General features: G+C 41.6%; 5 protein-coding genes across 7 annotated transcripts; 3 read left to right on the top strand and 2 right to left on the bottom strand.

Annotated features, from left to right (window-relative positions):
• Positions 1-15,321: 15,321 nt before the first annotated feature.
• cysltr1 (cysteinyl leukotriene receptor 1) lies at positions 15,322-16,347 on the bottom strand (the record flags this gene model as incomplete). Its single annotated transcript, XM_083980298.1, has 1 exon — positions 15,322-16,347. One exon carries the CDS (start codon positions 16,345-16,347, stop codon positions 15,322-15,324), a length of 1,026 nt encoding a protein of 341 aa, XP_083836424.1.
• Positions 16,348-34,139: 17,792 nt separating this feature from the next.
• Positions 34,140-39,180, top strand: lpar4 (lysophosphatidic acid receptor 4). Its single transcript, XM_083980056.1, has 3 exons — positions 34,140-34,407; positions 37,580-38,362; positions 38,457-39,180. Exons 2-3 carry the CDS (start codon positions 37,787-37,789, stop codon positions 38,943-38,945), a joined length of 1,065 nt encoding a protein of 354 aa, XP_083836182.1. The 5' UTR covers positions 34,140-34,407; positions 37,580-37,786; the 3' UTR covers positions 38,946-39,180.
• A 3,234-nt stretch (positions 39,181-42,414) lies between these two features.
• Positions 42,415-46,932, top strand: p2ry10 (P2Y receptor family member 10). 2 transcript variants are annotated; one of them, XM_083981057.1, is made up of 5 exons: positions 42,415-42,516; positions 42,862-43,033; positions 45,022-45,268; positions 45,346-45,526; positions 45,752-46,932. In XM_083981057.1, exons 3-5 carry the CDS (start codon positions 45,111-45,113, stop codon positions 46,685-46,687), a joined length of 1,275 nt encoding a protein of 424 aa, XP_083837183.1. In that variant the 5' UTR covers positions 42,415-42,516; positions 42,862-43,033; positions 45,022-45,110; the 3' UTR covers positions 46,688-46,932. The 2 variants fall into 2 exon arrangements, with proteins under 2 accessions (XP_083837183.1, XP_083837184.1); XM_083981058.1 differs by lacking the exons at positions 42,415-42,516; positions 42,862-43,033 and having other exon boundaries at positions 45,110-45,192.
• Positions 46,933-47,922: 990 nt separating this feature from the next.
• On the top strand, positions 47,923-53,621 carry gpr174 (G protein-coupled receptor 174). Of its 2 annotated transcripts, none has more exons than XM_083980101.1 (4): positions 47,923-48,027; positions 48,284-48,452; positions 50,366-50,834; positions 52,653-53,621. In XM_083980101.1, exons 3-4 carry the CDS (start codon positions 50,634-50,636, stop codon positions 53,448-53,450), a joined length of 999 nt encoding a protein of 332 aa, XP_083836227.1. In that variant the 5' UTR covers positions 47,923-48,027; positions 48,284-48,452; positions 50,366-50,633; the 3' UTR covers positions 53,451-53,621. The 2 variants fall into 2 exon arrangements, with proteins under 2 accessions (XP_083836227.1, XP_083836228.1); XM_083980102.1 differs by having other exon boundaries at positions 48,017-48,027; positions 48,200-48,452.
• Positions 53,622-53,912: 291 nt separating this feature from the next.
• LOC310993141 (integral membrane protein 2A-like) lies at positions 53,913-60,129 on the bottom strand. The gene is made up of 6 exons (XM_083981451.1): positions 59,791-60,129; positions 59,307-59,444; positions 57,506-57,691; positions 57,296-57,406; positions 55,728-55,872; positions 53,913-55,270 (listed from the first exon to the last, which is right to left on the bottom strand). Exons 1-6 carry the CDS (start codon positions 59,860-59,862, stop codon positions 55,176-55,178), a joined length of 747 nt encoding a protein of 248 aa, XP_083837577.1. The 5' UTR covers positions 59,863-60,129; the 3' UTR covers positions 53,913-55,175.
• Between the last annotated feature and the right edge of the window lie 11,586 nt (positions 60,130-71,715).

Here is a 71,715-nt window from a genome sequence, read left to right as displayed (position 1 = left end):
TATGGTGTTTTTTATATAATGCAAAATATATCATGAGGAAAATAAGCAGTCAAAACTGTGACCTTATTTCCACCATGGAACTGCAGCAAAGACAAGTCTCATAAAACTGATTCAGACGGCCAAGGATTCATTCATCACAAGCCTATGGAACTAAGTTTGCATTAGCACATCCTCCAACGCTGGATCAGCCAGTTACAAGCTAATCAATCGACAATCTGACAAAACCTCAAAAGACGGTAGCTACGCTTAACCATTTGACAACATCTGCTTCTCATTGATTTTTAGGCTCCTCATCTGACTCATGGTCTGATTGAGGCTCACATGTATGTTTGCCATCTTGGTCCTCTCTGCTCTTTCACCTGTCAGTCAGCCTATAGCACAAGCAGCGCTGGTGGACCCAGAGTTTCTCAGTGGGAAATAAACATGGATGAGTTTTTTTAAGAAAACATTTTATGTGGGAAAATCATGTTAAACAAAATATAAATCATAGCAGAGTAGTTTTGCATAGTTTAAAATGTGTCTGGGGAGGAACCTGAAAGGGGAAAAAAGAGAGGGGAAAAAAGGTTGAAAGGTTGTTGGAAAAATAATGAATCTGTAAATTTCGACTGAGTCTGTTGCAATGCTAATCCTTATGTCACAGAGGAACATCAATATTTGGACAATCAGATTTTGAAGACTGGGGATTCAGCCTCTGAGCTTGTGCAATGTCCACTTTTTGCTGCAAATTTTTACATCTCAAGTGCTGTATGTGCGTGTATGTTGGTCTCAGAGCAACCTGACGGGACTTAAACTCCACAAAACCTTTTGAAATCTCTGACCTTGTTGGCTCGCAATGCAGCATCCTGATAGAATTTATGTTCTTGCTTCTCAACACGGATGCTGTGGTGGAGTTTTTGGCTTTGCTAAAACCCAGCTACACATCTGCTTTACATTTGTCTTTACTCCGCTGCACTGACTGGAGGTTTCTGAGATCAGTGTGTCGCATCATCACCACAATCAGGGAAGTGAAGGAGGGGAGTGTAAAACTTGGAAAGAGAATTGAGTTGCTGGGTTTCCTTTGCTGCGCTTGAACCGTCTACTTGACAGAGGGCTTTAAGATTTATGTGGAAAATGATTTTGTGGTCAATAAAAAACAACAACAGCATAAATTACACCCCTTCAAGTGTGAGAGATGATATTGTTGAGGAAAACACAAGAATACCATCCATTCTCATTCCCCGTTCAGTGTGCTTCCCATGAGTTTGTATCCACAGCTAATTTCAAATAGACGTCACTGTTGATCAATTTTATGAAATAACAAGATGTCATCAAACTTTCAGACTCAGCGTCCCCAGTCTGGGACAAATACCTAACGTCAGCAAATCTGATATTTTTCCTGTTGTGTAAACTTGCATATGAACTCTATAAAACAGTACAACCGTGACAAGTTCCTCCTAAAATGACTTGTTTTAATTATAAGAGAAATGTCTGTGGCCGTTAGAAGTCAGCATGAGGTTACGAGCCTCATCATGCGTTTTTATGGTATGTTAATGATTACAAGCTCTCCTAACGACCATAGGACTGGCTACTGTCTCAAGTTATAGCTGCAACAGTTTCAGTTGAGCACATGTTAATCACTAATTATACAGACATTAACGCTTAAAAAGGAAAAGGCAAAGAATGACTGATTCACCATGACCATATTCTCTGTTTCAGTGTTGATTGGATTAATAATGGGAGCAGGGCAGGAGGTGCTGCCACCTAATTAAGAGTTGCATCAATGGACCATTGATGAAGATTCGGGGTCAGTGAGGGGCACATGCGGAACCATGCCAACATCATGATTTGAGCCCTCTTCAGTCAACTCAAATCTGGAGGGGAGCTTCCTGTACACTCACTGGGGATAACAAGCGGCCCATTGTGTGTGTCTGAGTGCGTGATTGTGTGTGTGTGTGTGTCTTTGTGATGGTGGAAGTGGAGGGTCGAGGACAACCCTGATGAGGAGACTGTGACCAGGTGTCATGTGATGGGTGGAAGCGAACACAATGGCCACTTGAAGAAGAAAGTAAACAACATTAACCCCTGTTGGTGTTCTCCCCTGCGTCCATCTCCCTGCACTGACCCCTCACCCACCCACAAGGAGTCACACTGCCCCGCATGAGCTCTCCACAGCCATATAATGATCCGCCACTCCAGGCCTGCAGTGTTTACATTTTCTTTAAATCCTATGGAGCATGCAGGACTCCACCCTGTCACTGCAGGAAGCAGGATTACTGTCATTCTGATCTTTTAAAGACTTTTTCAGACTTTAATAACCGTGGCATGTTGGCTATTGTTTTCATTAATCATCTCTGTACAAACATCTCGGAAACATCTCGTTTTTTAAACTGTGTTGTAGATAGATGGATGTTTTTATTTAGCTTTGGCTCAGTTCTGCGCTCGACACAGCGATCAACAACAACCGTGTCCAAACCAGGTTCGTCGCCCCCACCCTGCAAGCCACCATGCAGCCTCTCAGCTTGTGCTTCATATATTTCATTTCATTTCATTTCATAACCTTTATTTAAACTCGGAGATATATTGAGGAGTAACCTCATTTACAATATAGCCGATATGAAACACAAAACATATAAGGACAGAAGACAAGACATTTGTAACATACAAAAACATAACAGAATACCAGAATTTAAAGGTGACTAGGGTAAATTGAAACATAGTTAAAAGCACGAGCAGTTAGAGGTAAAATAAGATGTAGGCCTAGTTATGGTTTTAAATTGTCCTATTGATAAAAGTGAGGTAAGTTTCAAATGATTTTGCAGAGTGTTCCAGGTTGTAGGTGCACAGTAAGAGAAGCTGGTCTTTCCAAGTTCGGTGTTAACAGAGGGAACCTGCAGTGTGAGCCAGTCTTTTGAGCGTGTGCGATAGAGACCTGCATTGAAAGATACTAGTGACTTAATATAAGATGGTAAGAGACCAGTAAGAGCTTTAAAAATAAATAAAATCCAGTGTCGATCACGCCTGTTAGATAGTGAGGGCCATCCAACTTTGGAATACAGGTCACAGTGATGAGTGTTGTAGCTGTCGCCAGTAATGAACCTCAGGGCTGAGTGATAAACGGTGTTAAGTGGATGTAAAGTTGTGGCTTATGCATGCCTGTATAAGATGTCTCCATAATCTAAAACTGACATAAAAGTTGCTTCAATAAGTTTCTTCCTGCAGTGAAAAGGAAAGGATGATTTGTTTCTGTAGAAAAAGCCTATTTTTTGTCTTAGTTTAATGACCAGATTAGATAAGGATGGATCCAAAGTCCAAGATATTTATATTTAGAAACCCTTTCAATTTACCATTAATTGTGGAGATGATTTGCATATTGTAAGTGATATTTTTTGATTTAGTGAAGAGCATAAATTTTGTTTTACCTGCATTAAGAACCAGTTTGTGAATATTGAGAGCAACTTGTAAGTCAGTGAAACAGTGCTGAAGAGCTTGAATAGCAGAGTGTACAGAGTCAGAAATGCAATACAAAATAGTGTCATCCGCGTAAAGATGAGTGTTACAGTCAGTTTCAGTGGTTACAATGTCATTAATATACAGTGAAAATAAAATAGGGCCAAGGATTGAACCTTGGGGTACACCTTTTGTGATATTTAAAAAGTTTGATTTGACATTACCGAAGGTCACACATTGCTGTCTGTCTGTGAGGTAACTTTGGCACCATTTAAAAGTAATGCTATCAAGTCCGACATTGAGAAGTTTGGTTAAGAGTAGTTCGTGGTCAACTGTATCAAAGGCTTTTGAAAGATCGATAAAGAGAGCAGCACAGTGTTTCTTTCTATCTAGAGCTAGGATGATATCGTTTAGAACAAGCGTTGCAGCGGTAGTGGTACTATGCTTTTCTCGGAAGCCAGATTGGTGAGTGCTCAGGATAGAGTGCTCTGAAAGAAATGTTTTAAGTTGATTATTTACCAATGATTCCAGTATTTTTGCCAGGCAGGATAATTTAGATATGGGCCTATAGTTATTAAGGTCGGCTGTTCCACCGCCTTTATGTAGGGGAGTTACTGAAGCAGATTTCCAAACTTTAGGAACAGTACCAGAGAGAATAGAGAGGTGAAAAATATGTGTTATGTAATTTGCTATAAGTGGGGCAGCTAGTTTTAGGAAATATAGATAAAGTTTGTCCTCGCCAACTGATTTCTTAGTGTCTATAGTTTGTAATGAATTGGCCACTTCATCAGAAGAGAACAGCTGTAAAGTGAAACGAGGCCTTGGTAACGTGTTGATGTCAGGATCACTGGCAGAGAGAGGGGGGCCTGTATAAGTATGGTCAAATAGATTACCAGCGGATGCAAAATGCTGATTGAAGGCAGTACATATTTCTGTGTGATCTGAGAGTGAGTGTCCATCAGGTGTAATGACAGTAGAGAGAGAAGGAGAAGATTTACGGTTAACAGAATGTATTGCCCTCCAGAATTTTGCTGAGTTTGAATAGGCTTTAGGAATCAGTTTTAAATAATAATCAGACTTGGCCTTTCTTAATGCAGTGGTAAATTTATTTCTAAGTTGCCTAAATGCAAGCCAGTGACCTGGGTCCCCAATACGCCTAGCAAGTATCCAGGCTTTATTTCTTTTTTTAAGTAAAGAAGATATTTCTGCCGAAAACCAGGGACTAGATCTATTCTGAATTCGATATTTTTTAAAAGGGGCATGTTTATCAACTATAGAATTAAAAGACTTAAAATAATCAAGGGCAAGATCCACATTAGGGATTTTAACAGAGTCATGAATATCACTATTCATCAGATCCCTTAGGAAGGCCTGCTCATTGAAATGTTTCAGGTTCCGTTTGGACACCAGGCGTGGACGAATCCTCCTCAGTGCAATTTGGTGTTCCACAAGGTTCTGTCTTGGGTCCCTTGCTTTTTGGCATTTACTTACTCCCCCTTGGTGAAGTATTTCGTAGATTTGGCATTAATTACCACTGTTACGCAGATGACACGCAGATTTACATACCAATTACACCCGACGATCACTCCCATCTTGCAAATCTTGAATCCTGCTTAGCTGCTGTCACTGACTGGATGTCACAAAACTTCTTACGATTGAATGCCAGCAAAACTGAAATATTAGTCGTAGGCCCGACCAACCAACTACCACTCCTCACCGACCTTAGGCTAAACATTGATGGCTGTATTATCACTCCACCCTATACAGTTAAAAACCTCGGTGTGACCTTTGATTCCACCTTGTCTTTTGACAGACACATCAGGGAAATCACCCAGACAGCATTTTTTCATCTCCGTAACATTTCAAAGATCCGTCCTCTCCTAAGTACCTCAGACGCAGAGATTTTGGTTCATGCTTTTGTTTCATCCAGATTAGATTACTGTAATATTCTCTTTTCCGGCCTACCACACCGTAGCACACACAAACTACAACTTGTCCAAAATACAGCTGCCAGAATACTTACCAAAACTAGGAAATTTGATCATATAACCCCAGCTCTAATCTCACTCCACTGGCTCCCAATCAAATCCAGATCAGATTTCAAGTTACTCCTACTAGCCTACAAATCCCTACATGGACTTGCACCTCCATATGTCACACCTACTCATCCCATACACTCCCACACGTGCCCTCCGCTCACAGAATGGTAATTACCTCATGGCCCCCAAAGTCAACAAAAAATCAGCAGGTGGAAGAGCATTTTCCCACCGTGCCCCACTCCTCTGGAACCGGCTCCCGCAATCAGTCAGAGATGCAGATTCCATTACCATTTTCAAATCCAGACTAAAGACCCATCTATTTTCTCAAACATACGGTATAGCCTGATAGCACGTTTTATTTCTGTTCTGTTGTTTGTTTTGTTTTTGTTTCATTTTTGTTCTTTGTTTCGTGTCACTATCGTCACTGTTTCTGTTGTTGTTGTTGTTGTTGCTGTTGTTGTTGTTGCTGTTCTGTCATGTTGGCCTAATTGTCATCTCTAATTCTCTTCTGTGTGTGTGTTGTCTTATAAAGTGTTCTGAGACCATGTTTTGGTGATTTTACACTTTAAATAAAGGTGAATTGAATTGAATTGAATTGAATTGACCTATTTGCATGCATTTTCTGTGTTTATTGTAAAATATACATATAACTATAAAGAATTAGCTGAAAAATAGGTCACAATTCTTTTCAATTTAAATCAAGTTTTTGCCAGTTCTACTTTGACCAATAACAAATAAAGTTTCTTTTTCCTCCTCTTCTTTCACTTCTAAAATGTGGAAAGACATGAATGATGTTCCTGTTTTCCGTGTCAGTTCACCGCACTGTTGTGTCTGGTTTTGTCATAAAGATTTCAGGAAAGGGATTTAGAAGTCCCATATGCAAAATATATTAAAAAAATTAGTTTCCTTTTATTCCAGCAGCCACAAATCCTGACAACATTTAACATGGAAAAGATGATCCTTCTATAATGTTTAGAGCTATATGGAAAACGTTTCCTGCTGTATGATTTTATTGCATTATGGATGTTTTTGACTACAACCATAAACTGGATTTAAGTGGGGAGTAATAAGGTCCGGGGAGTATCCAGTTTGACATCAAGGACCTGATTTATAAGGAACACATTAAACATTTTGGGACTTTTCTTTCAAAATTGTAATTAATACCAGCATGAGATATGATGTAAAGTGGATGACACGTATACAACAAATACAAGTTTTTATTTATTCACTGTTGCCAGGTGACACAGATGTGAGGAAACGGCTTGTTTCAAGACAAACAGACCAACAGTGAAGGACCAAACATCTGATATTTTAGACCGTTCCCTGAATTTATGAGCTATGAAGCGGAAAATCAGACCCAGAAGGAATAAAATATTCAAACCTAGACAGTATGAAAATGTGAATTAGAGGTTTTCTTCCATTACTTCAGGTGCTGATAAGACATTTTTTTGTACTGACTCAGATGGTGTTGCAGTGCTTGCCACACATGACAAATCTGCTACACAAGTAACACTGAGTTTGAAAACATCAGTCACTTTTAGTTTTAATGAACTGATTAATTTATTTAATAGGGATGATATATTTAACTGAATTCTTGTACAAATCATGAAACTAATGTGCTAAGCACAGTTTACAGCTCTTAGTGTTTGTTTGATTTTTACTGAGTCTTTATATTGTTTCTCTACAAGTGGCATTAATTATTGGAGCTTATTACTGCCAGACAATGGAGTGTTTTATAAACACGACATAAATTATTATATTTGTATAGAATCACTTTGTGTTGCACTGGAAAAAGATTAAGTTGGGTTAAGATTATATTCTTTTTGTTACATTTTAAGTCATCGTCATAATAAACTAACATGTTTGTGAATATAAAGGTAATGCTTGTTTGCAACCTGCTGTCTGATTGGTTGTGCAGGGACTTTTTAAGTAATAAAGTAATTGGTGCAAAAAGTCTTTCCTTCATATGAACATTTCTAAAACTAAAGACATGACTACTGACTTTAACAAACGTGCTCACGATCAAGATGTAATGATTTTAAAAGGTCAAATGGTGGAGTGTCAAAACATATACTGTATCTTGGAGCTGTCCTTGACAACAAACTGAACTTTGAGGCAGCAAAACTGTCTACACCAGCACCTGTTCTATTTGAGAAAACTGTCTACTTTCCACATTGACAGAACCATGTTGACCTTGTTTTATCGTGTTTTTATTCAGTCTGTTTTATCCTTCTGTCTCGTAATTGGCGGAAGTGGTCCAAACCACTGTTATGTACACTTTCAGGTTGTGAAACATAATCCTGAACTTCCACTGATGGGATCACACTTTCTTCTCTGGAGGAGGGTCTGGCGAGTGAGACTAGGATCACACAAGCTGGGGCAACAGGCTGATGACATTAGTGCAAGATTATTTTCAACTTTCGAACTCAAACTTTGTTTTGATGTCGACTACACACCTCCAAACTGCTCGAAATGGACCACATTAAGCTACAATGACAAACACGCACACAGACTCACGAGGTGAAAGCCATGCCAGCCGCACTGTTGCAGCTGGTAAAAACACTATTTAAATGCTCTAAAACCACATTACATTGTATAATGATCTGTGCATGGCCATGAGGGTTACAACAAAGCCCCTTCATGAAAATGTAATATTTTGTAATTCAAAGGTTTTATGGGCAGTGACACTGTGCTTGCAATTTCAACCTATAACTTACAAATACTGATAATAAGACAATGATTCTTTTAAATGCCTTGCCAGAACTGGAATATGGTCTAAATGAATAATCTTGTATTTACAGGCTTTGTCCAGTATGACTTTCCAACATGTAGCGGAAGGTTTCAAAGCCAAATCTCAGTTTTATTCCCGCAGGGGCCAATATTTGTTTGTAGTGGTCTATTTGGTGTTGATAAACTGTGACAGACCGCTCAAATAATATGCATATGTACAGTTACTAACTAATTTATCATGGGACAAAAAGCCTTAAAACAGACCAAATACATTTCACCACATGCAGTAAAAAAATGTGTAAGAGACACTCAAACTGATTAAATCTAACAGGGGTATAACCAGAATGACCCAGTTTCGCTGCACATTTCTGGGCTCCTCCTCAGTGATTTACAAGGAAGTTTTCTGTCTTAGTTGTCAGAGAAAGACTCAGACTGAGAGCCGCAAAGCGATTGTTTTATTTGACCTCAAACAAAGAGCTTTCTGTTTGGGTGACTGTTCCCAAACTCAGATTTTTTACCGAAATTCTATATTTGCAGTTTTTGGCGTAAAACCCCTCTCCTACTGCGCATTCAGTATCTGGATAGAAAGACCACACCACAGCTGTAGACTCCCTGTTGCTAAGTTTAAACCAACTTAGATTACACTGCCTTGGATGGATGAAGGAAGTGAGTGAAACGTGGTGAAAGATGAGTTTCTTTCTTTGTGAAACATCTGCAAGTCAATGACTCTCTGGGTCTTTGAATTTTATTTATGGTCTTCATATTTGTTCTCATTTGTGAACATGAGAGCTATGGCAGACGTTCTGTAAAGCTTAAATTTCCTATGCTTACTTCTCTTAAGTTCATATATTCAACTCTCCAAAGAGGTCTTGCTCATTTGAAGAGAAAACGCTTTTGTAAGTCATGCCTCTGGCAAGATGTTTGAGCAGAAGAATGACCACTTTGTGGCTGCTTTTCTGAGCAGCTGCACTGCAACCAAAAAGATAGTTTTAATTAATTTACCAACATGTGAAGAAATTTATAGCAAATGGGAGAGATTGTTTTTTGGGTGCTGCAACATTTGTAGGATGGTAGTTTCAGGGTTTTTCTTTATTTACAGTAAGCATCAGGACATGAACACATTGTTGTAAATCAGCATAGGTTTTTACTCTCCTTACACCATCACAGTTGTTCTCTGTTGAATAAATCAATACCACATATCAAACTCTCAGAATTGATTGGCTTAAAAATAAGGACAAACAAAAACAAATCCCCCTCTTTAAAAATAAAGTGGAATATTTCTGAGTCCATGCACTCATGCTGATTTGCTCTGTGAAAAAAACAGTACTTAATGCCAGGAGGCTTTATATGATTTGGAGAAGTGATGCGGTGATAACATTTTTAAAAGTTTAGCAAACTGAGGGGCCTTTCTCTGTGTGTGCGTCACAGCGTGGACAAAAATACACCGATGGCCCAAAATACTTTTCAATAGAGTTACACAGCCACTGTAGTGGACCCTGTTCCACTCTTCACAAGCATCCTGTTAGAGCAACAACAAGCTGTGTAAGTGAGGGCTGGCCCCTCGTCTGTGAGTAAGGTTGGGGATAAAGCAGCAGGGAGCTGGTAGCACATGATGAGATGCAGCAGGCAGTCTGAAAGTGTTATTGTCTGTTTTGTATGTGTAATGGACGACTGACTGACACATGTCTGAGTAACAGCCTGACACAGCTTGAATGCAGCAGCTCCTGAGGCTTCAAACTGCTATTACGGCGTCTGTGAGCTGTTTGTGTGTCTCACTTACCTCCAGCCTGAACATAACATCGATAACCCCTCAGCCTGGCCAAAAAAATGTAATCAGCATGTGGCCTTTGATGTGGGTTGAGGGGCCATATTCAGAGTGCAAGTGTCACATGCAGACGTGCGCAGCCAGGCACACACACACACACACATGCTGAAGCGCACATAGAGACCATACACTCACAAACACTAACATGCACACACACGCACATGCAGACACACACTAACATGCACACACACTGCGCATGCGCTCATTGTAAACAACAATCCTCAGGTTGTGTCCTTCATCCTGTTTCATGTTTACGTGTTTCCGAGGAATTCTCGAGATGGCAATGCGAGGTAACCTAATGAAAGATCGGAGCTAGAAGCATGTGATGCGACATCAGTAAATGCACATGGTACCGTTATTGACTTAACTGACCTCTGATTGCTTTGTACCTAAGGATACTAAAGGCAACTGACAAAAGACCTAATGTTGGGGATACTGCTTTCTGTGCTGTGGGGCTGACAGCTTGGATTGTGTACGAACATACACTCAGGCCTCATGTGGCACTCCAGCATTCATCAACATGGTTGGGGCAGCAGGGTTTATGTGGCAGATCAAGTCCTTTGGCACTAAATATCATGTTTGTATTAGAGCTTAACTGCAGACCAACCATATCCCTTGAAAAGCATGAAGAAACAGACAATTTTCTGCAATTTTGTCCTGTCTCCTCTGATTACACTTAAGGATGGTTTCTACATGTATCATCTAACATATATGAGATCATGAGAATAATTGGAGACCTGAGTAGTGGTTATGTTTAAAGTTGCCACAATTAATGTATTTTCTAATAATGACTGATGACAATGCAAAGATTAGGCTATAACAAAGTTTCTACAGAGCTAAAAAAAAAAAAAAAAAAAAAAGACATTTTAATCAATGTAAAAATACTTGATGATTACTATTTTGTTTTCCATGGTTTTATCACATAAAAAGAGGATAATAGGAAAATATGGACTGGAAACACATTGAAGCACGTAGCGGAACCCTATTACAGTAAAGGGATAGTTCAACATTTGAACTTTTTTTTTAACCTATTGCCATAATCCCTAGGAGTAGGTTCATTACCTTTAAAGCTATGGTCTACGATGAGACAGATTAAAAAAAAAAAAAAAAAAGCCCCCCCCAACACACCTCTCCCCTCCAAGCTCGTATGGCCCTCCCCTTGGAGCCTCAGCAGAGCAGAGCAACAAGCCTGTCAGCAGAAACCAAACATGGCGCCAGCTTTGAATGCAGAGTAACAATGTCGGATTCACAGTCTGCAGCTTCCACAATAAAAACCAATGCTGTATCAGCAGCATCGCTTCTCAGGCCCATCTTGGCGGAGCTTTCTCTCCATCAAACGATGATCCCATGTTTACTTTTGGTTTTTTTTTGCATCGCCTCTTCCTCTCTGTCTTTTCAAGCCCCACTATGTAGTTTTTACCTTAAAGTGATGTTTCTAAACTCATTGAAGTAGTAGAAAAATGTCTAATAGGATGAATGATGCCACAGCTGCAGCCTGAGCGTAGTCGCTCTGGGTCCAACATTGTGTTCGTTGAGCAGCTTGCATCTCAATACAACATGCACCGATACCTAAAGGTAATGAACCTACCACTGTGACTATAGGGATCATGGTAATAGGCCAATTTGCCAAAACGTTTAAAGCAGAAGTAAGCAATCTGGTCGTTTTGGCTAACTTCCTGTCAGCGGATGGAGTGAGCAGTCCCCGCCCTCGTCCCTACGTCACCACATTCATGCGCATCCTTGGCTGCACACACAGAGAGGACCGCCCCTTTATGCCGTTCTCTCTCCTCATTGGATAAAGGTTGTAGGATACAAGGAAAGTTTTCTCCTCGGCTTACAGCAGAGCAGAGTGACTGACAGACCCGTGTTTCAGACCAAACACTCTAAGTGATTGCTGTCGGAAGATATAACTATTTAAGACTTATATTAACACAAACATTCAGATTACTTCTGCTTTAACTATCCCTTTAAGAACTTTCTTCTCTTTTTTATTGCTTTCATTAAAGTGGCAATGAAAAAGACATCGACTGGGGATGAACTGCCACTAGGCACCACATGCTGGACTCGAGCCTTGGCCGCAGCTATAAATATTAGGCCTATACCAATGACTCATTGAAAGTTTGTGGTGCACCAGTGAAGATGTGTCAGGAATGGTAAGCTAGTCCTACTTTTGTGTTGTTTGTTAGTTTACTCGCAGTGGCTAACATAGTTTTACCCTCTAACTCCCACTGTGTCCTGAAAAGATTTCAGTTGACAGGTGAAAGAGCAGTGGTCAAGAGGGTTAGTGGTATGAGAAAATATGAGAGAGACTCTACAGACACAAACTCACAGACTAGCAGTCGTATCAGAACTTTTAGTGCAGTTTTGTCCATAGGCTATTGTTTGTTAGCTTGTAACTGGCAGTGGCCGAGCCCCAGGTCCTATGTTCCCCACTTTGTATAGGACCGGGGAACATAGGACCCTTTTTCTAAAAAAGGGTCCTATGTTCCCTGCTTTTTCCCAAAAGGACCCGGGGAACATGCAATTTTTGGTCCCATACCTGGAAGTGGAGTTGTGACTTTGCAGATGTTTGCCTATTTTTGAGTGAGAAGTTGAGTTGTGACTTTGAGCGAGAAATGTAATTGTCCCATTGGTTGGGTTTAGGCAATGAAGAAAGGAGTTGGTTAAGTTTAGTAAAAAGACCAGGTAGCGGCTAGACAGGCCAGATAGATAGAGTCCAGATAAGTAGAGAGAGTCCATCGACCAGCAACAGCGGGGAACATAGGACCCTTTTTTAGAAAAAGGGTCCTATGTTCCCCAGTATGCATCGCGACCAGAGAACATAGGATCCTTTTTGGGAAAAGCGGGGAACATAGGACCCGGGGAACATGTGTGTATCAGAGACTATTGTTGGTTCACTGCAGTTCCCAGGTGCAGTTCCCCAGGTGGAAATATAGGACATACTATTGACTACTTATTCCTCCCATGATATTTTTTGCATTATTTCAAAAACACCATGTGGACATGTTAACAAGGTTAGGCTTGATTTTGATTGAAGGGAGACTTCCAAGGATAAACCAATATAAACTATCCCATAGGTGTTGAATTAAGTTATGATTTGGTGACTGTGAGGGCCATAGCATATGATTCACATCATTTCCTTTTCTCATCCAACCATTCAGTCACCCCTCGCGCCCTCTGTAGAGCCATCTGCAGCTGCTCCGTCTTCACTTATTTCATTCAGGTTTTACCTTTAGCCTGTCTCCCATCTGTGTAAGTGAATTAAACTTGAACCTACGGTTGAACGGTGATGTCATGAGGTCCAGGTGTACATCTCTACATCACCAAAGCATTGATGAAAAAAATTCAAAGGGTATTAAGTTACTCTTTCAAGAATCGTCTGAAGCTCACTGGGGCCCCTCTAACAAACTCAGTCAAGATATCAAATGTTATCATTACTATATACGTATTCACCGTTGTTATGGGAAATGTATGATCAAAGAAGAATACATTTCAGTGGAAATGAATTACAATTCCTGAAAATCACAGAGGAAAATAAATTCATTTATATGAGCATTTTTTCCTGCACTGCAATGATGCGCAGTTATTCAAAATCTCTTTCGAAACCAGGGATTTAGTATGGGCCTCTCCTTCACTTCCTCTATGGCGAGTATCGACGCTGCGAGGAACGTCCCATTTCCAAGATAGTACTGCTTTGCAGACTTGAAACAAACATCTTTTTGTGCAAATGGAGGAGGGAGACGATCATGTGCTTGATATTATCTGTTTATGAAGTGGTCATACAGTGGCCTTCTATGTTCTAGCCATCAGCATTCAACTCAACAGTTTGGTCTTTCAGTGTTGTTTTGCATTTCTAATTAATCTGAATGTTAAATTTATGTGTATGGAAGTTGTGGCTTTACAGAAGAACAAGAATAGGCTGGTAGTCTCATCTAGAAATAGAACAACTTGTACCCTCAGTTAAACAATTATATACCATACAGAGAGTTTTATGACCCGTATATTTAGCATAAACTCACTTGGTAAACATATACAGCATTTTTGGGTTATGAACTCACTGTCATCTCATCTTAGAGAAACAGAGGAGATCACAGAGTAGCAAAAAATAAACAGATATATATATAAATGGGGAATGCGTATCAATACATAGGCAGGTCTGTCACCTAGTGGACAAACTGTGTAACACTTTATGCAGTTACAGAGAACATCTCATTGGGCTGGACTGAATTTCCGTGAAAGTAATTCATTCTTTTTTTCATAGTGAACTGACACACAGTGAATTATTTATTAATGTAATCATCTTACATAACATGAATTATGGTTTGCATACAATATAAATACAGCAGCTTTGAGTTCGTTCTGTTTTTGTACACAGGTTAAGCAGATCTTTGACAGCTGCCGGCTGCAGCTTCATATTCAGGCTACAGAAAAATACAATCCTCACATCTGACCATATAAGAAAGGCAAATACGCGCACATCTCTCTAAACATCTTCCTACTCCTTACTGCTGACGTTTTGAACCTCAAAACAGACTAAGGTGCATAAAAAGTAAAAACAAAAAACAAAAAACAACAAGCAACAAAAAAAACATCAAACAAATAGATTCATGACCATTGTCTGTATACAGAAGGTTATACAGAAAATCAGGATTGTTGCATTCCAACCCCATGGGTAATTATTATACAAAGCTTTTACTTATAATAACTCAGAAATTATGATAATAATAAAAACTGTCAAAATTGAAGATAACTGGCTTCAGCAGTGAAATATGTAGGAGTCCAATAAATTATAAATGCCATTATAACAACAACACTGCCTATAACAAAGACAAAAATAACAGTAATGAAAGAAAAAGCAGAAGAATAACAGTCATCAAAGTACTATATGGTCAGTTATAGACAGAGCGCCACTCTCTGTGAATTTCCAGGTTGAGACTCAAGCTTCCTGATCTACATAGAAAATAATTAATACATCAAACTCTGCCATACATTTATAGATTGATACAGTGGATATTTATACTGAGATTGGACAGGTTGAGTAACTTTTGGGACACATAGGCTACTGGTTATTGTCATAATAATAATAATACAGATAAACATCATGTAAATACTGAACACTCTGCTCATCCCCCTGAGACTTCATTTTTCTTTAATACTCGTGGCTTCGTCAGTCAACCAGCAATCCTTTCATAAAAGGCAATTGCCTTTTATATCTCTCGGCTCTTTCCCTGACTATTACAGAGGAAACAAGTCACCCTGACTCCTAAGCTGCTTGTTTGAAGACTTCCTCCCTAGTGTGGATTAAGAGGCTCGGTTGTTTTCAGCAGGCTCTAAGGCTGTAATGGGCTTCAGCCTGGTTGTGATGTGCATTTTACTTCCTGTCACTGTCTGGCGCAGGGAGGACAAGCGGCTGCGGAAACCCTCTCCAGAGAAAAAATAAAGCATTGGATCAAAGCAGGAGTTGGCCGCAGCCAGGCACAGCGTCACCACGACAGACTTCTGCATGGCGATCTTCTCTGTGCAGGAAGCGTCTTTCAGGGAGTTCAGGTGGATGGTTCGCTGTATGTGGTAGGGCATGAAGCTGATGAGAAAGGTCAGCAGGACGATGACAATCATCCGGATGGCTCTGTTGCCTGCGCCCCGCTGACGACGGGCAGCATGGGTGCGAGACAGTAAGGTGTGCACAATGCCGGCATAGCAAAGCAGGATGACCAGGAACGGCAGAACAAAACCTGTCACCAGAGACAGATAGTTCAGCACAAGTAGTTTCTTCACGGCTTTACCACCACTTGGAGGCTCAAAGCACTTGGTTTTATTTGTGTCAGGATCAAAATGTTGCCCGGACATGAGGAAGGGTGAGGATGAAAGACAAATAAACACCCAGATGCCGACGCACACCAGGCGAGCTCGGTTTTCTGTGACCAGCCGCAGGTTCTGCACAGGGAAGACAATGGCCAAGAAACGTGTGATAGACATGGCTGCCATGAAGTAAATACTGCAGTACAGGTTTACATAGAGAGCATAGGAGCTGATGCGACAGAGAAAATCCCCGTAGTTCCACTGGCCCTTGTTGACATAGTAGATAACTCGCAGTGGCAGTGTCATTACACACAGCAGATCAGACACGGCCAAGTTTAGCATGTAAACATGGAAAGGGGAGCTCTGCCTGTATGTTTTGATCAGCACCACCAGAGCGAAGCCGTTGCCAACTAGACCCAACACGGTGATGATGGAGTAGGACGTGGAGTAAACCTGGTTCCGGAAGTCATCAATGGAGTCACAGTCAGTAGAGTTGGTCCCCACACTGTCTGTCTGATTCAGCTCCATTTGTGGCTACACCAGCAGCTGCTGAGACAGAGAGATACAACATGATGCCGTGTGCAAAACAAATGTCATGGTGATGTGTGCAAAGTAGAGAAAAGAAAGAGACGTACATGCATGCAACACAGAAGAGTGATGACTGTATATGGGAGATTGTCGATGTACCGCTATAGTTCGCCAACCGTGGAAGGAAACGAAATTGAGAAGATAAGCCTTTTAGATTTTTATCAGGTCACATGACATGACAGAGATGAAGTTGTAATATCTGTTGCTGTAGTCTAATTTGTACATGGTTTACATTCTTTTCAGTTCATCTAAATATCTGCATCAGATCACATCATGATGGGTAACTAATAACATTAATATAGAAATGCATCAAGTGAATCATAATCTCCTGCAAGTTACTGTAAACTTGGTTTCTGGGTAACTGACACACTTTTATTGAAGAGTCCACATGGCTTTGTTGGCTACAGTAAATTATATTTGTCTAAATTAAAGTTTAAAGTTCACACATGTTTCCATACCAACAATTCACAACATGTAGGCTATATCTTTAGTGGGAGACTTATGAAACATGTTCCATTTGGATGGTCTACTTATGTTAATCTTTACACTGGCCAAACACTGGATGTCAACATATTACACCGTAGTTACACCGTGGTTACATGCTGTCACTTAAATTCTCTATTAATTCTCCTTAACTAAAGCAAATAAAATTCCTTACCGCTGTGTTCCTCTCTGCCGAGCACTTCTCCTGTGTACACAACTGCAGCACAACCTCACAGTGCGTCTCCTCTGTGGCTCTGTCTTGTCTGACAGATGTTGCAGCGCTAGTGGGAGGACTCTGCAGCAGGTGGCTGCCTCTTTATAACGCTTTGTTGTTTGGAAGCATTTCAAAGTGGGACTGGTCTTTTGTTTTCACTGTGCGGCACGGCAGCATCAAAGCCATGCAGTGACATCATTAACAATGCACACACACATGATACTGTAAATGAAAGGAGAAACAAAAATAGAGGTGCATTGACACTTTAAGTTCAGCTCTTCTTACTTGGTCGCTGCCATTACACCTATTCCATTTATGTTTTCCTGAATTCACCTCACTCTTATTCTTTTGCAGGGACCTGAAGACATGTCTCAGTCTGTCTTTACCTGCAACTTTACCCACAGGATCGAGTGACAAATTGTTCCCTTACTTACCTTCTTCTGTTTGCTTGCCTAATCTATTTTCATGAGTAGTATTTGTATACTGGAATTCTAGAAGTAGTCAAACAATCTTGTACCTTTTGAAGTATGTTCATATTTAGAGGCACTTGAATAAGATGTAGAGCTGTAAAACACGGTGGTGATGGTGATAAAAGGTGATAAAAACAAAGATATGAAAATGCAGGGGTTAACCAACGCAATCCCTTGAATGATGATGGAGGACTTTAGTTTCTTCCATAGCATTTCCGAATGCTAATGGGTGTGGTTTATAGTTGGTAAATGAGTGCGGATACTGCTGTGGAAATGGACAAACTCATTTTTGCATTTGAGAGGCTTGTGCAGTGGAAGGGCAGGATAATTCATCTATAACTCATTTAGTGGTCAGCTGGCAAAAGCAAACATTCAAGCCCCACTTGCACACAGGAGGCATCTGTATCAACACCACAGACTATGTGATCATAGAATTATTACTTCGTTTGCCTGATTGTGCATTAAGTCCACTGAAAAGACTAATTGCATGGGCAGAAAGCTGTGTTTTGACCCTTTCTTACAGAGGCTGATAGTGCACTTGTAAGTTCTGAGTAATGCAATTAAAAGCTCTCTGAAGTAGCATGCTTTTATCTCTGTTTACATGTGGTGCTTTTATATGTACAGCCACCATGTCTGATGCATTTAGTATAGTTCGCCAGACATGCCCGGGAAACATTCATCAAGTTAACCAGCACTTTAAACAAAGCCCCACAAACGTAGCTGCAAATTCAAATGGGTGACAAATTACATCTGAAATGTCTGCCTCTCTGCTTCTACAGGTGGAGTGGAGTTATCACTTTAAAGAGCCATTGCTTTTTAAGTACAGTGATCTGTAAAATCCAATAATGTTGCGTGGAAGTCATGATGACTAATATAGTAAACATCTTCATCCTGTGAGCGGAATTATTGGGAATTTCACAGTGACAGTGACTATATTTTTCTGTTTGCTTTTAGTATTTCCCTGTCATTAGTTACTGGCAAAGACATAAAGTGCAGTTCATTTCTGTCAATGTAGTTGAGGTTTGTCAGTTATAAACGATAAAACAATCCAATTAAAGCAGAAGTGAGTGATCCGGTCGTTTTCGCTAATGCTGCGTTCCAGGCAGGCTTTTGAAATCGTAAATTACAGCTTCAAGTCACAACTTACGACTTTGTAGCGTTCCAGGCAACCCACTCGTGTTTTTCCGACCTGTTTTACCGGTGAAAGTCACTATAACGGCCACTCGTAACTTCCAACCGGTGAACTCGTACCAGATCGAACTGGTACCACTTCACGGTCGGAAAAATACGAGTTTCCTTGAACGCACCATAACAGTCCTCGTCGCTACGTCACCACATTCACGGCGTTCCTTGGCTGCACACACAGCCCTGCATGCCGTTCTCTCTCCTCATTGGATAAAAACTGTAGGATACGATAAATGTTTTCTCTTCGGCTCAGAGCAGAGCAGAGGGACTGAGAGACCCGTGTTTCAGTCCAAACACTCTATGTAAGTGATTGCTGTCGGAAGATATAACTATTTAAGACTTATATTAACACAAATATATCACTCACTTCTGCTTTAAGTGTGGCAATTAGTTAATAAAACAAGGGCTTCAATGACAAAAGTGCTTCCACATCCAGTATTGCCAGTATAAGTTTACATGGCATGGGTGTAACAAGTCAAATATCTACTGTAGAAATATTTGCTTATTGTTGCATTGAGGACTTCTTGTTCAGTGGTCAGTTGAGAAATGTTTGATGAAAAATGGAGTCTGGGTGGTTTTACTGATGAAGTAAGCTGCTCTAGGAGGACTATGCGTTTTTTTTTCCCGTGTGACTTTTTATTGTTGACATTGTTGGATGATTCTGCGAAAGTCCACATACCATACTGTCTTCTTTTCTGAAATATCTGTACTTGGCAACTTGTTTTGCCAAGTTCAGATAAACAGTGTAGGGATTTTTAAATGTGTTTTAAGTAAGGCTCAAGTTAGGCAACTCAAACTATTGTCTGAGGCATGGGAATTATTACAGTTCTCCTGGTTAATATGAGACAAACATTAATGGCAGATTTGCGAGGAGATTCTCACATTTTACATTGCGCCACTCTAGATAAAGGGCAAACTATTTTATTGCCACTGTGGTTAAATCATTAGGTGCAGAACTAGTCAGAGTGAATGTACTGCCAAAAGCTGAAACTGGATGTGGTATGTTACAAGCTTGTGAAATCTGAACTCAGGTTTTTGTGCAGCCATATCCCCTGTAAGTCATGCCTGCTCAAGTCAGGTCAAGTCAAATTTATCCAAGGCTGGTTTATTAAAAACAAGCTTAATCTGAACTTAAAGCAGAAGTAAGTGATATATTTGTGTTAATATAAGTCTTAAATAGTTATATCTTCCGACAGCAATCACTTACATAGAGTGTTTGGACTGAAACACGGGTCTGTCAGTCACTCTGCTCTGCTCTGAGCCGAGGAGAAAACATTTATCGTATCCTACAGTTTTTATCCAATGAGGAGAGAGAACGGCATGCAGGGCTGTGTGTGCAGCCAAGGGACGCCGTGAATGTGGCGACGTAGGGACGAGGACTGTTATGGTGCGTTCAAGGAAACTCATATTTTTCCGACCGTGAAGTGGTACCAGTTCGATCTGGTACGAGTTCACCGGTCGGAAGTTACGAGTGGCCGTTATAGTGACTTTCACCGGTAAAACAGGTCGGAAAAACACGAGTGGGTTGCCTGGAACGCTACAAAGTCGTAAGTTGTGACTTGAAGCTGTAATTTACGATTTCAAAAGCCTGCCTGGAACGCAGCATTAGCGAAAACGACCGGACCACTTACTTCTGCTTTCATATTCGGTATTGTATAATGTTCTCCAACTTTAACCAAAATAGTTTTAGTTTATTTTAGTTGCCTGACTTACACTTGGAAACAAACTGTAAATACATAATATTTAATGATCTTTTAAGTTACTTAGGAAGCTACTGCACAGCAACAATGACATTACAATCTGAGCATCAGTTTAATATCTCTTAACCATGGAAGATGTGTTAGATCAGATGGTACCAATATCAGCATTTGGAGGTTACTCACAGTCTATGTTGTCGTTTTGGTATGAGAACTTGTGTTTATTGGATACAGACACACTGCATATTTGAACTGGGCCCAGCCCATCCTCTGCCTCCCAGGCAGCACCAGTCCTTTCATGGTAGTGAGAGCTGGTTCTCTCCCTCCTGAGTGAACACACTTTAATCATCACTGTGTGGTTGTAGTTTAATCTTTACATCGCTAGGAAATTGTTAAACTCTCCATCGCTGTTCATCTCAGCTGAAAGCTAAATATAGTTTATTTCATTGATGTACTTTAAATGTATTATGATTGAACAGAAATAAGTGCAGCTATGATCAGAAAAAAGCAGGCCTATTATAGTCAAATAGTATTAATACCTTGGTGGTCCGCTGACACTGAGACCTGTTGTGATTCAAAAATGAAGTGTGATTGTTTCTCTGATGATATACTGCAGACACAGATGTTTTTTTAGGTCAGGCTTTGAAGTTTAGCATTTACCTCAGCAATTTGGTTAATTGTTAAAGTAGAGCTCAGAGATAGGACGACCTTGCCAGAAAACAGGCGGGTGAGCAAACAGCTTACTAAGAACTTACACAACTTTTGTGGTTTCCTATAGCTGCTGTCTGCAAGTGTGCAGAGTGTCTGACAGTTGATGTAAAGATATTGTTATTGTCATAAGTCCTGGGTACTTCAGATCAGGAGATATCGTGATACATCTGACGATTCATGAGCCATGTACTCTCACATACTTTTTTCCAGCATAGATGAAACCAAAATAGTTATATTGTAGCATGTGTGCACACGCACGCACACACAGACACATGCAAAAGAAAGGAAAGTACGAGAAATGAAGTTGCCTCTCCTGATAATATGTCTTGAGGAAGCTGCCCATTACTGTTACCATTACTGTTTGTCTAATGATGCACTAAGTGCACATCATCTCTTGAGGGCTTTTAGGTTACAAAAAAGTCATATGAGTTCATTTTAGTGGAAGTTTGATTGTTAAAGGGATAGTTCAACATTTTGGCAAACTGGCCCCTTGCCATAATCCCTAGTAGGTTTGTTACCTTTAGCTACTTGCTGGTGTAAGCTATTTTTAAAATGGCGGAGCCAAGCCACGAGCTGCTTAGAGCTAAGCCACGGAAGCTGATGGGATTCCCTCATCAAACTCATCAAATACACAATCCAACAACTCCAAGTTGTGACCTGCACATTCACCACGCTATGAGATAATAACAAGGTTTTTGAGGTAAATTCATGCAAAACCGCTGATGCGCATTCCCATCCGGGGCAGTTTTTTGGCAAGCAGTCTCTGCATTCACCTCGAAAACAACTCTGTCTGGTAATGTTTTGTTAAAAACAGCTTACACCGACAATTAAACCAACACTAAGGAACTTTTCAACCTTCATAAAATATTTTCATAACTTTTGTGATGATACATCGACTTACAACAAGTTGAATGACACCTCTGTCATGGCCTGAGGGGGTCTGTATCTCTTTCTCTGGCACTAAGCAGCTTTGAGGAGCATGGTGGAACCCTGCTCTCACTTAAGTTTCACTTTCACTTTTGCGAGTCACAACAAGGAGGGAACAGGCAAAACGGCACTTTAGCAATGGATTATGTTTGTGTTTTCACTTTGAAATGATCCACTGGAAACAGAAACTTAGTTTTGATGTCTTTTGTTAATTTTAATGCAGGATAATTACAGGGCTTCACGCTAGTGTTCATGGGAAATGGAGTCTTCCTTCAGGCAAAACACTACCGCTTTGGTCCACAGGCGCCGCCAAACTCAACCAAAACTGAAAGTTCTTTAGTACTGCTTTAAAGGTAACAAACCTCCTCCTAAAACTTTAGGGATTATGGCAATGGGCCAAAATGTTGAACTATCCCTTTAACACCAGTCATGGCGCTATTGTGAGTCACAATGCTGTCTCTGAGTCCGTCAGTCACTAGGCTTTATGAAGTCAGCCGCTGTTGAGTCAATGCAGTAGGAAAATGAGACATCAAAGTGCAGATCAACAAACAACAACAAATTTCATTGGAAGATTAACGGCTGCCTACTGGACCTGGAAGCTGTGAAGGCATCATGATCTGTTTGATGAAATGTAAAAGATTCTGGTCATTCCAGAAAAGATTCTGGTCTTATGCAGCATTACGTTACGGCAGATGCCACTTTCAAGTATATAACATTATTATTATTTTGTATATCACTATGTATCTCCTACTATGTAGGATATTATACACAAACCTTATTTTACAAATCGAAATGCTTCATATTCTACAACATATATCACATATTTTCCCAGTGAACATCATAAACACAGCAGTCTCATTCCCTTGAAAACTTATTTGGGAAAACAAATCAGTCATATAGTAATGAGGGCGGGTTGAAATGTTGATTTTTTATGTGGGTGTAAAAAAAAAAAAGACTTTCGAACAAGTTCCTCATTCTTTGGGTATGTTGATTTGAACCTAATGTATGTCATACCCTTTTGCCCTCTCAACTAATGTCAATGTACTTCCAGTGTTGTTAATTATTTTGTATTACCGTATATCAAAGGAAGGCCTAAGATCTTTGGGTAAATGAGAAAAAGCTCCCTCTGGCCCCAGCCAATGTAAACAAACTTGACTTTAGCTACAGGTCATGAACATGTACATTGTTTCATTAGCTTGGACACTGAACAGCAGCACATCAATGTCTGACAAAAACCAAAGTGAGAGTCACAGGTAAATGTATATGCTAATTAGTATTCTAACCTAAACTCACATTATCGTTTTACTTTTCCTCTGCAAATGTTTGCTGAAATGATAAAGTGCAGGACGAGATGTGTGTTTATAGGTTATATGATATGGGGCCTTCAGATGGAAAGAGTTTGGACTGAGAAGTGTTTTGCATATTATCTTACATTATTATAGCCTCTCACAAAGCGACACTACGTAGGTACTTGATAAATTCAAGTCTGGTGCCTCGTTACCACGCCTGTTGGATTTGGCAAACTGCTGGTACAGTATACACAAATAGTCACATGTTATGTTTTGCATCCCTATGGACACCTTGCCTGTTAGACACCATTGCGTGAGTGTTATGTGCACCAAGCTCAAAGTGAAACCATCTGTTTCCAGTCAACTAGCAGAGAAGTATGTGTCATGGTTTGTAATTCCAATATCAATATCTTCATCTGGACGGGTCCAACATCGGTACATCACGCACTGGTTCCTACTGGAGCTAAAATGTAGATCTATTAGGGAAGTGTTTTTTTTTTTTATAAATAGCCTACCCTTTTTCCACTATACCAGAGACCGTTGAGTGATTCAATGGTATCTGATTCATGCAGCATAAATGGCACTGTAAATTTCAGACTTGGAAAAAAAGTGTCACAGGTATAGGAGCTAATAAAATGAGCAATGCAAAAGTCTGAATGAGCTGAAGAATTAGTCAGGTTTGAGGAGTGTCACACCATTAGACAGTAAGGCCAGTTATCAACATGATCACACCCTGGTTGTTGTGGAGACGGATGTGTGTCTCAGCTTGCCCGCCATGAAACAGCATCCAACTGTCATCAGGTGTGGATAGCTATCAACACTGAATCAGGGATATTAGTCATCCAAAACCTGACAACAAGTTCCAACAACATCTACGTCTACATACTTCCTGTATTCACTTAGATTTTGAAATTCTTTTGAAATTAGAAAATATGAATATGGTTTTTCATTAGCTTTTCCTGGATCCTGATCCCGACGCTGGCAGCTTGCTCCCTGGTCCAACTCCCCCACCCAGAATTCCCTTTTCAGGTGTTTGTTGCCAGGAAAGTCACACTGGCTTACACATATGTCATAAACCCCTCAGGCACAGATTCTCTGGCAACATGAACCAGATGCAGTTTGGCTCACATTCAGATGAGACATGATGACATTGTTTGACTGAGCCAGTCGAGGTGAAGCAACCGGTGCTGATAAAGAGGAAAGACTGGAGACTCCTCATGCTTTTTGCTTCAGCCTTGTGGCTGCCAGGGTGGGAAGAGGTGGCATGGAAAAAATGAACTATCAGGCCACATCCAGATGAAACAGCACAATGACTTCTAATCTCAATTTATTGCCAATACACAGGTGAGTCCCACACAAACAAGATTAAATTCTCTGTTCGTATGTCTGCCATTGATTTTCAGATATGAAGATCTGTTTTAGATGCCTGGTTATCATGGTGGTTTACCATCTTTTCCTTTTATGTGGCTCTGATATCTTTAAATCAAATGAATGATATGCCAATACTATTTCAGTGGAAGTCAGTGTAGATAAGTTGCTGTGGGGATCTCCATGGTGCCTGTAAAACTGAGGAATGTTTTAAGAGCTTGTTTGCTTTCCTGGGCCTCTGTACGTTTGGATAAAACAATAGATTAGTCATAAAAATGAAGCACCTTTAAAGCAGCGGGACACAGTGAACATTTATAGTGTGCGTCTGTCTGTGACAATGATCTAACCTCTAAGTGTTACACTTTCTACAGATCACACCAACTTTTTCGGTCTGTCTGGGAGGTGTGCTCTTGGTGCTGGCTGGGCTCCGTCACAGGAGGAGTGCTGTCTGCCTCCAGAGGATGGCTCCGCCGGTTCTTACTGCTTAAGCTGGTGTTGGTGCTGCTGCTCCCCCATGGAGCAGGAATCCCCCTGCTGGTGGGCTGTATGCTGAGCCTGCGGGCGCTGTTGCTGCTCCGCTGCCCGCACATCTCCACCAAGCCATCCACTGTGTTCCTGGGCCAGCTGGCTCTCTCCGACAGTCTGGTTCTGCTGCAGTGGGCGCTGCGGCTGGTGGAGACGCTGTCCCGGTGGGCGGAGGGGGTGGGCCGTGAGGTGGACGAGGGCCTCACGAAGCAGGGGGAATTGGTTTGGTGGAGGGAGACTGTGAGTGTGCTCTGTCAGCAGCTGCTTGATGCTCACCACCTGGTCTCTCTGCTCCTGCTCGGGCTGCTGGGGCTGGAGGCCACGCTGGTGTCACGTTGGCCACAGCAGACTCGGAAAGTAAGGACCTCCCAGTGGGCTCAGTTCACCTGCACCCTGGTCTGGACGCTCGTGCTGCTGGAACTGATGCTGTCGCTACACTCCAAGATTTTACACAAATCCAGACTTCAGACTTACTCCTTAAAACTGCACAACCCTCAGACTTCACATGGGAGTTTGGGGCCTCTGCCCTCCCTGCCTGCTTTTTCCCCCTGCCTGAGGAAGATATTATGGCTGGTGAATTTATGGCTGCAATATGCTGTGTTACATTATAAAGCACAGAAGAGAAAGAACTGTGTAGATTAATTTTGGTTTTAAATGAATATAAAACGGTAACACCGACATAACACTGTCATAACCATGACCTGTCATAAACATCAATGAATACTTATGACAGCTGTCGTTAAGTGTCATTTGGTAAGTTATCTCACTTTTGATGCAAAGTTGACATTGTTTGAGATGTCCTTGTTATGACAATTTGACATAAAGACAACACAACCTGTCATAGCAGACCTAATTGCCAAACCTTATTATTATTATTATTATTATTATTATTATTATTATTATTATTATTATTATTATTATTATTATTATTATTATTATTATTATTATTATATTATAACCTTTATTTAACCAGGTTTGTCCCATTGAGATCCAAGATCTCTTTTGCAAGAGAGACCTGGCCAAGAATGACGGCACATAGTTTCAACACATAGTCACATTAATTAAAAACATAAAACAAACGAACAAACAAAACAAACAAAAAATTTATTCAAATAATTTACAAGATTAGTCAAACATTTGCACTCAATTAAAACATTTGCACTCCTGAAGCCTGGATGTGATGGAATTTATCATGGACTTGAATACATTCAGAGATACCAGACTTTGGAGTTTGAGCTCTGACTGCAAACTGTTCCATGTACTCGGAGCAGAGAATCTAAAAGCTTTCTTCCCCATTTCTGTTCTCACCTTAGGAACAGTAAAATGACAAAAGTCCTGAGAGCGGAGAATGTAGGCCCTGTTGGTCAAGATTAGAAGGGATAATAAATAAGATGGAATCATCTCAAGAATGGCCTTGTAAATCAGCACATACCAATGGCCGAGCCTGCGCACATATAAAGATGGCCAATTTACTTTACTGTACAAGACACAATGATGAGTTAGAGCTCCACAGTTTGTAATAAACCTAAGAGCACCATGACACACTATCCAACATGTGGAGGCATTGAACGGAGGCATTCATATATAACACATCACCGTAATCAATAATCGGAAGAAAGGTTGACTCCACCAGTTTCTGTTTCACCCTAAAAGAAAAGCAAGACTTATTTCTAAAATAAAATCCAAGTAAAAGCTTCAGCTTCTTTACAGTATACTGAATATGTGCCTTAAAAGACAAGTGGTCATCAATCAAAAACCCCAGATATTTAAAAGTAGTTTCTTGACCATTACTGGTGACAATGACAGACTGACTTGATCTTGCTGATTTAGAATTAGTGAAAAACATAAGTTTTGTTTTATCTGCATTTAGAACAAGTTGCAAATGACAGAGTTGTTCTTGCACTCTATTGAATGCATTCTGCATATATGCAAACACTTCTGCAGGTGTGGGTGCAAAGCAATATATGACTGTGTCATCAGCATAGAAATGAAAGGCTGCATTTGGAATATTAATTTCAATATTATTTATATACAAAGTAAATAACAAAGGGCCTAGCACTGACCCTTGAGGCACTCCCTTGTGGACAAACTGAACCTCAGATGAGACACACAATAATGTCAAGTTATCATAACAAGGACATCTCAAACAATGTCAACTTTGCATTAAAAGTGACATAATTTACCAAATGACACTTAACGACAGCTGTCATAAGTATTCATTGATGTTTATGACAGGTGTCTCATGGTTATGACAGTGATTTATGTCAGTCTTATGAACACATAGCCTATTCAAGTACAGTGTTACCCATAAAACTGTCTACTTTGCCCTTTGTAATGTATTTTATTTATATGATAAAACTCTATTTAACATGATGGTTATTATGAGTAAGATGTCTTTTTATGGGCTTTACAGTGAGACTATGTAACACCTGTGTCTGTGAGTGTGGCACATCACTCTGTGACAGTGTTTACACTTGTGCACTGTTATGATGAAACTATTAAAATGTTAAGTGACATCTTTTACCCCAGAGTAACAGGAGCACACGCATTAGAGAGTCAAAGAGGTCAGTGAACTGACACACAGCACTGTGTCGCTAAAATTAGCTGACCTAACTGATAGCAAGCGGCTGTTTACATCAGACCAACACCCCGGGTGCACTGCCATGAGAACTGAGAAAGTGTGGTGTCGAAAGTGTTATTTCTTCTTTCAAAATGTACATGGAAGAGGCCTATCCAGGAAGTGTGTCCCCGCTTTGAAAATATGTTGTGAAACATGAAAACCTGAACTACTGTATGAGCAAGCCATAAAAAGCAACGGACTAACAATAGTACAAACAGGCAGGATAACAGGCCCACAGATGCTGTGAATGGTGGCTTCATGTGAAATTGACAAAAATATTTATTCAGTTTATTTACATTTGCTATGTTGTGAAGCGAGTTGATCTCACACTATAATAACAGAGACAGATTATGATCTCTTTCACATTGTATACACTCTCCGTCCCCTGTTTGATCTGGCAGGCGACCCAGGAAGAGATGGGAAAATAAAATATAATTAACTGTCATGAACAGAAGCTTGCAGAATTATGCTACAGTACACATTACAACAACGTTTTAAGTAGGTTATCAATCTCACTCACGGTCTCTAATGGGTGTTCAGGATTATGTTCTGTTTGTCATGTCTTTCACGCTGACCAACAGCTGACGAATAACACTGTTTACACTTGTTTTACAGCTCATTATTTAATGTGGGACAGCACAGTAGCAAGACACACACACACACACAAACACACACACACACACTCACACACACACACACACACAGAGAGAGAGATGGGGGCGGCTTTTTCTGTCAAACCCGGGTCAAGCTGATAAGACCAAGCGTAGGCACGCTGAGGTTTTAACTCACATTTCTGCTGATACCATCATCAGTGCTATGCGCAAATTTGTTTCTCAGGACGTGAAAGATCATAGATGTACATCCTGTTTGTAAATTATCTCCATTTGTGAAGTTGAAGATGGGGAACATTATAAACATTACACCAACACACACACATGCAGCTGTACACACGTATGCCACAGTTGCTGCTGTCTACCTCAGGCACTACTCTAAGCTGCACTTCTGCACTACTGAGCTGCATCCAGCAGAGAGAAGCACAGAGCTGCTGAGTCGCACTGACTCCCTTGGCTCTGTGAGGAGGATGGAGGAACTGAGCTCCCACATCAGACTCATTTATAAAAGCTGCCTCAGTGTGTGTTTATGTGTGTGTGAAACGTTAAGTGTTCCTGGAACTAATTGATTAAAACCAAGAAACAACAGGGTCCAGAGCAGTGAAGAACTCTGGTGGCAGCTTCCTGAGTGTGGTGCTCTTTGTTTGGCAGTGGTAGGCTACTTTGGCTCTGGAACTGTCACTCACAAATATAAACAATGTGAGGTCAGACTTCAAAAAAAAAAAAAAAAAAAAATCCTGTTTATCCTCTGCAACAAGTCAAGGTTCATTCATGCACTGAGCAGAGGAGTGTTGTGATTGTTACTTACAAACGTTCCAGATGGGAGTAAGCAAGGCACATACTGTAGTTTATGCAAAGATATTATAAAAGTATGTGTTTCTTCCAATGAGTGCTGCACCATTCGCCTGGGGAAAAGTTTGTGTTCACAGGTTCACAGATGGTGGTATGATAAACAACATCCTGATCTGTTTACTTATCACTTTTATCTACTGCACTTCACATTTAGCTATGAGAGTGTCTCAGTGACCAAATCATGCACCCAGAAATTACTACACGTTTGCAGGTTTCTTACTAATACACTCACATCCGCTTGAGTGTTTCTCAACATGATGCAACACTTTGAATTTGAATGCATTGTATTGCCTCTACATGTAATGATTTTACCAACAACATCTCAGTCTGTAGCTGACGGCTAGCAGCAGCTCTTTGAGTAATGAGTGTATAATGTTTATCATGTTGACAATCTTTTACTTGTCACAAAGCACAACTGAATCATCACTTCAAACTGATGAGTCTCCTTCGGTTTCGGGAATCTGTTTAGAAACCAAAGTAGGTGGTTTCAATACATCAAGCAGTTGTTGAGATATGACCAAAGTCATATAAACTGCAATTTTCATTTCTTGTAATTCAATATTTTTGACTTCTTTGACAATCAGGTTTTCTTCCTTTGTTTACTTTTTTTGGCTGACAAAAATGTGTAAATATTAAAATTAGTTTGACAGTTACTCCAGTCATATAAAGACTTTCACCTTTGTCTCATGGGGGATGTAGTATAGAGGTACCTTTGAGCTCAGCATTTAGATAGATCCTTTATTCCATGCCAATAAAGCAGATTTGAACTGAAATAAATGCAATTGCGTGTCTTGTGTCTTGCTCATTCTCTCCAAAAGGCCTTGTTTGGAAAAGAACTAATCAAATCTTCGGGATCTGCCCCCCCCCCCCCCCCCCCCCTGTACGCATCACGAGTCAAGGTACATCAGCACATTATATCACAACCAGTCAGCTCTGTCTGCTCTGGCTGGGGTCAGTCTGGTCAGCCTGTCTGCCTTGCCTCTCAGTCTGCAGAGGGACTGCTCACCCATGTCTGCTCATGCTGCTGCCCCTGTCAGTGCGGTGGGGTAAACAGCTACTGCTCCGTCTCAGGCTGTAGCTGCAAAGTGTCTGCAGGCTCCCTCTGCGGCCTCGGCCTCAGCCAGCAGCATTGATCGGAAGAACCCGTCTAAAATCAGATCAGAACCGAACGCTTGGTTCACAGGGTCAAAGGTCAGCTCCACACATACACACCTACACATGTAGGAGACCCCATTGCTGTCATGTTAATATCAGTCCATGAAGTCTGTGAAGCCCAAGACTCCTGCGTTGCACTGCCTTGCTGCTTTTGTCCAGATCTGTTGTCAGGACAGAGGTATGTATGGCACGACGTGGCTGCCCCTAAACCCTCCTGGAGCCAGTGAATGAGAGGATGGACGGAGGCAAAGGGAGGAAAGCAAAGGAAATACACTCATCATCACATTAAAGGAGAGCAGAACAGAGGGGTCGAATAAGAGAGTTGGGAGAGGGAGTGAAGGGGGGTGGTGGTGCAGTAATGGGGTCTTTGTTCTGGTTGGTGTGACTCACAAAGCCTTGGCCCGGGCAGCACAGCTTAGTTACCGTTACCAAACACAGAGAATAAGGAGGGAGTAGAGTCTGTGTAGTCTGTCAGCTTCAATTGCACAGGAGGATTTTTTTTTTTAGAAAATAAATGATCAGATGAGCTCATAATATATTGATAGAAAAACATATGTTACTCACAGTGAATGTGTGAAAACTTGACATTATACATATAAATATATACATACAACACATTTGTCATAAATGAAGAAACTATATATTGAAGATATTTGGGTACATTTGAGTTGTTGGGTATAAGAGCAACATTCCCGTCAGTTTCTCCAGATTTGGATTTCTTTACTGTCAGTTGTTCGGGAGGTTTTTATTGGGAGCCAAATTATCCACAGAAGTCTCTCCAAAACAAACAGACCCACTGATTATAACTGGCAAAACAGCAAAAAGTAAAAGTCGGAGTTTCGCCGAAGCTGTACAGAGAACACGGGATGTCATGGGACTGGAATCTGAGACTTCTTTAACCTTTGTTTCAATTGTTTTTGTGATAACCTATGATCCAGATGTTCAGGCGGTTTTTACCAGCAGCTGAACTGCCACACATACGTGTCCTCTTCTCCACAACAAATAGCCTAGGAGATTAAAACAAACACAAACAGCTTTACATTAAAAACCAGTCCTTGGCAGATGCATCATCTGTCATGGAGAGACTGTTATATCCAGACATCCAATGATTCAAATCTAGTTAAAATACATCGTAGAAAACAGCCAAGGTGCCAAATATTATGTGTATCTTAATAATATTAGATAAAAGATCATTTTGAGCTTTTTACAGACAACAACAATGCTGACACACATAAGATATGAAGTCACTGACAGGGGACTAAATGAGACAGACCTATACCATAATTTGTTCACTTTAAGTTTAAGAGGTTCTGTAAAACTTCAGCATAATGTACACAACTTAATATAGTATATAAGTAAGTACATAACAGATCCAGTTATTTTTGGAAAAGTTATATGCTACCACTTTAATAGGAGACTCTTTAGGGAGGCTGTAGACTATTTACTTTTCACCCAAGGAAGCAAAACTCTGCTTGAGATGACACAAAGTGAAGGGGAAACACTGGAAAGATGTTATGAAACATCATGTTTTTATCACAGAGTGTGACTCATTGTATTAAGCGCTTTAACACCAACAATGATGAGGTTAAAGGCATCTGGCAGCATGTAACGTATTGCTTGTGCGCATATTGGAGGTGTGTGTGTGTCATGTATTGTGCATGTGTGTGTCTGAGTTCAGCTTATGGAGTAAGCAGGATGTCCTGTCCTCCCTGCTGCTATTGTGGAGTGGTCAGCCTGCCAGACGCTACCCCCAAAGACCACTTCCCCTCTTTCAAGTACCTCTCTCTCTCTCTCACACACACACACACACACACACACACACACACACACACACACACACACACACACACACACACACACACACACACACACACACACACACACACACAGCCCCATGCCAACCTGAACACAATGGGAACCTGCCCAACACCGCCCTGTCACCTTGCTAAAAATAACTTTTTTGGTGGCCTTAGACATGAAAATTGTATTGTAACAATAGTGTGGCAGGACTTTGATCAGCCAAAATAGCACCATGTTATTCTGAGGTATCATAATGACAGTTAACACTCTATTTGGCTGCTGTGAAATCAGAGAGAGTCCCGGGAGATGTCACCCGCCCATTATGAGCTGTAATTGTAGTTTCTTTTTATGTGCTATGTTTTATTTTTAGACTGTGGATTATATTTTGCAGTTTATTAGCTGTGGGAGAGAAACCAGTCACTGTCAGTCACTCACTCTCAGAGGCTCAGTTTTTCTTCGGTTACAGTACATTGGCACTTAATGTTAGTTTAAATAATCACACAAATCTATTTAGGATATAAGGTTAAATGTGTTTGTGAATCTTTCCTTCGTTAAATAAACTTTTAACAATGGACATATTTTTGTGAATTATGTTATAATTTGCAGTATTCTAACTGGTGTTGTCAATGCCTCAGTAAAGATTTAAGGCTAGAAAAAGCAGAAATAACTTGAGTGTCTTTTTTGTCAATAATGTTCTGTTACTGTAAGTTGTTTTGGGTTTGTGCAGTTTTTCTTATAGACTCATTAAAATCTATGTTTGTTGAGTTACAACAAACAGTAAAAAATATTTTTAAGAGTCAAGCAACTCTTTAAAAACTTGTGGTGCTTGTGTTTTTTTCCCCCACATACATACATAAATGCATACTCTCCACTGACAGTGGTGGAAAAACACACAGAACCTTAATAATGTAAGAAACATATAGGGACTGTATGAAAATTATTCTGAAGATAAAGACTATGTAAAGCTTTTGGTAACAGAATGCGAAGTCTTTTCATTTCGTAGCAGAGTGATTCCTCCCTTATTCTGATGCAGATTTATAAAGAAGGAAGAAAATAAATGTTGTTTTGTGGCTTTTGTTTCAGAAGAGACATCTCCAACACAAGGCAGTGTCAGTGCTGTAGCCCATTAGCAGCCACAGAGCTGCTGCCTGTCTCCATCTGTGGCTGTAATAGTCGTTCACTTATGAGAATCAGCAGGGGAGATTTTCTACATTTTGTTATGTTTGCCCAATTAGCTAACTAGTTGCAATAAAACAAGTCGTTTTGATGTATCACTTACATAAATCTAACACCCACACTTCACCCCATCCAATAATTGCTGTATTTCATATTTCATAATATTTGTAGGATGGTGCAGAGGAGAAAGTAAGACACTCTGCTGTACTTAAATACTGAATAACAGAACAAGTAAAAACAGTGTCTGATTAAACTTCCTTGAGTTGGTGGCCCCAGACACAGCAGAAATGTCTGTTATCACACTGATTAACTGTGAGACTGAGTGTATAATAAAAGTCTGTGTCTGCTCACAGTAAGCTGTGAGCTCTCCACTTGATGACACCAGCCTTTGCACCCCCCCTCCTCCGCCCTCCACCCCCCATCCCTCCCTGTCCTTTCCTCCTTCTCCACAATCCTCTATTCACACTGCCCCCTCCTCCTCCTCCTCCCCCCTCCCCACTGCCCAGCCGAGGTGCTATTGTCTCGTTTCCTGTGGCCGTGCGAGCAGCTCTCCACGCACACGCGCGGGCGCGCACAAACACCCGGGGTGAGCAGGCGCGGTGGATGTGAGGAGGTCCAGCAGCGGACAGACGGACGGACGGACGGAGAGACGAAGGGACTGACAGAGAGAGTAGTCAGGATTAATGGAAGAACTCACACCCGCAGGATTTGTTGTCGCCGTCGTTTAAACCCGTCCCGTTATTTCTCGGTGCACTTTGTTCCCGGCACAGCTGCAGAGTCTCCACGAGCAGCAGCTGAACATCTGAGTGATTTAAAAGTATGGAGTTTTTCTTCTGACACCAGTAGACCGCTGCTGCCGCCAGGCTGACAAACATCAGTGACCGGGAGGTGAGCTGTCACCATCCATTCAGCTGCCAGTAAGTCTGTCCTGCTTTGTCTCCACACAACAGCAGTTTTGTGTTGAGCTGACAAAAACATGTTGTCTCTAGTTGAGGGAAACTTTTGAGAGGCTTCTCTGCACATTGGGCAGCGAGCTATAGTTGGTTGACACACAACTTTAGATGCCACACTATCCAATTATACCAGCTGTCACATTCCTTTAACAATAGGCCCCAATTATCCATGAGCTGTTTGTTTAAGGCACAAACAACACAAACACCTTTCAGTGCAGGATAATGTAATTCACTCCACAGATCATAAAGGCCCCAGACAGAGGTAATTTAATTATGGTGTAATCTACACAGTCACAGCAAAGATACTAATCTACCTCTGTTATTTATTACATACCAGTCACGACAAAACAGTTTGTTTGTTTGTTTTTTAATTAAAATTACACCCAATAATAATTTCCAGCATGGATTTCATTTTATTTTTTGATAAATCATTTGGTTTATTAAATAATGAAAACAAAAAGATACATCGTAACTATGGTGATATGGTCAGATTTGCTTTTTCTGTTCAACCAATTTAACCCAGACATTCCGTTTTCAGTCCCAGAAGACAAGAATATCTGAACGTGTTTGTGAGGTATAAGTATGTGATGTAAAATGACCTATGTGATAAATTGATGATAAAAAAAAAAATCTGATTTAATTTGACTGCTTCAACTTTTACAGAAATTGAACATTATAAACCTCATTGAGCATATTTAGGGGACGTCATATATTCATTATATTGGCAGAGTGTGATGTGACTTAAGAAACATCTCTACTGAGACATTCTTGGTATAAAAAAATACTCTGTACACCAGGCTGTAGGCTACACTGAAAACATCTTCTCAAACACAACACTGTGAGTCTGGTTGTCCCCCACCTTCAGCCCTCCCTGCCTTCTTCCTTCTTGCATGTGAGAGAAAGGAACAGCTGGATGTGAGTTGAGCCTGAACTCGATCCGTTCAGATCAGCAGGTCCCAGAGGCCTGTTTGTGTCACTGCTGCGGGAGGAAACCCTGTGACTGCGCAGCTGTCTAAAACCTGTACATTAAGTCCATATACGCACACACTCAGGGCTGATATCCCTCAGCAGGACTTCTTAAGTACGTGTCTGCAACGAGCCTGCAGTAGACGTGGGTCTTGTTTCTTTCAAACACAAACTGTGTGGAGGCCAAACCCAACGTCCTATAGTCTTGGTTCCCTGCAGAAACAACATCAGCTGAATATGAAACTGGCACCGTCAGGGGTCCTGGGCCTGAGCCACAGCACACAGAACCCCACAGTGTGTCTGTTTGTGTGCGTGTGGACTGGCACATGTAAGTGTTTGCCTGCTTGTGTATGCACGTGTGGAGACTTGTGTATATGCAAGTGTGTTTTTGGAGCAGACGGGTACAGTGAGGGCATTGTAAGGGCCGCTGGAAGGTTTTCGGGTAGGCGTGTGAAAACGCTGTAAAGATGTCACACTGCAGCTGGCACAGGACAGGGCTGATGGACTGCTTACGCTCACAGCATGGCCTTTGTCTTTGAGTACATGTGTGGGTGTGTGTTGAAAAGACAGCTCTCATCCAGAGACACTCTGGAGTTTTACATGCTATACCATACAGGCCGACCACCTCCCTGCTGGTTTGGCTCTGTTGCGTGACACAAGATAAGAGCAGTTCAACTTGATAAACCAGCTGCTGCAGTGATTCAGAATTGCTCTGCCATAAAAAAGGCTGTAAGATTTTTCACAAAAAAAGATAAAAGGTTAAAATCAATGCAACAGAAGCCGAGACGTCCTGAGTTTGTAGCGTGTTGGTAAAGGTCCAGAACTCCTGGACCTTGCATTGCATGCAACTTGATAGTGTTTCTATTTCACTTATTCATGCCTGATAAACAACCACATCCTTCATGCTCTTCAGACCTTCAGATGTTAATGCAGATTGAAGATTTATTTTTAAACAAGTCTCAAATACTAAGACAAGATAACCCTGCTGATGTGGCAAAGGTTTTGTAAAAGGTTTTGGACACAGATGTTTTCACATGCTGGGCGGTAATCCCCAGTGGAGCGAGAACTGAAGCTGAATAGGAAAATGACCAACCTCTGTTTTGTGAGTCATTTGCATGCGCAGTGACTAAGTTTAATACTGTATCATTTCTTTGGCACGTGCCTCTGTGGTTCAGGAAACATTTAGCTTCCTGAACAAACGCCACACACCGTGTCATCGCTTGTGAGCATTTGCAGACTGTTTATGTTTTTACCTGCACACACAGATAATGTTTAAAACCACATCGCCACCCACACAGAACCACTTTTCAATGTGATTTTAGCATTCTTTTACTATCAACACACACTTATGCCAATGTTGAAAAGATGTGGGAAATGATAAAAGCTGTCTGTTCTGCAGCCTCTGTTTAAGAACTTTAACACGTGTTGCCTGCCGCTGATGTAGGCTAATACAAATCTGCATTGCTCAGTCAATAATAGACTGTCCTATGTGGAAATTCATTGCTACTTTATTTTAAAAATATTTATTATTTATCTAAATTAATCTGGCATTTCCAAACATATTTTACAAGTAACTATTCAACAAAACTGGTCATCGCACAATATTAGATGTTACATTTTAATAATAGTGGCATTGACTCTTTGGCTACTACTTCTGCAATATGCAAATTAAGTGAATTTTGTCTTGTCATCACTAAAATATCACTTTATTATGTAAATTGGAAGTGCATTGACTCGGAGAAACTCTGCAGTTTCCATTGAGTTATTTACTTGTCCCAGGTGGAGCCCAGCTTTAGATCTTTCTGTATTCTTATTATTGAAGGTTGATATCGAGTCATGCTCTCTATCACAGCTGATAAATGTGGCTGAAGTGCGTTTAATCTCCCACTCTCCTGGATTTAGCTCTCACGCGCCTGATGACAGCCTGAGTGCTGTGTGCCACACTGCCACTGTAACTGACACCAGAGGGGGTTTCATTTACACCGACAGATAACTCATAAACATGCCCACACACATACTGACAAGCGTGCGCAGACAGCCAACCGATTTCTGCTTTGTTTCGTGGTGTAATGGCTGCTTCATCCTATGGAGAATGGGAGTTGTTTGCTTCTTGGTGTGTAACTTTTATTGTGAGGAAGTGAGCATGTGCTTTTTCCTTTTCTCTCCACAGGAGGACTGACCAGCCCTGCAGCCGTGCATCCTGGCCATCCCTGCCTGCATTTGTGTCTGAATGTCCGTGATGGCTCAAAGGGGGCTTGACTGGTGGATCCCCTGCTGACACCTCAGATCCCCAGATATCCGCCCGACTGCCCCCTTTCCTGACAGCTTTGGTGTACCCTTGTTCCCTGGAGCACCCCTCCCCTTTTGAGCTGTCACCATGGCTAGTCTGGTGCTCAACGAGACTGGAATGGAGGACTGTGGGATTGACGACTCTTTCAAGTACAATTTGTACTCTGCGGTCTACAGTGTGGTCTTTGTCCTGGGCCTGATCACCAACTGTGCTGCACTCTTTGTGTTCTGCTTCCGGATGAAGATGCGCAACGAGACCACAATGTTTATGACTAATTTAGCGTTATCTGATTTAGTGTTTGTTTTCACGCTGCCTTTTAAGGTCTTCTACAATGTTAACCGCCACTGGCCGTTTGGAGATGGACTTTGTAAGGTATCAGGAACAGCTTTCATCACCAACATCTACGGCAGCATGCTCTTCCTCACCTGCATCAGTGTAGACCGCTTCCTGGCGATAGTCTACCCTTTCCGTTCACGCTCCATCCGCACAAGGAGGAATGCAGCGCTGGTGTGTGCTGCTGTGTGGCTGACCATCGTAGGAGGAGGAATATCTGTGACCTTCTTCTCCACCATCAACAGCACAAATAGAGCCACCACGTGCTTTGAGGGCTTCTCTAAGAGCACCTGGAGGACCTACCTGTCCAAAATCACCATCTTTATTGAGGTAAGTCACCAGCAGCTGGCTCTAAAACCCACATAGATTTACTTGTATGCTATTTATACAATTAACCTAATCATTTCTTTTATTATCATCCCAGATTGTGGGTTTTCTCATTCCCCTGCTGGTCAACTTGGTATGTTCCTCACTGGTTCTGCGGACATTACGTCGCCCGGTGACCGTTGGTCATGGCTGCGACAGCAAGAGACGTGTCTTACGGATGATCCTGGTCCATCTGGGCATCTTTATTATCTGCTTTGTCCCCTATAACTCTATCCTATTCCTATACGCCCTGGTACGGACCCAGGCCCTGGCCAGCTGCACTGTAGAGACATTTGCCCGAACTCTATACCCGATCACTCTTTGCCTGGCCAGCCTCAACTGCTGCCTGGACCCTGTGGTCTACTACTTCACCTCAGAGAGCTTCCAGAAAAGCTTGACCATGGGAGGAAAAGGGTCTGGCTCCCGACCTGAGAGCATCCCCCGCAGCGATACTGAGACCCAGGACACAGCAAACGCTCTCCCCAGTGACACACACACTGTGGCTAGCAATGGAAAGGAGACAAAGATGTCTGAAAGTCAGTTCTGACACAGCAGGGAAAATGGAGAGTGAAGAAGGACAGCGTGGGTTTCAAAGACAGGAACCCTGAATTTGACAAAATAAGCAATCAGCTGTTTGGTCCTGGAAGTGACAAATGCATAACTCAGCAGATTAGTTAAGTCCTGAGGTAAATCCTGAGGTATGGCCTGGGCTTTACGGATTAATCCACCACTGGAGAGCAAAGGAATTTATCTGTGTTTGTTATGAGAGAACACTACGGGGACCAGAGACCCAGCCACATCAGGACTATTGTGATAGTCCAGAGACATGCAGAGCCTCTGAAAGAGACTCCAACACATCATCACTCAGGCTTAACACACACAAACACTCACAAATGCACTGGATTGTGGATAAGATGGAGATTTCTTTCCATGCTGTTGAAATATGCTGTTAAGTACTTTTATAATAAACTGAGCCCTTAAGTTTTATTGTTATAAAGCTCAAGCTTTCACAGTGCATTATATCATTTTAGACATTAATGTTATGACACTCTTTAATGTGGTGAGAACCATTGCTATTACAAAACAGCAGCATACTGACCTGCTGAATTAAATGTGTCTTGATGTTGAAGTTTGAGGCCATTAAACGTCTGTTTTGAAATGCTTTCCTGGCAGCATTTATTATTTCTGAGCTTGTCGATCCTGTCAAACTGGCCTTTGTCAGCATGACTTCAGTTTTGAACCCATGGCAGTTTTTCTACTAAGGCTCTTCATTCTTACCAAGCAGCCAATGTGAAGTTGTTCTTGGAGGAGAGGGTAGCTCTGATCCGGTCGAGGACCTTGGCCTGTCTCCTGTGTCACAGGCCAAATGCTTATTATGACTAAAGCAATGGTCCATTGTTTGCTTCTGAATGAGGTCTCTCTGTCTTAATCTGGCCTTAGACTGCAGATCTGCTCAAAGTCTCTTACACACAGCAACATGCACACACTCCAAAGTACGAGTGAACAGCATTGACTAAACACCCTGAATCAGTGTTACACTGCATGAGGTACCAAACAGTAATGAGTCAGCAGACATTGCATGTATGAATTTGTTGGCCATAAACTTAATTGACTTGAGTGAGTTTGCATTCAATTTTTCACACAGCACCTCAGTTGGACTTTGTATTTTGTATTTAACAGTGGGGGATTTTGGCACACTTAGGCCTACTTAAATGATGGATGGCAAATGTCTCTTGACAGAGCTGACCTTTCCCCCACATGTACGTGTAATATCCACATATGAAACACATAAAGTAAAAATAGATGTGTCATGTTTAATTATATATAAAATCTATCAGAAATAGGGAATTTGGAAAAATCATGACATAGGGCCTATGTGTAGTTGCAACTTGCAACATATAGGTATGTTATGTTGCAACCACAATTTCAGTGGCATGGAATTTATTGTCCAGTTTAGCAGATGAGCTAACTTGCTAAGTAAGATATTTTTGAACTTCTTGTATGATGTCCAATCCTGACACAATAAAGAGAAAATAGATGGAACTTAAGAGTTATATTGACATGCTAGCTTGCTAACATGACCCCAGACAGCTGGCATGTTTACCATGCACTTGCTAGCTACTGTTATTTACTAGGGGGTCATTCCTATGTTCCCACAGCCTTATGTTCCCACATTTCTAACTTTTGTTGTCACTGAAAATTAGGCCCTATGTTCCCACAGCCCTTTGGTCCCACCATTGGTTGGGTTTAGGCAATGAAGAAAAGAGTTGGTTAAGTTTAGTAAAAAAAAAGAGGCTAGACAGGCCAGATAGATAGAGTCCAGATAGGTAGAGAGAGTCCAGTGAGAACATAGGGCCTAATTTTGTGAAAAATCTTAGAACTGTGGGAACATAACTGGGAACATAAGGCTGTGGGAACATAGGCATGGACCCATTTACTAGACCTGAGAAAAGTCAGCCATTGAATCAAAATAAACAAAAAATAAATAAAAATCTGTCTGTGCGTGCATCAGCCTCAACTATGACAATGCAACATGGGCTAGCAGCATGGCCAAACAGGCTTTGTTTGTAACCAGTTGCAGGTTGGGAGGCAGTGTACAAACAACTGAGCTGACTTGCTAATTTAAGAGCTTTATTCTTTAATTGTAGCTCGTTACTGAATTAAATGATGAGCAATCCTGGCATTTATGTTAGTATGTTAACCACAATTACTGTGACTGTTAGACATGAACCTTGGTGTGCATCAGCCTGACTGTGGCAGTGCTGTATGGAGCCAGAGCAGTGATTTGTAGATAGTTGAGAGTTTTGAGTCAGTGTGGTAAAAACTAAACTTGATCAGGGAAACTATTGTCCCTTTAATCAAAGAGCTAAGTTGCCAAGCCAGTAATATGTTTATGAAATGATGTGCAATCATGACATGAGAAAATAGCAAAAAAGTTGCAAAGCTGTCGTGACTGGCCTAGGTGCTAGCCTCCTGTCCCCTTAAGGTACTTAGATTTACTATAGGGACTGGGACATTATACTTGGTGTTTGCACAGGGTGTTTATTCATTCCTTCATAGAGCCATACCGAGTTAGAGGTTCATGGCCTTCTTTGGGAATGTAATAGGCTTCCATACCTGCTATTTGGTATGTAGCTGAAGGAAACAAAAATCCCAGTAACCCTAGTAGCTCCTTTCTGGTAGTGTGACTGATGTGGCCATGTGCAATGAGCAGCAGACACACAGAGACAACAGTGGATGGACTCAGGGATTTGGGGTCAAGGGTAGCAGAGAGGAAGACAAACATACTGGTGTGGATAGAAGTTGAGCAGGAAATAAGAAGAGTGGGAGGGCAGAAGTATGCAAGAGCCTGCCTTTACCCCTTGTGTGGTTCATGTCAAGAATGTGGCCTAAGTTTTGCAACAGAGGACACTTAACAGCTCACTCTTCAAATGTCTTCCAATCTACTTCATAGGAGCAATGAGGTCTGATTGCAGAGGAAAAAGCCATCTACTGTAGCTCAAAGTATTGGCTTATTCTGACCTCTAGTGGCAATAAGTTTGAACAAAGACATTTTTGGGAAAGCACCAAACTTATGATGGTGCATTTGCGCCATCATAAGTTTCGTTGTGTTCCTCCACGTGTTTGCTGACTGCTGCATTTCTATAGAATTGTGTTGTAATGAAACTTGCAGTAGTATCCCACGAAACATGCCAGGGCTCACACAGTTCACACCTAGAAACCTGTAAACCAGTCCAGTCGAGGTGTGAATCTATGTCTATCATGTGTGATAGAGGGTCCATGACCATACTCGACAAGTATCAGTAACCATTGAAAAAAGAAAATCTACTACATATAGGACAGAAGCAGAAATAAAAACTTCTACATATAATACCAAATTATTGTTTTGATAGGCAGCAGTTTTAAAAAAGGAAGTCTAAAACATCTGATAGAGGAAGCAGATAGAAGCTTGCACTTTTGTCACAACTCCAAGCATAGCAGTGTGCATATGTACTAAAATTGTGTGTGTGTGTGTGTGTGTGTGTGTGTGGGGGGGGGGGTTCTAAAATATATTTAGAAATTCAGAAGTGCGAGAAAGTAATGTCTGTGTCTCTCCTGTTAGATGAATGTCTTGACTGGTAAGTGTTTTTATTTTGTTGACTTAACCACACATCGACCCACTTTGCATGCCTACAACTTTATCAGACGTTTTGCCTGTGTGTTGCTAGGGCCTCTTTGTGACGTATCATGTGGTAAAAAAACAAAACAAGAAAAACAATCACATGCATGAGGGCAGAGCTTCCCCTTCCCGAGGCACCAGGACTGGGTGAAGTCTCAGAGCAGCCCGCACAGCACTTAACCACCTGATGCAACTATACATTCAAACAGAAACCACATTATTGGCGGGCTCAATACTGAGTTGCTCATATGCACATCTGACAGGTCTTGTCTTTTTTTTCTCTTATTTTTTTGACGGCTGCAAGGTGCATCAGGAAGGTCTGCTCTTGATCTCGTCTGCCACTGTACAACTCGAAGAGAGCATTTGTGCGTCAGTCTGCTGTTTACAGCCAAGTGTGAAACATGTGCTCGCTGGTGGTCCCTGGTCCTGACCTCTCGCCTCCATCCATGCTGAAGATGTAGAGAGAAGAATACAAGGTAATGACACATGGTTTCTGTTGAGAAATAACATCTGTTAGACAGTCATACTGCTGCACTTAGTGTGAAAAACTTCTTTCTTTTTTTTGCTGATGACAGTTTCATGATTAAAGATTTTTTCACTTTGCATGCAATCTAATATTTAAATAGTATTTCAATTAATGGTAGAAAACATCTGGTAGTATGTGAGTCTCAGTATCACACGTTTCATGTACTAGGTTTTATTGAAGGTGAAATTAGGGATAAAATGTAGTTTAAAAGTGTTGGACTATTTGTGTCTCATTGAAAAAAAAATCATAATGTCATTGAATTACAGCAATATTTGCTGTAACTGCTATAGACTGAGCCGTCTACCACATGTTTTCACAACAATAATTCTTTGTACAAATAATAATGTTGAGAAAGTGCAGGTTGCTCATTTCAAAACCTGACCTCCGGACAGTTACTTCCTTAAATGTTAGTGTTAGACGTGCTTTCATACAACTTGTTACTGCACATTTAAAGAGAAAGGGTTTGTGGACGATGGTAGCGGACTGAGAGTTTCAACAGTTGATAGCATGAGGAGTCAATAGCTGGACAAAGTTACAGTAAAGCGGTAAAGAATTGTCACTGTTTGTCTTCCCTCTCTGAGGTGACAGAGGAAGGGTGTGGTTGCATCTTGATGGAAGAAGGAAGGGCGATTTTTCACTGATAAACCGTCTTTCTTTCCCTTATTTCCTGCTGTAATGTCTGGTCGGTTAGACAAGCTATACTTTACAACATCTCTGATTTATTATACCTGCTAAATCTTTAATATGGCTTCACATCTGGTACAATGCAAATTGAATTGAGTCATCTTAATACTGTACATACAACGCCTACATAGATGATGCAAGACACGTGGTGAAAACAGTCTGTTGCACACAAATCTGAACAATATGTATTTTCAATTTTCTGACACGGACGCAGTTATTTTTGTCAACCATTCCATGTAATATAAATTATATTATGTGAAAAGCCTGCATGTTAAAGTTCATACATATTACTAAAATAAAAATGCAACATTTTAATGTTGTAATTGGTTGAGGAGAAGCCAAATAAATCTACAGCGTCACATTTTGCAAGTCATGTTTTGCATGTAAAATAAAGATTATTTTATGTAACTAGCTGTCAGATATGTCATCTATTCACTCTATAATATTTTTTATAACATTGAACTGAGTGTAGGTGCTGATCTGATCTGAGAATTTTTCGAATGAATTAAAAAGTGATATAAAGTATAAAGTGATATAAAGTTGTTTGTTCTTTTATAAAAAAAAAAGAAAAAAAAGGTAACATATTTTACAAATGCTTGCTTATAGTGGAGGACCATAACAACAGCCAGTCAGATTTGTCAGAACCAGAAAAGGTTACTGTGACTCTTGACTTACAGCTTTAAAAAAATAAAGTCATTAATAACTAACAAATAATAACACAGTGGCATGCAAAAGATTGGGCACCCTTGGTCAAAATTTCTGTTAACGTGAACAGTTAAGCAGATGAAATGATCTTCAAAAGGCATAAAGTTACAGATGAGACATTCCCTTTACATTTTAAACAATATATATGTGTGTGTGTGTGTGTGTGTGTGTGTGTGTGTGTGTGTGTGTGTGTGTGTGTGTGTGTGTGTGTGTGTGTGTGTGTGTGTGTGTGTGTTTTGTTGTTGTTGTTGTTTTTCATCTTTTACGGTTTTAAAATGACAGAAAGGGAAAAGGGCCCACAGCAAAGGCTTGGCCTCCCTTTTTCACTCTAAAATTGTAGAAAACAAAAATAATGCACTGATGCTGCTTAACTTGTTGCAAAAGAGTGCTTCTACTTGCTTAACTGTTCACATTAACCGTGGATGCCCAAACTTTTGCATGCCACTGTACTTCATTAGAAAGTGGTACCAATGTGGGATGAGTTGTCTGGACACAAAATAATGTTTTTCTTCATTATACTGTATTTCCACTGTCCTATTTCCATTGCAGTGTTATGGGAGTGAAAGATGGACTGAGTCCAAGAAAGCTTTGCTGATTATGCCTCCAGTGACTGTGTGAGTGAGGGAATAACTGTGAATATGCAGCCTCTGGTCAACTCCTCCTCACAATGTGACTACAACAGCAGCAGCTGGGAAGAGCGCATGGACAAGATGTACACAGGTTTCTACCTGCTGCTCTTCATCCCTGGCCTGCTGCTCAACACCACGGCTCTTTATGTCCTCTGCAGATACATTAGGTACACACACACACATGTACATGTAATAGGCCAGTAGATTCTGGAAATGGCTAACTCCTCTGCATGTTGCTTCACAGTAAGAAGACCAAGGCAGTAATCTTCATGATAAACCTGGCTGCAGCTGACCTGGCCCACATCCTCTCTCTGCCGCTCAGGATCTATTATTACTTCACACACACCTGGCCTTTCGGAAAAGGCGCCTGCTTGTTCTGCTTCTACCTCAAATACCTCAACATGTATGCTGCCATAGTGTTCCTGGTAAGCACTCCAGTCAAATTAATCCTTGATATCCAGATGATACTTGATAAAAAAACAGCTTGGCAATTCCTCTCTCAAATGTCAGCACGTGACAGCAGGAAGTCATTTACATTGAAGCCGGTGACTCCCTTCTTCTCAGTTCTTGGAACAGTTTCACGGACTGTGCCTCTGAATCTTGTCAAATGATTCCCATGTCAATATTTTGTCTCATTCCTGTTTCTTTAGGTGTGCATCAGCGTACAGAGGTGCAGCTTCCTGTTAGACCCCTTTGCTGCTCGACGGTGGAGGCGCCGCTATGACCTGTTGATCAGTCTTATCGTGTGGATTGTGGTCAGTCTAGCCTGCTTACCATTCATTCTGATGCGGTCCAGCGGCGGTGGCTCTGGTGGCAGCATCAACACACAAACATTTCATAACATGTCCTACACTGTCACCCCTACCCAGAATCCTTTGGGTTACACCAAGTTTTATTCACAACCTCTGAGTTTAAATCTTACCAGTGCCAAATCCAATTCCACCAACGGGAGCTGTTTTAAAGACTTGCCAATGCGGCGTGTGCCTCTTTCTCTGGCCATCACCATGATGTCTCTAGCTGAGCTGTTTGGTTTTGTTATTCCTTTGGCATGCATAAGTTACAGCTCCATCCGCATCGCTCAGTCGCTCTGCCAAAAACAGACCGAGGATGAGCAAAACTCGAATGCTCGACTCAACTCCTCGGCACGCAGCCGACTCCAGTCGATCTCCTCAAACTTCCAGGTGGATAAGCAGCAAGAAAAGCAGGCCAAAAGTGAGAAGCGCCGCGCCCTGCGGATGGTGCTGAGCTGCTTGGCCCTCTTCTGGTTGTGCTTTGCTCCCTACCACATCAACTTCTTGTTGTACTTGATGGTGTCTCAGGGTTTAGTGACCCACTGTCCTACCAGGCAGGCCGTGAGGCAGTTCCACCCGGTGTCTCTGTGCCTGGCGAGCATGAGCTGCTGCCTCAACCCTCTTCTCTATTATTTTCTAACAGCTGAGTTCAGGTTTCATCTCACCAAGCGCACCTCCTCTTTCTCCTCCTCGCTGCTCTCCTCTCCCACCAGCCCCCCGACCCAGCATCTTGGTCCTCACAGGTTGACGAGCAGGGAGAGTAACTGCTCTGACAGGGAGTGTGAAAGGGAGTGAATGGCCTAAACATGACAAACAGATAGTCTCCATGATGAACTTGAACACGTGTTGAAGTGATACAAGATGCAAGACTCCTCAGAACTTTGATCTCAACATGAAGATCCAGCTACTGAAATGGTGTGTGTCCATGTGTCATGAGCGTGCGCACAAAATCTGTATGACTATCTTGACATTGCTTAACATGGGAAGTTGGTTGCTGTTCTAAAACCACAGTCTGAAGATTTAAAATAAGCTATGTCGAAACCGTCTAAGCTGTGTATAAATGCACATGACTGTACTGTAAATAAAAGCATGTCTGAGCTTTCTGTCTTATCTGCTGCTGTGATGTTTTGTCTGTATCTTTGGTTGATTCATGATGTGTTTTTATCTACAGTAAGTGGAAGCAAATGAAAACAGGTGTCAGTGTCATTTTTTTTTCAGTTTTTGCTGTACTTCCTTTTGCAATGCAAAGTGGTGAAGACAGTTGGCAGCAGTTGGCGCAGCGCTGAAAAACCAGTAACTGCCAGGCTCTGAGGTCGACTTTTGAACTGAAACCCTCCTACCCCTCTCACTCGCCCCCCCACCCCACCCCATCTTCCACCCACTCCCCTCCTCCTGCATCTGCTAAGCCCGAGTATGAGCCAACTTTGAGGCCACCACCAGCCCACACACAGCCCACCTTTACAATAACTGCCAGGTGTCTGACTCATGCGCCAAAACGTGCCCACTTTTTATCTATTTTCCTGTCACACACACAATGCATCAAAGTTGATCTGATACTGAAAATATCATGTTGTTAAATATGTGGGAACAAGAAACCAAAAGCAGTTTCGAACAGGCCAAAAACACCCAAAACTCTTCCCTGTTTCTAATTTCAATACTGACTCTATAGCACCGAGTCCTGGCTGGTTGTAATGTTTTGAAGAACGACACACGAGGCAGATAGTCATGGTGCAGTAAAGAGAGCTGTGGTGATGAGCATAATAGCAGAAGTTATGGTGTCAAATATTCTCGCAAACCACACCCCTGCACTCACAGGAAGCCCTGTGTGCGTTACAAGCCTCAGTAGAGCAGAGAGACACAGAGGGAGAGAGGGGCAGGCGGACGCAGAGAAAGAACACAGAATCAAAACAGGAAATAACAATATAGCACAAAAAGACATAAGAAACCATTTATGTGGGAGAGCGACAGATAAAGTGGGAGACAGAGAGTGAGAGAGTGAGAGAGACAGAGAGAGAGAGGGCGGGACTGTGAAGTGAACAGGGTGAGAGGGGGAAGAGGGAGGGGGATGGCATGTGTGTTGGCTGATGCTTCACCCTTCTGCTTTTTGATGCGATGCAGCTTCGACTCTAACAGAGGTGAGATAATGTCAGTCTTGTGAATTCTTTTAGAAAAAACCTAAGTGTTTGGCTTTTGTGTGAGAGGCTGGATGTTTCTGGTGTGGAGTCATCATGCCTCATGGGGGATCTCGTGTGTTTCTCCAGTGTGTGGAATGTCTGTAATGTAGTGTGTGTGTGTTTGTGTGTGTAGGCCTGTGTGCTCCCTATGTGTTCATGTGAGGGTACGGTATCTGAGATGGGGAGGGATGATGGCATGTTTTGTGTGTTGGAGCAGCACACCTGGAGGGTCCTGGGTGCCCACAGAAAACATTTTTGGTGCTGATACACGAGGCCAGATGGAAAAGCTGTAACACACCAACAACCCACGGAGAGATGAATCACAGCGGATCAAATAATGTGTTTCCACTGGCGAGATCCGAGGACTCATACTTCTGAATCCTAAGGTAGGAGATCATCTGTTTTTTCGTTTCATACAGTATAGCTCAAACGATTCACAATCCAAAGATCAATGACAACACATGACATGGCTTCTGTCACTGTGTGATGATGACTGAACAGTATAGATGGGCGGGTCTTGATGGATTGTTCATATAAGTCCACTTTAAAGAACCACAAAGAGGAAATGAGAGTCTAACAGATTGATCTTCACTTAGAGCTCCTCTGAGATCATACCTCTAACTATACGTGTGGTTCCACAGAAAAGAGACTGACACCAGAAAACACTGTTAGGTTAGAGTTGAATGGAGCTGAAAGGAAGACTGGGGGCCTGGGGGTCCACTGGGAGTTTTCTGAGTGCTGTGAAGGGGGATAAAGGGCAGCCAGAGAGCAGAGGCAGAGGCCAGAGAGTTGTGGAAGAGTTTATGTGTCTTAAAGCAGAGCTGTACTGCGTCCAAATCCCCTCTTTATATCCAAAATTCCTCTGTGTGTTGATGACCTTGCTGGGAAAGTGGTGGGAAGTACATCTACGATGTTAAAGAACGATACTGTACTTTCCACATTTACACCACTTCTTTTATATTACTGTTCTGATTAATTTCTCAAAAAAGAAGTTAAAGTTATTTTGTAAAAAACATAGTAAAGGATTAAAAAAAAAAAACAATGGTTAACAACCGTCTTAGCATGTAATCTGCCATGCGTCATACTTGTATAAGGGCGAGAGGGGGAGAGAAACCCCTTCGAAACATCTCATCGGCCTGCATGGAGAAAAAATCTACAAAACAAATGGAACATTTTTGCTGCAGGAACTGATTTTTTTTCTCTTTCCTAACCCATCAATCGTCTCGCTCGGCCTCAAATTTATATTGTGACATTTCTGAGAGGATCCTACCCCAATGCGATTAATAAAATCATCAATTCAAATCATCAAGTCTTATCTGTAAAAATGATGTTTGCATAGGAGAACAGTGAAACACAAAACAATGAAACAATGAAACAGCGGACTCTATTTGCTTGGCTTCATGATCACTTTAGACAAAGTCAGATCAGATACTAAAGGTGTCAGAACAATCTTCATAGCTTATGTTGTGTATTCTTCATTGCTTCATATAGAAAACAACGTTTCATAAACCAGTGTACATTTGCTTTATAGCTGTGGGTGTTAACACATCTAATGAGCTGGTGGTTCAGTTCCTGGCATTACTGTGTATTCCCCTTCGTAGTCAAGCACATTGTCGCTTGCGCTTACTAAAACATCTATATGTTCTGAAATTAGTTTCACTTTGTGCTGTTGGATGTGTGAAAACACCATGTATCGGTTCACCACAAAAGGGGTTGTTCCTCATGTTCAGTAAAGGCAGGCCTGTCTTTGCCTGACCTGTGAAGCGCTGGGTCTGACTCGCATACCACGCAGGTTTCACTGACGCGCCGCTCTGAGAAGTTTCACACTGGCTTATTGTAGGCCTTGCTGCAGGTGGAAATGCTACACAATGAACAGTACGTGGGAGATTGGGCTATCAACTCTGTGGGTTTGCATATTGCATCTGCTATCACAAACAAATGATAATTTTATATGCACTACTAAAAACATGGTGCAACAAGCTGCAGCAATGGTTGATTAGTCTCATGTGCACGTTGAGTGTGTGTGTGAGTGTGATTTTGTGCGTGGGCGTGTGTCACTCTATGCTGTAAAGTATGATGCAGGGCAGGGGGTCAGTTTGTCACAGTTCAGAGTAACTGAGAATTTCCGCTTAATCTAACCTTGTTTTTAGAGTGTGGGAGGAAACCCACAGAGGCACGCGTCCTTTTGATGCATCAGTGAGAGGAAGACAGGCATTTTCCCCCTTTCTGCTTTTGGTGGTGTTAAGTATGTTACACATCCTACCAGAATAGATTAAAATACTTTTCTCTCCTCTACCAGGATGCCATACTCTTGGGATTGATCGTGACCTGAAACACCAACTTCACAGGCTTTACCATAAGACGTCGCTCATTTCTCCGGGATGCTGCAGAGACCAGGACTCTAGTGGCGGAGGTCACAGCATGAACTTCTCTTCACCATAATGGACATCATGGATGCTCAATCAAACCCATCTGCAGAACACAAGCAGATTCCCTGATACAAGCTTCCTGTTTATCCACAAGGCAGCTTGTTTTCACACCTAACAGAAAACAGCGTTTGGCTTAAGATGAACATTGGGAACCAAAGCTGTAACGATGAAGATGTGCGGACCTATCAGCACCATGTGTATGCAGTGGTGTACAGCGTGATCTTAGCACCTGGCCTGCTCTGTAATGTGCTGGCGCTCTGGGTGTTCAGGGTCTATGTCAAAGAAACCAAGAAGGCTGTGGTGTTCATGATGAACCTCGCTATGGCTGATCTGCTGCAGGTAAAAACCCTTCTGTGTCTTTTCTCATCCATATTTGATAGTTTTATTACGTTTTCTGAAGTATTAACACACAAAGGTGTAAAAGTTAAAGGTAAAGACAAACTCTTTAACCATCAAAAGTTAACCTGACCAAATGTTAATGCTCTGTCACTCCATACCATCAGCTGAAAAATTAAGTTAATTGAATTTAAATTGAATATTTAATAATAAAATTAAATAAATATAAAAAAATGAATGAATAAATAGATATAATAAAAGTGTAATTCTGACATGTGCTAAACATTGGGCACCGTGGGCACCATTCTAAATGAAAAAGACTTGTAAGAATCGTCATTAAGTTAGAGATGTTTTGACTCATCTGACGCTTGTGGCTACATTCAACAACCATCAACCATAGCACTGCTCACGCGGCTAGATTCACACGCCAGTAGAAGACGTGAAAAAATGCCAGTTAAGGGGAACTGTGGAAGATGAGACCAGAATAAAAACCAAGAGAAGTGCAAATCTGCTGCGTAGGAAGGCAAAGCAAACCCACCAACGTGACTGTAATATGAATGCAATAATGCTGGAAGGTTTAGGTGCAGCGATGATGACGCACAGAGAGGGGTCGACATGTCATGGGGACCTTTACCAGACCGACCTCAACAAACAACGTCTGAACTTTGCCCCAAATTTTGAAAACAACAACTTGTTTGTGTGTCTCCATTATGTCATCTCATCTCCTCATTCAACTAGAAGTAATAATCATTTTCATACTGGTTAATCCACCTTTCCCCTCCCCCAAAATTAGCATTAATGAGCATATGACATGCATAACACAGCTGTAAGCAGACACTGTGTTGTATGAATGTACAGTAGGTGTCAACAATATTAAATTCCCTTTTAAAGCATTTATAACTGTTACATAAATAGTAAGTGAATGGTTGACTACACAGGATAACCTAAAAACAAAGACATCGACACGTTTACATTTTTAGAAAACATCCGTCAGCTAATAGACCATCACAAAACAAGATATTTACAACGTGGCACATGGCATTGGTTTGAAAAGAAACTCAAGGTGTGTTTACTAGATTTCTCACAGGTCTGATTCAATCAGTTGTTGAAATGAAGCAAGTACTTCACAAATACAAATAATTACAATAATTGAAGAAGAGAAAGACATTTTATATACTGTATATAGCACATTTTCTACCAGAGGCAACTCAATGTGCTTCACAGCCAAAATACAGAGATGAAAAGAACAAAACAAATAGCAAATACAGAACTATACCTTAAATGAGCAAAACGATGTATTATACTGTGTAACAAAAAATCTGCATATAATTAATAGCTACAATATTATAAAACATTCTGACAACTGTGTACTTATTTACACGCTTTGTAGGTGTTAATTGTATATTAATCAAGACTTTATGTCTTTAAATGTCTTTCTACAGCTTTATAACGAAGGTACTATCATAAACCACTTAGTGATTGAGCATATTGTGTTGATGAATTTGAATTGAGATATTACTATATTGTCATCACTCCAACTATGTTAAGTGTCAAAAGTGATGGGAAATGTCCGTGACAAGTTTGGGGAGTTGTGGGTTATCTAACATGACATACACAAACCAAAATCCCTCACTGTGGCGAAACTGAAAAAATGCTTCATAGAGTTCACTCAAAGCTGGTATTTGTTACGCAGGTCAGTAGCCATGGCCCACATGATTTAACAAAGGCAGACTTTAATTATTCCTTTATACAATCATTCAAATAGTTTTTATCTTGCTGTTGTTCTTCTCCAGCCTTGCTCACTGTCTCTGATCTCCTCAGGTCCTCTCTCTGCCTCTGCGGATCTACTATTACCTGAACAACACCTGGCCCTTTGGCCAGCCCCTCTGCATGATCTGCTTCTATCTCAAGTATGTCAACATGTACGCCTCCATCTACTTCCTGGTGTGCGTTACTGTGCGTCGCTGTGAGCTCATAATGCGTCCGCTGAGGTACAACTCGTCCAGGCGTAAGAGGGACTGGCTCACCTGCTTCAGTGGCTGGATTGTTGTGTTCCTGGGCTGTCTGCCGTTCCCTCTGCTGAGGAACAACAGATCTGAAAAAAACAATGACACCAACCCGGTGTGTTTCTCAGAGCTGCCCATGAGGGACGTCAGCACCCCAGTAGCCTGGGCCCTCCTGATCGTAGCTGAACTGGTGGGCTTCATCATCCCCCTCGTCCTGGTCATAGCCTGTGCCTGTCTAACAGCTGGCAGCCTTCGGGACCGGACGGCAGGGGCCATTCATGACCGAGGGGAGAAGCGGAGGGCGTTACGGATGGTGCTAAGCTGTGCTGTGGTCTTCTTACTGTGCTTTGTTCCTTACCATATCACTATGCCCCTGGACTTCTTGGTCAAAGCCAATGTTGTGAGCAGCTGCTCCTTCAGGAACCTGATTCTTCGATGTCACCCCGTCACACTCTGCCTGGCCAGCCTGAACTGCAGCCTGGACCCACTCATGTACTATTTCACAACCGATGAGTTCTGGAGGCGGCTGAGCAAGCCAGAGATACCAGAGAGCATCACCTTCAGCAGGCGTCTGTCCTGCATAACTGGAGGAGAGGAGGCAGAGGAAGACTAGTCTACAGTCTAATCTCTCTTGTAGAAGGACACACTGTTTTATCTCAACCACTAAACCTGGACAGACATTTGATGCATTCCTAAAAGCTATGGGAATATACTTTACAAACTAGTCTGTGAAAATATGGGAGAGTTTTAAACTGTGTTTTTTTTTCTATTTATTTTTCAATAAAAACCTATCTGTTCTAAATTCGTACAGCACTGGTGAAGAGTGAGCTGTTCCTGTTATGAAGCATGGACTCACCATCAGTGCCAGCATCACTGAAGAGTTATGAGGAAACACAGAATACAGGAAACTCCTAGTCAGCTAAATTTGTCATTTAGATGCAGTTTTATGATACACTAATAGCTACCAGAGGATGATAAAGGGACAAGGGTTGGCTGTCTGAAGCACTGCTTTCACTGGTGCTATAAAGAGAAACCCACAGAGATATTCAGTAGGTAAAGAAATGCAACTTTATTCAACAACAAAGTGAAGTTCAGTTCAGTAGCTGTACACAACATTGTTTTGTTTTTAATCTAATCTTCTACTAATCAGTTAAAAAGCTGAGACAGAAACACATTTATACAAGCAAACTTCCTGTCTGATTGTCTCTCTTTGTGCAGACATTGCGTGGGAAATCTTTGAGAAATGACTTTATTTGGCAAAAAAAAAGCCATTTTACTCACTCAAGCCTTTTCTTCAGGCCCTCTCAAAATCAAATAAAAAACATGTGCAGATAATTAGTTCCTGTGAGAATTTCAGTCGTATAGTGTTGTTCAAAAGAATATGCTCAACTTACAGGAACTTCATTCTTATGGTCTGGGTCAAGATAACTCCATGTTATGGGATGACAAATTTATAAATAAGATTTCAATAACAAGTGTAAAAGTTGGTGAAAATTCCCTTTAGCTTATACACTCATTCTGCTCTTCAACCATCCTTCAAGTTCATTGACACAAAATGAGGTTTTTACACAAACACATACACTGGTTGTAGAGGTTGCTGGGCTGTTCACCTTTAGCTTTACATAAAATCATCAAACACTGGGACAGCAGAGGCCTCTGGGAAATATCTACAAAGTAGAGACTGGGAGCTCTGTGCATCTCTTACACCATCTTTAAAAAAAGCATCAACAAACATGTTACAGGTGCACTGTAACTGTACAGTACCAAAACTCTCCAGGGTGACTAGTGCTAGAAAACACTGTTAACATCAAGGCTGCTCTATAAACCCCGTTAAGAGTGGGAACAGTAGGCTGACACACAGAAGGCAGGTCTGATATGAATTACTTCTCAGTATCACGAGGATATTCAGTAGAATGACTTGCAACTCAGGTCTGGAGGCGACCAGATGTTGTAACACAGTAACAACAATAAGATTTAGTCTGCAGGGAGCAACAGCAACAGAACAAAAACCAAGAGAACAAATAAAACTTAGTTCTATCCCTAGTTAGCAGGCTGACGCTGGTTAGCAGTACAGGACTATCTACTAGTGAATACTTGAGCGAGGGAGCTTAAAGTTACCTGTTCAGGGGAAGAAAGCAGGGGAGGGTGATTAGGCTATAACGCTGTAACTTAACTTTATTTATCACTTGGGTTAAAGCAGGGGAGGCAAAAACTGGGGTTAGAGTTTTATACAAAAGTAACTTTCTGTTGAAAGTTTTTCTCTCCTGTGCCCACTCCTCCTATCATCGCTGTCACTCTCTCTCTCTCTCTCTCTTTCACCTGTGCTCATGCTTTACCATCAAGCCTTGCAGATCCGGGTCTCCGTCACAAACTTGTTCTCAAAGTGGTGGATGGTGAAACACTTCTCGGCAGAGCGCTTGTGGATTCCTCCACCTGATAGACGAGATGCAACAACCATTAGTCCTAAATGTGGAAGATGCATTTTCAACACCTTTTTAAAGTTGAACTGCAATTTAAGTACTAGAAAGCTGTGTGACTGAAACAACACGTGTGTTAATGTGGCTGAGAGGCCGTTATTAGTCACAGCCGTAGCGCCAGTTGTGAGTTCAATACTCCTCTCTTACTCAACAGACTATAAATACACCACTGGTTCACATGCTGTAATTCAAATGACTTTGAAGGGGGCATTAACAAGTGAACCCAGGCGCAAACGATCTTTGTAGCTCATTTCAAATGAACTAAACTGAGTGTGGCTTGTTTAATAATGGATATCATTTTAATGGACTGGGATTAAGTCAACTACTGCTGTCTGAAATGTCCTCCAGAGGCTGTTATGTTAAAAAGAGATGTGCCAAATGCCATGTGATTTGGTTGTGAACTACATCCATACCTGGCAGGCTGGCACGACGCTGCATTCTGTACGTTTCCTTTCCATTACACAGCTGACGGATGTAGAAGCCCAGAGGTTTGATGTCCTCGATACGCTCAGTCACCACCAGATCCTCCTGCACCAGGTAGCTGCGATAAGAGCCAGACTGGGAAACAGAAGACGCACCATGACGGAACCGCACCGCAATTTTAAGTGACTTTAAAAAGAGAAAGCAGCTAGGCAGACATGACTGAGGTGTGAAAACCCTAAGTGAAAAGGACAGGGTAATGAGTCATCCCAAAACTTCTGCATTTTGTCAGACACTGTCACGCCACATTGTTTTTACATGTCACGCTGAGCACCTCAGAGTGAAAACCAAACACTCTACAGGAACCTTATTATGTACATGACGGCACTAAACACAACCACAGGTTAACTGACCAAGCCTGGTGACAACTTTAAGGCGGAGGCAGTGTAATAAAGCGGTTACAGTAACACCTGGGCCTGAGTACACAACACGTGCATATTCTCCCTTGGGCTGTGTGAGTTGTGTCCCTGTGTGACTGCTGACTGTGTCACCTGGGACTGGCTCAGCGTTCAGTGCTAATTCACAAATATCAAAACGCGCTAACTTAATAGTGGTGCAGAAGTGAGGTTTCTAACCTACATTGAAACTGCATAGAGAATGGAAAAGGTTCAGAGAAGTCAAAGGTCCAGCATCACATGCAGCAAACAGAAGAACAAACGTTTTTAGCTTCATCAGGGTCATAACAAACTTACTTCCTAGGGATATGCACTGTACTGTGGTGACCTTAATGAAGGTCACAAGCAAAGTCATGTTGGTCTAATGAAGTTCCTCTGTTTACTGCAAACAGTCACATGTTAGCATGCTGACTATAGCATTGAGCCCTAGGCACCACCATGTCTACATGAAGCCTCACACAGCTGCAGCTGCTAACATGGCTGTGGACCAGTGGAGCAGTTCCCGACTGCAGGCTCAATACTGAAGCCAGCATGAGTAAGTAGTATGTTCATACTACAAAATGACAACAGATCTGAGTGTGCTGTTTCACACATTATTCTTTGACAATGTAACACACCAAGAGTGGGCTTCCAGTGGAAAAACAATAAAATCGTGGGCGGTGATGAATGACGAATTAAATCTTTCCAGAGTTTGATTCACATCCTACCTACTTAAATATCATTTACTGTTAGCATGTGTAGTATGGACCTGAGACACAACTGTAGCCCAAGATTTAAATTTAATTTTAATTTTAATTAATATTCTAATGATATACTTTTCATAAAGACAATTAAAAGGGGAAAACAACATACCAAAACCAATCTGATCTAAAGTGTTGATTTTTTTTTTTTTTTAAACTTCCAGACACATCAGAAGTACATGGAAGAATTATTCCAAATGCCTTAGAATATTTAATCCTTAACATTAGAGCTCATGCATGAACTTGAGAGTACAGTGTGATTGTAGTTGATCTAATATCTTCCAAGCTACATTTCTCACATTGGCAGCTGCATCCTCAGATCCTGTCAGCACCCTGAGGACACGAGCTCATCGCTACTGTACTCACCATCAGCTGTGAGAAGAGATCGATGAGGTCCTGAGTGGGGAGCACTACTGAGGTGTTCAGAGGAATCACAAAGCAGGTCTTCAGAGTCAGGTCCAGATACGCTGTCAGCCTCTACTTAAACACACACACAGTAATCAGGAAACCACATTACCAGGAGTATTTGTAGTAATGTATAGATGGTATTTGATGTGATTTTTTCCTCATCCTCACCCTGTTGAAGTCGTGGAGGATGTACGCAGGGTCTCCAGGTCTGAAGCGGGGAGGGGGGACACTGATGACAGCCATGCTGTCGGAGATTTCCACCTCCTCCTCCACCCGTGGCAGATAGTAGGGCTGGCTCTCTCCTCCGCCTCCAGGGGACACATCACTGAACTGCATCGCACCGTGATACAGTCTCTGAAAGAGACGCACCAGAGTTAGAGCAAAGTAAATTACTGTGACAGAATCTGAAGGCTTGTTTATTCATCAAATCTGTTAATCTACTTCTTTTACTGCCAATCACTTATTTCTATATTTCTACAACTCATCTTTTTATAGTTTAACCTTTAAAAAAAAACCTCACCTAAAACCCAAACTATTAATACGCAGTTTATGGTTGCATTTGGTCAGACGCTCACGAGAACGAAAACAACAGTTGCCAACAACTTGTTGTTACTGATACACAGAGGTGATGCAGGTTTCTGACTCTTCAACCACAAGTACCAACATCGATGCAATCGGTGGTTTCTCTGCAGTGTGTACCTGCGTGCTCTTGGTATTCTCTGTAAACAGCACAGCCTTACACAGAAATGAAATGTGGAGCGTTATCTCTACAGCAGCAGCTTGTGGCTGCCAGGGGGAGCCAGAGCACATGGTGGGCTCAGGAGAGATTCATCACAAGCAGCATGGCCCAAACATGACATGGGAAATAGACAGGACATGATCTGAAGAAGCAGTGTTGATGAAGCAACCACTGTGTTGAAGGTAGTTGTTTTGCAATGTGTGATGTCTATCATTGTGTAAACAATTAATATGTTACTTTTATGGCAAAACATTTAACCTTAGAGTTTAGATGTGAGGAAACAACTGAAGGTTACATAATAACCAAAACAGTTCCTTTTGAGAATGTGTTGCTTTAATAAAAACAGTGTAAAGTAGAAGAAGAATGTTCAGTATAATTAATAATGATTAAGTTAAGTATTCAGCATATTAAATGTGGGCGGCAGATGAATCTTCTAACAAAGTTGAATTTCATTTTATCTAAGAGGTGTTTATGCACTGTATGAATAGTTTAATAAGATATGTTAGGCTTTGCCTCATTTGCATGAGAGAAAAAACCCTGTGGGCACACAGACAAACCATGGCGAATGTGAGAGCCTCCCAGTGACAACACAGCAAAATTAAAATAGGTGAAGTCTGCACTTTCCCTGAGGATGGAAGCAGGCAAGAGTCAGCACTCTTTGTTTCCTTCCAGAGCAAGAGTGTCCCATCAGCAGCCACCAATGGCCTTAATGATTCTGCCAAAAACTTAAATAACATGCCCCCTCCTCTCCCCAACTGCACGTCTCCAGTCACAGCGATGCTTTTGAAAGATTGCGCTCCAGCATTTGGGCTGTATTAGATAGTGAAGATAGAGACTGGGAATACAACTCTGTACACGATGTATACCTTAACCATCATGGCATTTAAAGTTTCCAACCTGCTGTTTTATTGAATGGTGAAATCTGGTTTATTAATCCCAATCGTGTATTGTATTATATTATATTATATTATATTACGTATTATGTGATGTGACAGCCAATTTAAATTAATGTGCAGCCTGGCCTGAGAAGTTCTAATTGCATAACCAGTATAAGGGTCATATCATTTCCCTTAAGGCAAATGTGAGTGTGTGTGGCTGTTTGATAAAAGACACATCTATTCAATTTCTCAGGGTTAGGGTTAGGTCACTGGGTCACTGCTCATGTAATCTGAAATAAGTATGATAGAATTTATAATGATGCAACAGAACAGAAGCTCGCACAAAAACTACCTTTGGGGTGAAATAGCGATAGAGACACGCTCCCCCCACGATGAGCCCGCTGAGGATGAAGGCGATGCCCAACAGGGTGAGCAGACAGCGACCTGTGGAGCCCACGATACTCACTGGAGCAGAGCCCAGCTCAGGATCCTACAGAGAGAGAGAGAGAGAGATGTTAGGTAGCCTACATATAATATTGCAGTGCAGTATAGCGCTGTGACTCTTTAATATTTTAATCCCATTCAGTGTCTGTCCTGTAGGACAGCTGTTGAGGAGATGGGCCGTCCTACTTGGGTGCTGCATCAGTTCAGGTGCAATATGACCTTCTGTGCATTATACGAAAACATTGCAACCCATTAAATCCTATATTAGCATTATGCACGAGCATGCAAACAGATCCTGTGCATATGTGCATGGGGAGAGTCCAGAGCTAACAGTGGGTGGCCGGTGCAGGCCTGCCACCAGGCTAAAATAAAAATCTGTACACCGGGCTCACCTTCTCAGCGGCCGTCGCATCCTTGCCCAGCGCCTTCTGCGCTAGAGCCGAGTTGAAAGCGATCTTGACCATGGTGGTGTGAAGACCTCAGCTCGGGTTTGTTGTGCTAACTCAAAAGCAAAGAGAGGATGTCGGTGCGATGCGAGCTCCGTTTATCCTCAGCAGCTCCGCGCTGTGACGCACTTTGCAACCTCGGCTGTATCTAGCGCTTCCGGTGGCTGGAGGGGGATTAAGATCGCACCCGAAACGAGACGCCGGAGGATCTGCTTCAATTCTCACGCTGCAGATAACCCTTCTTTCCCCTTTTTTTAACCTCTTAAACCTGGCTTGATTTCAACGACTGTTGGCTGTTGGTTTGACCACTGAAACAATTTAGTGGCTCATTTACCGTGCCCTCTCCTCAATGATAAATTACGTGTAGCTATTTGGCGCCATCTAGTGGCCGTCGGTGGGAAAACTCTCCACATTGACCTTAAATGAAAACGTTTCCTGTTCCTTAGAGCTGTCTGCTATTTTCTGTATGGCATAAACATGACTCAGTCTTGCACAGGCTGCACTATAATGTAAAGAAAACAATATTATGCGTACACAATGTCACCCATTCATTTCTGTGAATATTCCACTCTGTAAACTAACTCTGTAAATATATTCCCTCCTACATGCTGGGTACTACCTGCCAGTGTGTCTGCCCACTCACACTGACACACACAGTACACAGCCTTCACTGCACTGTGTGGAAACACAGGCCTGTGCCAAGTCCATTCAGTCGGTCTGACACATATCTTCAGTCCTCCTGCTCTCCCTCTCTGGTCTGTGGTGGTCCTCTGCTTCCTCTGCTTTCACTCTCCTGACTCAGGGTTGTTCCTATGAGTAAATAAACACTTACTGCTGCACCAGCGCTCTAATTCCACGCAACTCTGTGGCATCCCTCCAGCCCTCTGCACTGCAACTGTACCATATGCATCTCCCACTCTCACAAACACACACAGAAGTACACACACTCACACACTGCCAGGCTATGATATTTCCTCTGTTAAACAGACAGATTGGACCGGTAATCACCACTGAAAGGTACATAAACAGAGCAGCTGATTTCTGTACCTAACTCCCCCTCCGTGCACTCCCCAACATTGACTCTCCCCGAATATCCTAAGTGGTCCTGAAGGTTTGTTTATGGGCTCGTCTTACGCTGCGTTTGATCTGAGAGCTTGCCCACACATGCATGCGTGGACACACGCACACACACGCTACAAGAGAGAGGGAGAACCAGCATTAGCAGTAATAGCTGAGATGATAAACAAAAGACTTAAATTTAATCCTGAGGGCTTCTCAGCATCACACACAACATAGGAAGAGAAAAAAGCAAGGGAGGGAGCGGGGAGGCGACCACACTGAGGGAAACAAGGGAAGTTTGAAGGGAAGAAGCGTGGAAGCAGGTGGGGGTGAAATAGAGTGATTCGGGGGGGAGTGAAATGATGACTGGGAAAAACAGGGAGAGGGAGTTACAGGGAGAGGCAGAGCAATCTGCAGTATCTGATGCTTGAGTGAGTTTTCCGAGGAGCTGATTAACGGTGGATTAAACTCTCCGTCCATCCAGTTTACATCTCAAACTTTCTAACACGCCTGCTGGGTAAAATGTCTGTGCCTCTCAGACTGAAAGGAGCAAAACATACACAAACGGACACCCATGTTATTGTGCACAGCCACACAGAGGCAGTGGGCGTCATAATGGTGGATGGCAGGCATGTATGATGGAGTTTGAATGCCAATGTTTCCCTGTGGTCTGCAGCAGACGTCCAATAAAAGCAATAAAAACACACATGCTACACACACACATACACACACAAATGCATACACAAACACACACTCCTCTCCTGCAGTGTCAGCAAACTGTGAAAGTCTGCAGGGACATAACTGGCTTCACAAAGTGTGAGAAAAAGAAGCTCTCGTGCATGACATCACCCACAAATATGAACACACACACCTCATAGATTTGTCATCAATTTCAATACCAGACATGTGAAGCCACAAGTGACAAATGACTTTGTCCCTTTTGCTGCTCACGCACGCACACACAGACACACACACACACACACAGTCCAAAAACTGCTATGGTAACATCTAACCACAGAGCTGCGTTGAACTGAAAAGTTAGACACTGCTCAGTGCTGTATAACGTCACTGACATGTCTTCATGTGGACCCACCATAATCACCATGTGCCTTGAGTGGGGGAACATTTAGTGGTCAAAGAGAGAAAGAGAGAGAGAGAGAGAGAGCAGGAGGAGAGAGAGAGAAAATATAAAAGGGAAACAAAAGAGTTGGTCTCATGGGTAGACATGTGGCAGAGAGGAGTGATGCCTCTTCAAAGCCTCTTTCAGACTCCCCCCTCAAAATCAGCGTGCATCACACTCTCGTGATCCTTGCCCCGCCACACACACACTTTTGGCGATCACATATGGCTTTGAGACAAGGGTGACAAATGAGTCTTTCCTGTGAGTATCAGCTTCTAAAGCTACCTTCGCTCTCCCATAGCACCGCTCGTCTGCCTGTCTCGTTCTCCTCATCCTCTCAGCTTGGCTCACCTCAGGGAATGTAATAACTTCATGCTGATGGGGCTCTGATGGGAGCGGTGGGGTAATCTTAGAATAAAGATCAGGATTGGGTTGCACCAAATTGTGCATCAACCCTTTTCTGAATCGTTAGTAATTGCAAGCTATTTTCTAGCTAGCTAGTGCATGTTGCACTCTTTATTATCATTGTCTTTATTAAAATTCACCTATTAAAACCTAAAGACATGTTTCAGTTCAGTTAGTCTTTGTATACAGTTTAGGTTGAGTGGGAAATATATGATTATGCTAAACTAGCTTTCTTTATTGGGCCTATTAGCACAACATAAAGTACACTGTAGCATTTTGTACATTGAAGGGATTATTTTTGTGAGTTCATATAGTTTCAAACTAATGTTAAAGTTAAAAGCTATTGTCACATCCAGCAGCGAGCTAAAGGGTATACAAACACAGTTATCGTCTAGTTGTCAATTACCCTTACTTTGTGAGATGCGAAGTGTGCGAAGAAGTGTCTCTCCACTTGGAAAATATTATTGTTTCATGGTGTTATAGTTAGGTTTAGTTTAACTCAGAGAACCGGTTCAACTGTCTCTGAAAAGTTGATCTTAATCAAAACTATTCTTTGAATCTCATCATTGTCCATAATGTCTTTGACGCATGTGTAATTAGTACACTTCTTTGTGCTTAATGAGCCATTTATTGAGGCTTAAAATAACACGAGGTAACATACTATAAGTTTTATATGACTGAGGAATTTGCATGTCATCTGTCTCTTTAGAGCAGCAGAAAAGACTCTCTCTGGTCAAAAAGGATTTTTGAAGCACATAAGTGAAGGAGAGGACAAAAGTATATGACTGGAGAGAGGGAAAAGGTGGGTCCCATATGTATGATGAAGGACAAGTCAAGGTAACCAACTGGCATAGGTAGAAAGGAAAAGGTGGAAGAATCAAATTGGATGAAAAAGGATGAAAGGGTACTGTGAAAGACAGAGGGATGGAAATGGACGGATGTCTGTTATGTTCCTGAGGGTTAAACTCTGGGGAAATTACCTCATCATCATGAGACTGCTCCACAGTACTACAGCCATGTTGACTTTACATCGGTAGAGCACACACACACACACACACACACACACACACACACACACACACACACACACACACACACACACACACACACACACACACACACACACACACACACTCTGCTGAATTATGGCCAATAGCATCAGAGCCTGGTCGAATCACTTCCAGATTCAGTGACGTCACCTGTGTCAGGTTCACGGGAGGAGCACACACACACACACACACACACACACACACACACACACACACACACACACACACACACACACACACACACACACGTAACTTTCCGGCGGAGGGCGATGCACTGATTTGTATTTTTCCTCAGTCATGACACAGAGGTTGTTTCAAGGCTTTAAGACTCCTACTCAGAGAAAGTGACAGAGGACTGACAGGCTGAAAGCCACAAGGCTGCAGCTCTCCCTCTGACCCAACACTGTGGGGAAACTGACCTTTCCTTCAGCAACTACTGATGGAGTACCAGAGATTAGACTGGAGATGAAGCTGAGTTCTTGAGACTGATCTCTCATATTTACAGTTATTTATTGGTCAAAGATTATTAAACACATTATATGTCAAAGAGACGTTGGCCCACTAGTGATGAATAAAAGCTTAGAGATGAGACATGCAATGGCTTTATTGTAACTATTGGATGCATTGAAAATTGTGAAACACTGCCAAAACACTTGTTTTTATTAATGTCTTCTATTAACCAACATTACAACATCAGATTAACCATTTAGAAACCCAGGTTAAACCTGTTTAAATTATGCGTTATTACATGGTAGTACTAATCTAGCTAATGAAGATTTTATTTTCCTTAACACATCTCAAATAGTCTACTTGCCAAAAATGAGTACCCGGAAATGTTGAGTACCCCAAAGTTTTATGTTAGAAATAGATAGTATGGGTCCCCAGTATTCAGAAACTGCCGGATGCTAACTTATATATATTGGGCAATTAGCACAATTGACATAATTAGCATAAATTAGCATAGTTGCCTATATGGGCAATATTTCAGCAAAATTGACTTGGCTGATCTGGGCAATATTGGAGTGGTTTTAGGGGTTATTGATGATGCTGAATCCATTTCTGACATTTTCAAAATTCAAAATGGCTGTCTAAACCGGAAGGGACCAGATTGAAATCCATCAAAATCGGCCCACTGGCGGTTTAAATCTGGTCACTACCGGTTTAGACAGCCATTTTGAATTTTGAAAAGGTCAGAAATGGATTCAGCATCATCAATAACCCCTAAAACCACTCCAATATTGCCCAGATCAGCCAAGTCAATTTTGTTGAAATATTGCCCATATAGGAAATTATGCTAATTTATGCTAATTATGTCAATTGTGCTAATTGCCCAATATATATAAGTTAGCATCCGGCAGTTTCTGAATACTGGGGACCCATACTATATATTTCTAACATAAAACTTTGGGGTACTCAACATTTCCGGGTTCACAATGGGGCCCTATGGGCTGGCAAGTAGACTAAAATGTTTACAGTGCAAGATATGAATGTGTTTATATGTCTTATTGATACATATTTAATATTAAGTATTGTTGATTTGTTCATTGTTTTCCATCATTGATTTTAGTCTAAATCTTAACTTTCAATGTTTATATTTTCTGTGTTACTGGTCTGTTACTGTAATTGTATAATGTTTTATTATTTTTTGTAAAGCACTTTGTAAAACCTGTCTTTGTTTACTGTGAAATAACTTATTACTTTTATAACAACTACTACAAACTGAAAACAAACTCAGAGTAAAATCAAATTTGTGGAAACTTTGATTAATTGTGTGTACAGCTACACACTAAAGGTATAGTGTTGTGTGTTTGTCTGTGTGCATGCATGTGTGTGTGTGTGTGTGTGTGTGTGTGTGTGTGTGTGTGTGTGTGTGTGTGTGTGTGTGTGTGTGTGTGTGTGTGTGTGTGTGTGTGTGTGTGTGTGTGTGTGTGTGTGTGTGTGTGTGTGTTTGTGTGTGATGGGAGGGGAAGGTTTGAAGAATGTAAGACTAAGCTGCTAAAATTGATAACATCCCCAACACCACCCCAGTTTCTCACCATGTCAAAGTTCACCATGCTCGAAAGAAGATGAATGTGATCTGATATACTGGGGATGAAAGAAATAGCGTGTGTGTGTGTGTGTGTGTGTGTGTGTGTGTGTGTGTGTGTGTGTGTGTGTGTGTGTGTGTGTGTGTGTGTGTGTGTGTGTGTGTGTGTGTGTGTGTGTGTGTGTGTGTGCGTGCGTGTGTGATTGTCTGGAAGGCCTTTCCTGCACCTCAGAAGTCTAAAACCCTGGTCAGGATGTAGTTATAGAGCGCTAATTTGAGAGCTGTCTGATTGAGGGCTTTCTGTGGACACACACACACACACACACACACACACACACACACACACACACACACACACACACACACACACACACACACACACACACACACACACACACACACACTCTTTATCAGTCATTAATCTATCAGGTGTCATTAACAGGGGAGGATGGGCTGATTGGAACCAGAGGGAGACAGAATGATGTCATACAAACACTTTTCACTGCCAGAGTGCTCATGTGTCTGCCTGCCTTTCCTTCATCCTTTTCACCACACACACACACACACACACACACACGCACGCACACACACACACACACACACAGACGTACATATGACTGACACAGAGACAGATAAAAGTGCAAATGTAGGCCTACAAGGGAAACACTTTCATGCTGCTTCGCATTTCTCCAACATCTGAGGCACAGCGAACGGAGAAGGGTGACTGCCAACACCAGCTTCTATAAAAACGGATCAGTGGAGAGCCTGAAGAGAAGACTGAAAAGATTTGACTTGAAAAGTTTCGATACAACAATAATGGGAAAGTTGTTTTGTGTGAAGACAAAAGTGTATCTTTAATGAATGAGTCCGTCTTAAGCAGGACAGACTGATTGTTTCCCCTGCTCCAGTCTGCTTCTATTTTAAACCCCCTCCCACAACATACATGAATACACTTTTTTACAAACAACTAAGCACACACGCTACAGGGCTATCTTTGGTGGACGAGCTATTGTTTAGCAGTGACAGTAATCCTTTAAAGAGGTGCTGTGTTTCCAGGCTGAGAATGGATCTCTTTATTAACACTGACGGAGGCACATTATCTATAAATACAGGCGGGAGCCACTAATAAATCATTTCTCATGGCCCTGATAGAGCACTAACCACAAGGCATTAAGGCATCGTGAATGCAAACCACACGTTGGCAGGCGAGCTCTCTGCATGTGTGTGCATTTGTGTGCATGAGTGTGTGTGAGTCACACCACGCTTTGGCAGGCAGGCTGATGGGGCAAGAACTGGGCTTTTGATTGAAATAGCATGTTGTCTTTTGAGTTCCCATTTCGGCAGCGTTTAAATTATAGTGTCTCTGCTTGGCTGTAGAACGTCACTTGGGGAGGGAATAAAGTCAGAAAAGAGAAAATGCTTCTCTATACATGTGAGGGCAATCCAGATCAGATGAAAAAGATATGATGGCTTGGACTTTTAACTATTATTAACTATTAATAATTATATAAACAGGCCTACCTGTATTCTGAAGTAACTGTTAGAGATTTACCAAAAAATTGCAAAATCGAGAACAATACATCAAACTTGACTGCCAACCCTTTTTGACTGTCAATTTAACTTTTATAGGGTTAGGGTTTTATATTAGTTGAAATATACTTGAGAAAATATCTTAAAGTAGCGAGGTGCCGTCAAAGGTTTCTGTGACCCAGATTCCTTCAACAGCCTGGCACGAGTGCAGAAATTTTTGAGCGAGCGTCATCAATCTAACCAATCAGAGGAGGCAAAAATCAGGGGTGGGAGCTCAGAGGTGTCTGTCAATATGAACATGCCTCTGGTCTGATAGTAGGTAGCTGCTGGATTATCAGCAAAGAAGTTTTATTGTTTTGTCAATTCAGTGTTACTTTGGTGAAATGTAATTTAAAGTTGCTCCAACCTAATCATTAATCAATCATCAATTAGTAGGTGAAAAGGAGCACAATTAGGCCTATTGTATGTAAACAACCACTAGCCTACAGAACTAGTTTGGATCTCCAACGAGTGAATATTTGTTATATAGTCAAGTGAATGCAGTCAGTCAGTCTTAAAGTGATAGTTTGGGTTGTTTCCCATCAAACTCTTTCTGACTCAAATGGCTGATCTGTGGTGCACAACAGTGTAAGAATGTGGAAGTTTAATGGTTGATGGGTTAAAGGAAGGGTTACAAATTGTTGTAGTAGTAGCTCCCAGTGGCTCTGTTGATGTTTATGTGCATGTGCGAGATTTGTTGCGAGATGTTCGTTCATTGTTGTAAACCATTGAATGTATGATGTAAACACGGAAGAACATCTCACAGCTAATCTCGCACAGCCACTGAGAGCTACCACTACATCAAGGCTAAAGACAGAGATCAAATTATTTTTTCCAAACAACTTTTTCATGTCGCGGCTTCGGGACACTTGGGTCAGTACGGGCGAGCAGTATGGAGGTATTTGGATGTTTCATAGTGTGTGTTTTGGACGATTTATCTATCTGCCGCCATGAAAATCCATTGCCAGCCGGACCCCCCTCCAAAAGCGTTTTGATGACTCTGAAAGTTGAAAGTTCTCCAAACCCTTCCTAGGCATGATGGTGAGTAGAAAATTGGTTAATTATTGATTTTGGGTGAAATATCCCTTTAAGCGAGACATTCAGTCAACAACTGCCTTTATAAATGTGAATATGATCAGATATGATATTTGCTTTATCTATATAAGTGTAGCTGAATTAACATGTTTTTCTCTTCCTTTGTTTACCCCGGCTATGAGTTTCCATTTCCTCTGAGTCAGCCAATCATTGAAGCTGTGATATAAAACGCAAAGACACGCCCCTTTCCGTCTTACCTGACAGAAGCCACAGGTGCACGGGGTCTGTTTATGCTTCTTCAGTATTCACTGTTTTACACTTGGACCTTCCATACATCTCTCTCCTCCTGTTTGCGGGTTTGCTGCCCTCACAGAAAGACTCAGGTATGTTTACTGTTGTTGCTCAGGCTGCTCTTTAACCGGCGCGCACATTAGATACAGTGTTTAGCTCCTGGTAGACGCTGGTAGTGGCAGTGGCAGACGCACTTCAGCTCCCTCTCCTTTCTCCTGGTGCCGAATAGACGCCACTATGCAGGAAACTGTGTTTTTGCTCTACTCTAATAGTTTGGTGTAACATTACATCTTAAAAGCTGTAACCCTGAGAACTCAGTCAGGACTATAGCCTCCAACGAGCTAGGCCAACAAATTGGCAGCCTGCATGCAACAAGCAGCTGCTGCTTTACAGCTTTGTTTTAGGTGGTTTTCCTTTGTTGTATTTAATATTGCTTTGTTACAGTGCTTTGCTTTAATGAACTTAATTGTGCTTTATGTTATTGTTTTGGTGTAGGCTATTTATTTCTTCTAATTTTGCATTATGTTGATTTCGTGGAAGATTATCTTTGGTTTTGTTTAGCCCCTGGTTTGATTTCTTTATTTTGCTCTGCCTTATACGGTTGCTTGTTTCGTATGGTGTCAGCTGCCAGATTCTGGGCCCACAGTGGCTTTGATGATGCCTAGTACCCTGGTTTCAAAGGTAGCCAGGTATAAGTTATATTATGTACCTGTGTAAAGGGGAGGAGTGAGTGGAGAAGTATTTCATCTCACTTATTTTTGGTAATTCAGGTTCCTGTACTGTATTTTTTTTTTTTTTTTTTTGAGTTGAATTATTCAATCATTTGATAATCTCAGTTTGTGAAGATTTATTTTGTTGTAGGCTATAGTTTCTTTAGTTGGTGATTTGGTTGGTTGTCATTATTTTCTTCTTCTTCTATTTTGCACATTGTTTACCCCTTGCTAACTGTTTCTGTCTTCACTATACTTCCAGATGCGGAGGGCTTCACTGGTGGTGATTTGGCTCCATTGGTGATGGTGTCCCCTTGTGTGCAGTACCGCCCCTTCTACTGGCTTTCGACGCTGAGTGTGCGTAGTGTGTGTGACCCACGTGCCCCCTTTGGTGATACCTCCACCCTTCACTCACCCACCACTTGGTAGGCCCCAGCTGTGGAGTAGTGTTAAAGTGTTTATGTGGTGGAACTCTATTGACTTTTGGAAGAAAAAGAAAAAATATCTCTTTAATATCCTAATATAATAATAATATCTTAATATAATATCTTTGATAGTAACATTGACTTTTAATGGTAAATTGGTAAATTGAAAATATTTTTGGTAACAAATGCAACCACATCCCCTGCCTTCAGTATTTTGACCTGTTTAACTTTTTGTTTTTGAATATTTGATCCTTTTTTTTTTCCTTGGATCATTTTTGTGGTGGCGTTGTTGGTTTGGTTTATTTTGGATTAATTACTTAGTTTCAGTTTTACACTCCCACTAGCACCACATAAGCATTGATGGAGAAAATGTACAGTATTTATCAGAGTTGGCAGTATTTGAGCATTTTTGAATGCCACAGAAATTACCAATGCTCCTGTGATACAAATTTTGTCATTTGGTCATTGTGTTAAACATTATGGGCCATCATTTAATTATAATTATGTTTGAGGAACTGATTTTTTTTTTTTTTTTCAATATTTGATCAATGTCTGGCAAATGTGTTCACCATATATTCCCTATGATCTATTCTAAACTTCCCAACAAACAAGTCTTAAGTATATTAGCAAGTTAAGAGTTTTCTCACTTAGCTCAGTGCAGCAGGTGTACCATGCAGTTAATGAGCATAAACGACTAATACATAAGATCTAGTTTGTGTGTTGAAACCTGCCTTCATCGGTTGATACTTTAATGTTGTTATAACTTGGCTCTGCATTGTCAAAGAGCTGGTGCAGCCTGATCCAATCTGAATAAGGTCACAGTGTTTCCATGGAGACAAAACTGGAATAAAAGACACATCTCTTTCAAAACAGTTCAAGTGGATACAGTGTTTGTATGTACAGTACGACCAACTGTTCTCCAGCCCAAATAGACATTTTCGTCTTTGTAACTATTGGCTTAAAAACGAAGAATTCTTGCCGGATTAACATTATTTCCACTATTCTCATTCAGCGCTCACTTCATCCTGTCTACCCTGGCGAGAGTCTAACTCAAGCCAGGCCACACCAGCCAAACTCTGACAGTTTAACCTTCCTCAGAGGTCACTCCTAGTCTTACAGCATCCAGTCCAGCGCAACCTCCTGCTTCAGCTCAGGCCAGCCCTGCCTAACCAATCATTCCCCTATCCAGGCTCATTCTGCAGAGATTGGGGAATGAAAGGTCCGATTAGGGCCTGCTGGAAGTATTCAGTGTGCAGCCCCCGCCCCGGCCGGCCCATCACCCCAGTCGCAGTCCCTTCTAACTAGCCCCTCTCTCCTCGGCCCCGTGCTGCTCTGGGCTTTGATTGACATGTGAATTACAGTGTGTGGTGATGATAATAAGAGTGCTAACCGGGGCCAGGCCTGAGCCTTCCAGCCAGCAGCCAATCCCAGCTGGCACAGCCTGAAAGACAACCGCTGCCACCATCTAAAGAGGCAAATAAAAATGACAAGCTAACTGTTAAAGAACTGCTGATTTTTCACATGTTGTTTTAAAAGCTTTTGTGCCTCTGCCAGATTTTCTTTTTAACCCTTTCTCCCTTTTCTGCTAAGATTTTCACTCTTCTTCCCCGCGACCACATCCAGATATCTGAAACCCCATCATTTATCAGGCCAATCTAAAAATAATTCCCTTCCACTGTGGCAGGGCTTTGATAAAAAATATTTGTGTTCAAAATCATTGGCTTCAGTGGGACAAAAACAGATAAAGACGTGTGTGACGGTGGAGTTCCTCTGCAGCCTCCCACCACATGCGCTCGCAGAACGACGGCTTAACGACGGCTTTCCCCTGAATAATTACCGTTTCCCCTCATTGTGCATGTTAACAACGCCAGAAGGAGTCGTCAGCACATCTCAAACTCTCACTTAGGTCAGCTAACAGTCTGAAAGTGTGTTTATGTTGGAGTGCTGGCATAGTTCACTTCTATGCATTATTTAATCCAAACATAATGTGCTATTTACACATTATGGCATTAGGAAATTACAGTCTAACACCCCATGGATTAGTTTTCCGCTCTTTGACATCCTTCTGGGAAGAACAATTCTCATTCCCACAGATCTATACCCCACTCCACAAAGCCCCTGTGGATCCCCGTGCCCTGTTCAATCACAGTCCTGCTTGGCAGAACCGCCCGTCTGAGCCGTC

The sequence above is a fragment of the Trachurus trachurus genome (assembly GCF_905171665.1).
Source record: "Trachurus trachurus genome assembly, chromosome: 10".
NCBI lineage: Eukaryota > Metazoa > Chordata > Actinopteri > Carangiformes > Carangidae > Trachurus > Trachurus trachurus.
This window is presented reverse-complemented; position numbering and strand designations above follow the sequence as displayed.

Excerpts from the sequence above, each read along its gene's own strand:
- lpar4 (XM_083980056.1), top strand. The coding sequence starts at position 37,787 with ATGGCTAGTCTGGTGCTCAACGAGACTGGAATGGAGGACTGTGGGATT. Across the intron at positions 38,363-38,456 it reads AAATCACCATCTTTATTGAG|ATTGTGGGTTTTCTCATTCC; the intron begins GTAAGTCACCAG and ends TTATCATCCCAG.
- p2ry10 (XM_083981057.1), top strand. The coding sequence starts at position 45,111 with ATGCAGCCTCTGGTCAACTCCTCCTCACAATGTGACTACAACAGCAGC. Across the intron at positions 45,269-45,345 it reads GTCCTCTGCAGATACATTAG|TAAGAAGACCAAGGCAGTAA; the intron begins GTACACACACAC and ends GTTGCTTCACAG. Across the intron at positions 45,527-45,751 it reads ATGCTGCCATAGTGTTCCTG|GTGTGCATCAGCGTACAGAG; the intron begins GTAAGCACTCCA and ends CTGTTTCTTTAG.
- gpr174 (XM_083980101.1), top strand. The coding sequence starts at position 50,634 with ATGAACATTGGGAACCAAAGCTGTAACGATGAAGATGTGCGGACCTAT. Across the intron at positions 50,835-52,652 it reads CTATGGCTGATCTGCTGCAG|GTCCTCTCTCTGCCTCTGCG; the intron begins GTAAAAACCCTT and ends TGATCTCCTCAG.
- LOC310993141 (XM_083981451.1), bottom strand. The coding sequence starts at position 59,862 with ATGGTCAAGATCGCTTTCAACTCGGCTCTAGCGCAGAAGGCGCTGGGC. Across the intron at positions 59,445-59,790 it reads ATGCGACGGCCGCTGAGAAG|GATCCTGAGCTGGGCTCTGC; the intron begins GTGAGCCCGGTG and ends CTCTCTCTGTAG. Across the intron at positions 55,873-57,295 it reads ATCTCTTCTCACAGCTGATG|TCTGGCTCTTATCGCAGCTA; the intron begins GTGAGTACAGTA and ends TCTGTTTCCCAG.